The sequence below is a fragment of the Nymphaea colorata genome, chromosome 11, assembly GCF_008831285.2.
Source record: "Nymphaea colorata isolate Beijing-Zhang1983 chromosome 11, ASM883128v2, whole genome shotgun sequence".
NCBI lineage: Eukaryota > Viridiplantae > Streptophyta > Magnoliopsida > Nymphaeales > Nymphaeaceae > Nymphaea > Nymphaea colorata.
The window spans coordinates 14,379,388-14,440,335 of record NC_045148.1 but is presented as its reverse complement, the minus strand read 5'-3'; the positions used below and the strand labels follow the sequence as shown (position 1 = coordinate 14,440,335).

At 42.2% G+C, this 60,948-nt stretch overlaps 6 protein-coding genes across 8 annotated transcripts; 1 reads left to right on the top strand and 5 right to left on the bottom strand.

Moving 5' to 3' along the window:
* The first annotated feature begins 15,565 nt into the window (after positions 1-15,565).
* On the top strand, positions 15,566-19,439 carry LOC116263515 (uncharacterized). The gene is made up of 5 exons (XM_031643251.2): positions 15,566-15,881; positions 16,978-17,914; positions 18,391-18,486; positions 18,742-18,878; positions 18,978-19,439. Exons 1-5 carry the CDS (start codon positions 15,679-15,681, stop codon positions 19,147-19,149), a joined length of 1,545 nt encoding a protein of 514 aa, XP_031499111.1. The 5' UTR covers positions 15,566-15,678; the 3' UTR covers positions 19,150-19,439.
* A 305-nt stretch (positions 19,440-19,744) lies between these two features.
* LOC116264315 (uncharacterized) lies at positions 19,745-23,470 on the bottom strand. The gene is made up of 3 exons (XM_031644455.2): positions 23,091-23,470; positions 21,750-21,966; positions 19,745-20,112 (listed from the first exon to the last, which is right to left on the bottom strand). The coding sequence occupies exons 1-3, from the start codon at positions 23,465-23,467 to the stop codon at positions 19,870-19,872; spliced, it is 837 nt and encodes a 278-aa protein (XP_031500315.1). The 5' UTR covers positions 23,468-23,470; the 3' UTR covers positions 19,745-19,869.
* LOC116264316 (uncharacterized) lies at positions 21,879-28,157 on the bottom strand. 3 transcript variants are annotated; one of them, XM_031644458.2, is made up of 5 exons: positions 27,845-28,157; positions 26,179-26,300; positions 24,932-25,177; positions 24,775-24,858; positions 21,879-22,016 (listed from the first exon to the last, which is right to left on the bottom strand). In XM_031644458.2, the coding sequence occupies exons 1-4, from the start codon at positions 27,975-27,977 to the stop codon at positions 24,844-24,846; spliced, it is 516 nt and encodes a 171-aa protein (XP_031500318.1). In that variant the 5' UTR covers positions 27,978-28,157; the 3' UTR covers positions 21,879-22,016; positions 24,775-24,843. The 3 variants fall into 3 exon arrangements, with proteins under 3 accessions (XP_031500318.1, XP_031500316.1, XP_031500317.1); XM_031644456.2 differs by having other exon boundaries at positions 21,963-22,016; positions 24,775-25,177; XM_031644457.2 differs by lacking the exon at positions 21,879-22,016 and having other exon boundaries at positions 24,775-25,168.
* Positions 28,158-42,467: 14,310 nt separating this feature from the next.
* Positions 42,468-47,906, bottom strand: LOC116263773 (probable nucleoredoxin 1). The gene is made up of 4 exons (XM_031643552.2): positions 47,661-47,906; positions 45,267-45,746; positions 43,436-43,909; positions 42,468-43,251 (listed from the first exon to the last, which is right to left on the bottom strand). Exons 1-4 carry the CDS (start codon positions 47,754-47,756, stop codon positions 42,733-42,735), a joined length of 1,569 nt encoding a protein of 522 aa, XP_031499412.1. The 5' UTR covers positions 47,757-47,906; the 3' UTR covers positions 42,468-42,732.
* A 3,192-nt stretch (positions 47,907-51,098) lies between these two features.
* Positions 51,099-56,814, bottom strand: LOC116265022 (probable nucleoredoxin 1). The gene is made up of 4 exons (XM_031645535.2): positions 56,600-56,814; positions 54,070-54,549; positions 52,310-52,783; positions 51,099-52,143 (listed from the first exon to the last, which is right to left on the bottom strand). Exons 1-4 carry the CDS (start codon positions 56,702-56,704, stop codon positions 51,454-51,456), a joined length of 1,749 nt encoding a protein of 582 aa, XP_031501395.1. The 5' UTR covers positions 56,705-56,814; the 3' UTR covers positions 51,099-51,453.
* A 276-nt stretch (positions 56,815-57,090) lies between these two features.
* LOC116263570 (probable nucleoredoxin 1) lies at positions 57,091-57,776 on the bottom strand. The gene is made up of 2 exons (XM_031643307.1): positions 57,587-57,776; positions 57,091-57,389 (listed from the first exon to the last, which is right to left on the bottom strand). Exons 1-2 carry the CDS (start codon positions 57,774-57,776, stop codon positions 57,091-57,093), a joined length of 489 nt encoding a protein of 162 aa, XP_031499167.1.
* Between the last annotated feature and the right edge of the window lie 3,172 nt (positions 57,777-60,948).

The window sequence follows — 60,948 nt, the reverse complement described above, 5'->3', positions numbered from 1 at the left end:
TTTCTATTTTTCCAGGCCATGGTAAGCCAACGGGACGCCTCTTCATCACAGAAAGCATCATCAATATATAATTCCACCCAAAACTTGACACCTAAAATATATAGTTCCAACTTTGTCGTCTAACATAGAGCTAAAGGAACCTATGCATAGGAGTATGAGGTTTTCGTTTCTTTTCCCCTTTTTTTTGAGTTTTCTTATATCAGATGTATGATGTAGGTAGAATGAGCGTAAGGCTAGGGTTGTTTGACAACTAGAGGATTATTATGTGAATGTTTCATGAATCTACATTAAAATTGAGACAAACTTATGGAACATTAGAACCAAGTGTTCTAATAATTATCTGTCCCAGTCAAACACTCAAATGGTGTTCTAGTTGCCAAACACCACTTAAAGTTTGAGATCTGCTTACACTTGCCATCTTGAGCTATATGTCTGGATCTACCACTGGATGCACTCAATTTCTCATGTTAAAAAAATATAAAAGAAGCAGAACAAATAAGAACAAACAATAAAAAACTTGTTTTCATTAAACGTGGATGGTTTTTCATTATGAAAGGCCATCACGAGGGTTGATTACAAAAAGTAAGGTGAAGTTAAATCTGATTTTGTGAAAAGATTTTCTTTTTCCTTTATCATTAATTTTGATTTATCTTGTTTTAATTCTTTCCTTGAATATCTTTAAAAACGGTTGTCTTTCAACGTTATCATTAACATGACATAATAATGTAAGAGATGCTGAGAAAATAAATCACCCAAACATGTCTAAGAACTGGATCACTAATGAATACTGCACCATCTGGGGATCCATGTGCAGAAATTAATCTATGGTTTCCCAAACACTTTAATATATTACAAAGTTTCTTATCTGCCTCCTTATACATTTATATTACTACTTCAACTTTACCAGGACAAGTATCATCATTTTATAACTATCTGAAAGTTCGACCATTATCATTTTTGTCAATAATAGGCTGATTGAACAGAAGGGTTGTGGCCTTTGGATGCTGGAGCATCTTCTAATAACATAAGGTGATGGGACCTCCCAGTCCAACCCTTTTGTGGCCCAAAAGTGTGAAAGGAGTTTCACATGCCTTCCAATCAATCATTCAGCAAACTTAAACTTTCTGGGAAAGAAATCGGAGTCAGAGATCAAATATTCACGATATTCAATTCCTTCACGACATTCCAGGTGAGCAAGAGATATTAATTCCACCGCTCGAAAAAGGCCTGAAGCCCCCCCCCCCCCCATTTCTCTGCCTCCGGGATCTTGAGCTGCGTCGGTGTCAGCGATAGCAACGGTGCACTCTTCATCTTGAATGTTGCGTCCTACCGCCTTAAAATACAAGAACATAGCACCCACAGAAATCAAACTAGAGACCTGCCTTAATACAGGTGCCTATGCTCCTTCATGTGTGCGTTCTAGTTTTGCACGGGAAGCCACACTTTGGTTTAGCGGACGTGTTTGAAGGAGAAAAGGTAAGGGGAGGACGAATTTCGAATCAAATAAGTGATTCCATCATTGAAGTGGAAGCTTTAGAAAGCAGACAACACGTCTCGTGTTTCCCGATATTCTAAACAAATCCCATCTCAGATAAAAGAAACCATGTCTATCCAAAGCTGAATTTGTAGTTTAAAGCCAAAGGGCAAGGATCGGTTTCACAAGGCAACCCATGCAATTTTTGAATCATTATAATACAATTTCTAATGTTTTAAAGCCCCATGTATCTCTGCCACTGCATAGCAGTAGGGGTGAACATGAGCTGAGCCGAGTCAGTTTGAGCTGACAAATGAAACATCAAGCTCGAGAATTGCTCGACTCAGCTCGAGCTCAATAATAGTTCGACGGAAGCAGCTCAAGTTCAACTAAGCAGTTACGTGTTGAGTTCGATTTGATTAAGGCTCTACAAACTCGTTTGAACAGAATTGATATTCATCGTTACGCGTTGAGCTTGAGCTCAACTCCATTAAGGTTTGACAAACTCGTTTGAATAAAATTGATATTCATCGTTACGTGCTGAGATCGAGCTCGACTCGATTAAGGTTCGACAAACTCTTTTGAATTGAACTAATATTCAATGTTACGTATTGAGCTCGAGCTCAACTTGATTAAGGATAAACAAACTCGATTAAGGCTCGAGCTTGACTCGGAAGTGACATCTAGAGCTCAAACTCAAATCGATTATTTGAACGAGTCAACTCATGAACTCGAGCTCAACTCGTTAAACAAATGACTCGGCTTGAACTCATTCACGAGCCGAACTAGCTCTTTGTTCACCCCTACATATCCGGCAAAAGTTTTGCCCTAAACATAAAAGCATGATCTTTTTTAGGGTTATGCATGCATTTCATACACTTTTGTTCTATAACCATAATGTTCTTTTTTTTTTATCAATTTCGTTTTTTTTCATATGATTTCTCTCTCTCTCTCTCTCTCTCTCTATATATATATATATATATATATATATATATATATATGAAACGAAAGTCAGGCAAGAATTTTTGGTTAATTGGACTGCTGAATCGGTCATGGGTCGACAAGATCGACAGGCCATGTTGGTGGATGGTACTTCTTACTTTTTGGTCGGACCTCCTTCTCCGTTTCACATATGGAAGAAGCCATGATGCATCAAAAGAGGTCAATAGGACTATTGCCCCAAGTAAGGGCCAGATTGAAAATCTGCGGATGAACTTTTTCCAAGAACGGGAATTCGGCTTCAGGAATTGATCTTTTTTCTATGGAAGGAAAAGGCGGAAAGAGCAGACAAGCTATCAATGTCATCTAAACCCTACCATCTATGTGATGACGACAGATGGGAAAGAAATATAGGAAAGGAACCTTCCACCAGCACCCAAGTAAATGACCAGAATTTCTTCTTTGGCATCTTTAATACCATCTACTTGCTTTGTTTTTTCTTGCCATTAACTTGCTTTACATTGTCTTCCTTGGCAGGCACAAGTTAGGCAGACCTTTATCTTTTTTTTTACTGTTATTTTGAATCACATGGCGCTAGTGGTGCACAACGAGTCGAGCTACTCGAGCTCGACTCGTAAACGAGTTCGAGCTGCTTCATTAGTTAAACGAGTCGAGCTCGAGTTCACTCAAGTGGACTCGTTAAAGCTCGACTCGGCTCGTCATTAAAATATCGGTTTTAAAAAAACCGGTTCGAGCCTTAGTCGAGCCTTAGTCGAGCCTTAATCGAACTTAAGTATTTGAGCCTTAATCGAGCTCACGTATTCGAGCTTTAGTCGAGCTCACGGTCGAGCTCGAGCTCATCAAATATGGATGACTGTAAACGAGCTTATCGAGCTTAATCGAGTCGAGCTCGAGCTCGACAAGTGACTATCGAGTCGAGTTCGAGCCAGGATAGTCGAGCTATATTCGAGCTCGAGCTCGAGTCGAGCTCGTGTCTTACTTAGTCGAGCCGAGTTCGAGCTGACCGAGCTCGGGCTCGACTCGGCTCGTGCTCAGCCCTAAATGGCACCAGCTAGAGCTCCAGCTGTCATGAAAACGAATACGTGGCCTTTTAATATACTGAGAGAGGTTCTAATGATTGTTGATTTGGAGATTTAAAATCGTCGGCCAGTGTCGGTAAGTGGACCAAGGAACACCGGATTTGGTTAGAGTACTCAAACGGAGTAGTTCGGGTCTTCAAATCAAAACGTGTATTCAGATGGGTCTTCCAATACTTAGATTGCTACCTTTTTGGTGGGAAGGCAGGTAGAAATTTGCAGCTGAAGGGCACTAATACTTCAATTTTTAAGCTTTAAGATATATATATATATATATATATATATATATATATATATATATCTATATATATATATATATATATATATATTATATGTACATAATTAAATAGTTACATTAAAAAAATAGATTTATCAACGTGTAGGAAAACTGGACATAAGTGAAAAACAACTTTTATCGACGTCTGGCTTTAAATGTCGGTGAAGATGAATTTTTATTAATGTTCAAAACATGACATTGGTGAAAGTTGGCTTCACCGATGTTAATGTTGGTGAAGATGAATTTTTACTGATGTCCTGTTTGAAAGCGTTGTAGACATATCACTTTTACCGACTGAAAAAGAAAACCCAAAAGTAGCCTTGCTTAAGGCATGTGGTTAGGATGTTATTTGAAGTTGAGCTTTCACTCACGTCCACCTCGAAAATATTGCTAAACATGTATTTTTACTGACGTTCAAAATAGAACGTCCATACACAGAAGTAAGTTTTAATGACACACGCGGTCATGCTTGCATCGCTAAAAGTCTCTCTCACTGACGCATGTAAAATGTTTGTAAAAGTTACAGCGAAACTTTTAGCTACGTTTTTAAATTAAAAAAAAAAAAATTATGTGGGTCCGCCACTGGAGGGAGAGTGCTAACTTAACTCAAGACTTGGCACTCATGAACAGTTAACTGTACAGATGAAGAGAACTGGACGTACTATGATGAAGCACTGGATTTATACATTATATATACATATGCATTAAAATCAACTAGCTGCCAAATGTTACCAGATGGTTGAATTTTTGAAATCCACCATTAAAACTCCTTACCCAATTAAGAACGGTTTATGATGTTGCATCGTTTGTGGTGTTTTGACTTCATAGTGATTTTAGCGATGGATTTCAAATATCTAATCATCCTTCTGCTGATAAGATGCCAATCTTGAGGATCATATGAACACCGTCACGTGGCCCATCACATCTTGCAAAGAAGTAGATGAAAGTCATCCCAATTTTTCCATAAAATTGATTGCGCGTGCTGAGTTTTTCCATGGTGTTGCTCAAGATAGACCGACATATCTTGACTTCATAAAAAAGAAAAGTTCTCAAACGAATGACTGCTGGTTCTGAGAAAAACCCAAGTGGTTTTAGTGTTGATTATACGAGAGTTGGAGTCTATAAAACTTTTGGGACTGAAGTTGTTTATAACTAAAGTTCATCTTAACAGACAAATCACGAGTTTATGAGACCTCCAAATGGACCAGGGCGATTTTCCACCATTTGATCAAAACGGTGGAAAATTGATCTGCTTCACCAGTTCTATTCAGCATTTTGATTGTTCTGAAATACTTTCAAACACTTTTTTATTTGTACTTTTTCATATGCTTTCTATCTATTTACAAATAACGATCGATAATATTTTTCTTGATTCATAATGGATTCAGCTGAACACTTAATCGGTCGAATCACTGAATTGGCAAGATGGCCAATTTGTTCCAAATTCTGATTTTCATGATACAGAAATTATTATGAGGAACGAAGGGGGATCTTTTCTTGTTGTAACTTGTAAGATATGCAGCTTACAAGGATAAAGTCTCTATCTGCCAAAGCGAATTCTTTGAACATGGCTCAACTGGAATAGGAGAAAGATTCCAGACCCAGAGAAAGTGAATTGGTGCATTTTAAAATGGCCAAACACCATTGGAATCAGTAGTTTTTTTAGAACACAGCTAGCAAGCTGAAAGCCCTCTTCCTTTGAAAAGGACTTCAAAATGAAAAGCAGAGGGATGTATTCTTAAAAATTTTGTTGCTTCTCCAATTGGTTGGGTTACTTAACAATGTGGTACACTTTTAATGTCAAATGCAACGATCTGAATGTTGAACGAATAGAAAAACCTGACAGAATATGCCGGAATCTGCCAGTTCCCGGCAGCCTTGCATCGGCAGCCATCTCGAATAGAATCTTGGCAAACCAATTAAATTTCATGGCAAATTCAAGAGTGCCACATGGCTAACTTAAACTCATTTTTATATATTTTGCATTTTCACCTTGCCTTTTCACACATTCCATCATTGGATTTCTAAAATTGATTGTTTGGTATTTTTCACTGATTTACAACCGTTTTAGTTGAACATATCGGTGTCGCCGTGGATCCACCAAATCGGAAGCGCCATCAATTTAGTTCGCAAGCCAAATTCTACGACACAGATTCATACCACCTACAAGCAAGGTATGAAAAACTTGCCGATCTTTCTTGGTCCATTTCCGGTTTTCTGCTGGCTTCATACCATTAAAAAACCCGATTTTCCTCGTTTCATACGGACTGCTCTTGATGCTCAATAACACAAGAAACACGACCACCACTAGCAGAGTTCATCACTTTTCGCATACCCAATAAGTTCTGCTTTGTTTTTGGGATGGAAAGCTGCGGAGACAATTTCTCATGTAAATCAGGCATCACCTATGGTTTGCCTGTTTTGAGGTATGGACTTGGTCGCCAATATTTTTGGGCCTCTAACAGTTTGGAATCTCGATGGTTAGCAAAAAAATTGATGATCCAATTAGCTTCATGATCTGAATGATAAGCTTGGGGAAGAAAATACAAATTCAATTAGTGGTCGAATCTGAACTTGGTGTGGTGTTTCTTAGCAACAGCATGAATATCTGAAACCGAGTAAAAATACAAATCGAATTTCCTACTCTAGCAATAAACAAGGCAGGCAGTCCCAGCTTGATAGGAATATTATTGCATAAGTATCATCTTGCGAACAGCTGAAAATATTGAAGATGGAAAATCATAGTAGGATACGTATTATTTACTGACATGGTAATTGCATGACATGTTTAACAGTTCATCCATGCCTCTTTAATGAAGATCTTGTAACTCCCAAAGTTCTAGTTCATTGTACCCATGCATGTAATGAAGAGATTGAAACATGGCGTATCCAAGGGTAATAGAGAAATACCTCTAGAATAGAGCAATATCTCCAAAACCAACAGTAAAATGCTGTGTTTTCTTTACAGGCAAGTAAGTATCAAATCAACAACACGTTTACATCTCTCTCTCTCTCTCTCTCTCTCTCTTTGTGGGAAAAAAACCACGTTAATTAGCAGATATAAATAACTAGGCCATTAATAAACAAATGGTAATGATTAACATACTGAAATAGAGTAAGCACCTGTAGATAATGTGGGCTACAGAGTCCGTGAATGCTAGCTGTTGTGCTTGGGTAAGCAGCATTAATAGAAAATCAAAGACAACTTATTTGTATAATATATGATATAACCAAATGAAATATACCATTTTTATATATCAATGCTTCATGTATCACAAATCTTAGCCTGTGAGTTTTATTGGCATTGACAAAAATGATACATGCAGCGCTGTAATGCATGTCAGTTCTATGAAAGTTTACTGGCACTAGAAAAGAGAACTCTTGAAATGCCTTTTCTCCCTCCCGTTTGTGGCTAGAAATTTTTTCTTGATATCTTGTTGGTGGATTCTTGTTATTGAGTCAGACCTGCGTTGCCTTTCCTAGAAAAGAAAGTGATACACAATAATGGACAGGCCTTGTTATTGTTTTTGTTGATTGAAGACGTATTCTTGTTCATGTTTTGGATACCAATACAACATTGATGTCCAAATGTAAATGCTGGAGGGTGAACCACAGTGCAGAACATTCTGCTTGTCATTTAGCCCTGACTTTTAGTATCTAAACCATGCCCCCTTTTCTATCTCTTGGAGTGCTTACTCTCATCTCATATGATGCTATAGTTTTAGAAGATAATCTCTTTGCTGAGTGTGAAATGCTTTTTCCTGATTTTCTCAGCCTATCATCCCCAAATTTTTTTTTTCAAGTGAACTTATTCATTTTTCATTCTGATTTTGGCTTTACTTTTTTACTCATAGTGAGAAGTCATATCTCATATCTTCCTATAAGCATGAGAAATACTGATATCTGATTCTAGTTTTGACCTTTTCAGGTTCCTCCAAACAGGCCATGATGGTGGGAAGCTTATTTGGCTGCCTGGGACAATGGAAGAGCTACTTCATATTGGTGCCGAGAAGTTTGGCTTTTTGTCTACACGGGTCCTAACTGTAGATAAAGCTGATATTGATGACATAAGCTTAATAAGGGATGGAGATCATTTGTTTCTAGTCGAAGATGGGAAGTCAACTGTTTCTAAAGAAGAGACAGGAGAGTTGTAACTTTTATCTGCCAATCTCTTATCAGACAAGGTTCATTCCAGAGCTAATTCACAATTCTCTTGGTCATGGGTCTCTTGGTTGTTGGAGTTCCTGAGCCATAAAGAGGGGTTGCTATGATCATAGTTGACTGGTCGTGCATTTGGAGATCTTTGTATTAATTAAAGTAAGGATACCGCCAGTTCTAGCAACTTCTGGATGTAAGATCATTTGGTGGGCCGACATATGTCTATGAGGAATTTTAGACATTATGGCTGTCTTAATGTAAATATCCGCTTAAGTGATTGCATTTTGGGATATTACGTCATTTTAAATGGTATGGGGTAATTTTGAAATGTATAGATACCGGTACAGAATTACGGACTCTTTGATGGGTGGAATCCGTAACTGTCCTTATTATAAAATGGTAGTGGTCCCTGGGGTCGTGCAATGGTTGCCTGAAACATTGGTTTCTAGGGTTTTCCTCTTTCCCATCTGAGAGAGACCTCAAGCGCGCCACACGTACCCTGGAAGACCCTGCTGCGATCTTTCCGTGCACCAGATCAGATGGATTCAGGTACGCTTCCGCTTCAGTTTAAGGTTTCGTTTATTTCAATGATTTAGCATGAGCATGATTCTGTTTTAGGGTATATACGTTTGGTTTTGTATATGCGTTATGGGGAGAAATGCCAACATTTGGTATCAGAGCCTATGCTCATTGTTGAATCGTTGATCTTTTGGATGATTTTTGTGCGTTCTTCTCGTTCGGATGTTTCTCATTTGGTCCTTCGGCTGCAAGTTTTTCAAAAAAAAAAAAAAAATTGGTTGAGGGCGTGCGACGGAAGCCGTCGGGCTTCCGTTGCAGCCGTCTGTGGACTCAAGAGGATCAGTGAAGGGGACGCTGGATCGGCGGTCGTCGGTTGCCGTTGGGCAACGGCGAGCCTCCGGCGCGTTCCTGCCGGCGGCACCCACGCCGTTGGGTGCCCTCCGCACCTCCGTCGCAGACATGAAAGAGGAAGAAGAACGAAAAGGGGACGGCTGGGAAGGCGACGACATCGAGGGGCGGCAGATTTCAGGCCCCCTAGGCGGGCGTCGGCCGGCCGTTGGGCGACGGCTGACCTCCCTATCCTGGTGCGACTGGCCGGCAGCCACCCACGCCGTTGGGTGGCCAGCCAGTGGCCTTCCTGCTGCCGTTACAGCCGCCCATTCCAGCAAAAGGGGCAGTATGAAGATGAAGGGGAAACCGGCCAGAATCGGCCGGTTTCCGACGGGCGTCGGCCCGCCATCGTGGCGGACGACGTTCGGCGACGCTGGCGGCACCCGCCAGCAACCACCCACGGTGTTGGATGGCCTGCCGGTGGAGCTTCACCGCCGCCTGCCGTTCGGCAGGCGAGCGGTGGAGGCATCGCCCCGCGATCGCTCGCGCGGTCGAGCGGGAGGGCGGACCGGGTCGGGTCTTGGTCTTGCAAACCCGATCCGGATCCATCAGATTTAAAAAAAAAAAAAATTTCACTTTGCCGCGCTCGCCCGCCCGCCCGCGCGCTGTGTTCAGTTTTTGGACCGGGTCGGGTCATGTCGGACCCGACCCGTATCCATGCGGTTTAATTTTAAAGAAACGGTTCGTTATTATCAAACCACATCTGAAAAGAATCGAACCGGTTCATTCAGTTTCAGACTGATTCAGATCTTTTCTGGACCGGTTCAGTTGGTTTTCAGACCGGTTCGGACCTTTTAAACCCGATTCAGACCAATTTCAGGACCGGTTCATTCAGTTTTGGAACCGATTCTAGCATTTCAGAACCGATTAAGTTTATTTTCGAACTGATTCGGGCATTTTCAGACCAGTTCACTTGATATTTAGACCGATTCAGGGCTTTTCAGACCAGTTCATTGAGTTCTGGAACCGTTTTTTGGCCAATTTTAACCGGTTCAGTGGGTTTTAAAACCGATACGGTCTATTTTTTGACCGGTACGTCCAATTTTTAGACTGGTTCAGCCCTATGTAGGGGCATGGGGGTGTTCTAACTGTGATTTAAGAACGATACGTGCCATTTTAAGGCCGATTTAGTAGTTCTTGACCCACTTAAGCACAATTATGATACCAGTTTATAAATTTTGGACACTTTTGGGCTCCTTTCATTGAATCATTTGGTTTTAGATTCAATGAATGACAATTTTATATGTAAATTTTAATTCATGTATCATGTTTTGCATGTTTTTAAATTTGTGGGTGTACTTTAGATGAATATTTGGATTATAAATTTAATCTTTGGCCATGTCTATTGTTTGAAATAAGTAAGTTTGTATTTTATGTCGCCAAAGTGACCTCTGTTGTACGAATTTGCTTGTTTTGAACATTGGATGATAGTATACTTGATCCATAAGGGCACTGATCAACCCAAAGGAGGATTGTTGCTTGGTCAGGTTTAAGTATACATGACAATGAATATGTAATAATTTTTCAGGTTTCCATGTGAATAGCAGGTCAATCTAAAGATAGGCTCGTTGTTTGACAGAGTTAATTATCTATATTCATTGTTGACCAAGAATACCACTTGCAGTTAGTATTTCAATCCAAAGATTGGATATTAACGTTGCACCGGTACCTTGTGATGGGTTTTGGGCCATTGTGTTTAAATTCATTTATATTTGTTGTTTCATTTTTGTACATGTATTGATTGTGAGCATGCTTTGGTTTGTTCTTTGTACAGTGAGTTCTGCTTATATGATATTTACAAATTTTGAGTACTATTCCTGAGTTAAATGATTCGATTTTTTCAAGTAAGAAAAGAAAGACTGTTAATGAAGTTGCAGTTGACCAATCATCTGTTAAGAAACAGAAGAAGCATAAGGAAGGCCTATCAGACTGCTTCTTTTGCAAGGGTGAAGGTCATATGAAGGAGGATTATACTGAGTATCACGCATGGCGTGAAATGAAGGGTACACTTCTCACTTTGGTTTGTTCTGAGGTTAATTTAACTTCAGTACCCAGAAACACTTCGTGGGTAGATTCAGTGTTATTACTCACATAGTGTCTATGCAAGGCTGCCTAAATTGGCGAACGCCAAATGATGCTGAAAGATTCATCTATGTGGGCGATGGCAAGAAGGCGAAGGTTGAAGCCATAGTAGATTTTTGGTTATTATTAAAGACCGGTTGCTATTTGAATTTGACAGAAACTTATGTGGTACCATCTTTTAGATGAAATTTGGTTCCTATTTTCTCATTGAACAAGTTTGGTTATTATTGTTCATTTGGAGGAAGTAAATTTAAGTTGTTTTTGTATTCAAATTTGATTGTCACTAGTTCTTTGTCTAGTAGCGATAACTTTTATTTGCTTGATACGGTTGCTTCATATAATGAAATCTTGCATGTTACGTCTAGTGGTACTAAAAGTAAAATTAGCAAATTAGAATTCTATTATGTTGTGGCATTGGCACTTATGACATATCTCTGAAAAGAGAATATAAAGGCTTATGTCAAAAAGAATTCTTGAGTCCCTTGATTTGCAGACTTTAATGTTTGCATTGTATGTATAAAGGGAAAATGAACAAACATTAAGGGGTTATAAATTCTATAATCCATTCAGTAAGTCTTTCTTTAAAAGGGAAATGCTCATTTCTTTGAGGATTTTGAGTTTGAGGAGGTGATTAGGTTAGAAGCATTACCTTTGAAGATGGACCTGAGTCCACTCTATTCAGAAGAAGGCAATGATGTCGATCTCCATACTGAAGAACAAACTCAACAACCTCAAGAAAATCAAGTAGAGGTGCCACTGAGGAGATCCACTAGAGAGAGGAGAAATACAATTTCAAATGATTTTGTCTATATCCAAGAACATGATGTTGATATGGGCTTAATGGAGGATGATCTTGTCAACCTCCAACAAGCAATAAAGAGTTCTAAATCTCTTAACTGGATAGATGCCATGAATGAGGAAATAAAGTTCATGATGGACAATGACGTATGAGAAGTTGTTCCCTTACTTGGAGGTGTGAAACTCATTGGTTGTAAATGGATATTTAAAACCAAGAGGGATTCATTAGGTAACATCGAAAGGTATAAGGCACGTCTTGTTGCAAAGGGCTTTACTCAAAAGGGAGGCATTGACAGAGACTTTCTCTTCTGTTTCGTCGAAGGACTCTTTCAGGACCATAATGGCACTTGTGGCTCATTTTGACTTAGAGCTGCATCAGATGGATGTTAAGATAGCGTTTCTAAATGGAGACATTGATGAAACAGTATATATGGTGCAACCAGAAAACTTTGCTTTAGGTGATGCAAAGAAAATGGTCTGCAAACTCAAGAAATCCATCTATGGGCTAAAGCAAGATTCCTATCAGTGGTATTACAAGTTTCATCAAGTTATAGTTTCATTTGGTTTCGAGACTAATATGGTTGATGAATGTGTATGCCAAAACTTCAGTGGGGCAAATTTATCTTGCTGGTTTTATATGTCGATAATATATTGCTGGCAAGTAATGATGTGAGCATATTGCATGAAACTAAGATTTTTTGTCAACAAAGTTTAACATGAAGGATCTTGGTTGTGCATATTTTGTATTGGGGATCCAAATATTTCGAGATCGTTCTCGGGGTATTCTTGGATTATCACAAAAAGCCTACATTGATAAGATGCTTCAGCGATATGACATGAAGGATTGTAAACCATGAAAAACTCCAGTTGCTAAAGGAGACAAGTTTAGTCTCAAACAGGCCCTAAAAGTAAAATCGAATCTAAAGAAATGAAAATGATTCCCTATTTGTCTGTTGTGGGAAGTCTTATGTATCTTCAGGTTTGTACTCGTTTGGATATTGCAGCCAAAAGAGTTTTGAGGTACTTAAAAAGAACATAAGATTTTATGCTCACATACAGGAAGTCAGACCAGTGGGAGATCATTGAGTATTCAGATTCTGACTTTGCTGGGTGCCAAGATAATGACATCCAATCATGTTTTGTGATTGCAGAGCTTTGTCACGAGGCTGCACATTATGTATGGTATAGAAAGACCACTAAGGTTGTTGTGTGACAATAATTCAGCAGTCATGTACTCTTATAACAGTCACAGTTTGTCAAAGTCGAAGCACATCGACATTAAGTTTTTGGGCTGTTAAAGAGGGGATACAGAATGGTCAGGTGTCTTTAAAGCATATTGGGACAAACTCTATGATTTGCGGATTCGCTTACCAAGGGTTTAACACATGAGGTCTTTCACAAACATGGTGTTCATATGGGGGTGTTATCCTTGGATGATGTGCTGGTTTAGTGGGAGTTTGTATTTTGTTTGCTCTAATGTATGGACACATATTTAGTTTTCTGCAGAATAAAGTTTAAAGTTCTTTGGTTCCATTCTGTGTTTATGTTTTGATCTCCATAAGGTTTTAAAGTTGGACCAGTTGAGAATAGACATGTTGTAATCACATTGCATGTAATTCTCATGCTATACATCCATATCAGATCTATGTCATTGGTTATGTTAACATTTGTAATCATTGAAGGTTTAACTAATTTTGATATAGCGAAAGTCGCTTTGGTTCTGTGTTGATATGATCATGGACGAGATTGGTGAAATAACGTTTAATAAGATAGCAGTTATGAGCTCTTAAGGTTTTGTGTAATGTCTGAATGTATTAAGACATATTTGACCCAAGTGGGAGATTGTAAGATCATTTGGTGGGCCGACATATGTCTATGAGGAATTTCAGACATTATGGTTGTCTTAATGTAAATATCCGCTTAAGTGATTGCATTTTGGGATATTACGTCATTTTAGATAGTATGAGGTAATTTTGAAATGTATAGATACCGGTACAGAATTACGGACTCTTTGATGGGTGAAATCCGTAATTATCCTTATTATAAAATGGTAATGGTCCCTGGGGTCGTGCAATGGTTGCCTGAAACATTGGTTTCTAGGGTTTTCCTCTTCCCCATCTGAGAGAGACCTCAAGCGCGCCGCACGTACCCTGAAAGACCCTGCTGCGATCTTTCCGTGCACCAGATCAGATGGATTCAGGTACGCTTCCGCTTCAGTTTAAGGTTTCGTTTATTTCAATGATTTAGCATGAGCATGATCTTGTTTTAGCGTATATACGTTTGGTTTTGTATATGCGTTATGAGGAGAAATCCCAACACTGGAATCATGTTTACATGTTGTAAGTATCACATTCCCAGCTTAAGGAAATTGCTTATTGCCATAGCATCAATGGCCTCTCAGTTGTGTACATTTCCAATGAAAGCATCAAATCTGCAAATTCCAACAAAATTTTGAAGTTTCAATATGCGGAGTTGTGAATAAGAGTGAACATTTGATTACTGGTTGTTTAATCGTCTCTCAAATTTTCTATTCCATTGAAAGCGACAAAGAGACAACTCCTATCACAATTTTGGATTTTCATACAAATTGTGGCATATTGACACAGTCATATTTCAACCTATAGTGTTTCTGTTACCAAATGGCTCTAATGCCATGCAGCTAGATCAAGTCAAGGGGATCAGGCCCTGCTTGCGCTCTCGCGTGAGGCTAGTCTTTAATCCAAAGCCAACACAAAGGGGGAAAAGGAGGAAAAAGAAGGCCAAAACAAGAGGAACAGAATTCCGTGACTAAAATGAAGGTTCATGGCCTTTAACCATGGTTAGTTTGAGGACTTACCCTTCAATCCTCTCTTCGTTCACGACATTCATCCTGCCTTCCCTTAACCACGGGCTAAGGTTAAACCTCAATGCTACAGCTCCTCTGTGAGCTTTCAATCTGAGAATTTTTTACTTAAAGTCTCAAGTCCTTGGTCTTCTTCGAAGCCGCTCGGCGGTTCTTAGTTTCTTGATTTTGTCCCACGCGTTTTCTGAGAACTGCCAAACATGGATCAATATGGAAAAAAGTGAGTTTCTAACCATGGCAAGCTACATGAGGATTTGAAGAAGTTCACACTTCTCCAGATGCAAGTTTCAAGTTGAGTTGCAGTTTGAGAACAAGGAAACAGAGTAGGTTCTTTTCATGTTCACGGATGCTATGAATATCGGTTCTTAGGAAAATATCTTCATATGTTTAAATATACAAGTGAAGGAAAATATAATCAGTACGTAAAAGTAAAATATATCTTGACGGTCTCATAGTTGTTAGTATATTTAGTCGATGAAACCCTTTTATAATTGAAAGAGTTAATCGAATGAATCACTTTTCTTATTGAAAGAGTTAATTAAGTTAAATCATTGATGCTTTTGATCAAACAAAATGTGCAAGATATACAGAGGCAGATGAATATTTTAGGGAGACATACTCAAGTCGATATACAAAAATAGATGGATATTTTATGGAAAACATACTCCAGTTTAAACACACTTAAGTTTGATCTTTTCATTTACCCACCTGCTTTATGTAGTAGACGGTTCAATGAAAAAAGTTAAAATTTAATTTAATTGCATTTTGGTTATTCCGTGAAACTTGAGCATGTTTTATAATTGTTTAGAAGAAATAATTAACATGGACTTTGTAAGAGACTTTCTTTCGTTTCAGTCGGCAACGTAAGGGAGTTGTTTCAAGTAACGCGATAAGTACATCGTGACGGAAAAATATCGCGATAAAAATCTCGGTCCATTTAAACCACCGACAAGGGAGCCAAGCAAGGGGACGCTATAAAAGCCCTCGTGTTCACTCCCTTCTTCACTCTGTGCACTCGGTCACAGAGTAGATCGGGATCTGCAGCATTTTCTTCCTCTTCCTGCATTTCTTCCTTTGTGGAAGAAAATATATAAGCTAGAGGATGTCAATTTCAGGTCGATTCCTTCTTCTCTGTACCATTTTTTCCTTCTTCCTCTTCAGCAATGCCTCCCTTCACGAGTACGCGCAGGCAGAATTGTTACTGAAGGGAAACGCCTTCGTCCTCCATGGCGGCAGTGAGGGACTCTATGCATCTGTTCTTGAGAAAAACACGTCTGCGGTCGCGAACGGCGAGTCCTACATCCGGTAATGGCTAGATCTCTTGTCTCTTCGACTTTTAAATATGAGATCTGCTGGTTTAAGCGGGATTTTGACTAATGTCGGCAATCTGGTTTCTGGAATAAATGAAAAAACTGCGATAATTTCTGTAGAATATCTATTAATTGATTGGTTAAGGTTGGACGATTGGCTAGTGGTGTTACACTCAGCGGTTTGAGTTTTCGGACAGTTATCTTTTCTACTTGGATCTTCCATTATCGTACCCATTTTAATTTGTTTTAGGTGAAAGTGTGAGGATGACCTAGAATCAGACATTTATTCAAGTTAATGAGGAGATTTATTTTATGTGTATTGCATATTTTTGGGTATACGGGTAAGCAACATTGTTAATCCACGCATGCGCCAGTGGAGTTGGAAAGACGACGCCTAGTTTGAAAACATGATCAACACTTCGTTAATTTAGGAACCCGCTCGGAGCTGTTAGTGTCTTGTGCCTGGTGATGCATGGTTGGGAGCAGACATCATCTTTCCTGGTTCTGTTCTTTTAGGCAAAACTTTTTTTTTTTTAATCTGAAGCATTGATGCCTAATGCCTTCCGGTCAACTGCCAACCTCTCCTTCCTTTCATCTGATCTTCGTAGGTTTGCCTACAATATTTTATATGATGTTACTATAATAATTTATATATATTATGAACTAAAGATGGCAGGGAAAAAGTAACATAAAATGGGATTTTATAGGTAAATATGCATAGATAAAATTTTGGATGACCATCTTCCTTCAAGAAAGGATAATAACTAAGAAGCAGTGGACACCATGCTCGTCCATATTTTGGTGGTGCTTGGGAGTGGCTGTACGATGATTTTGATTTTCCTGATTTTTTGAAGCTAAACTCATGATTAGATTGGTCAATTTTACCAGTATCATATCAGTCTTGTCACCTGTGCACCTTTGACAGTTGAAATTGCTGGATTCTTTAGCGATCATTTGCTCAGCTAAATTATAGCTGCATTAAAACATTTGTAGTTATGAGCGTATAACTTGACTAATATGCTTTTGAACTTTTCTCCTATTCATTTTGTTTCCCGTATCCTATACCAACTCTTTTTCCTTTTTGGTATCAGGTTTGAGAAAATCACTTTCAGACGGACGGAAGAATCTGCTAAGCTGCACTCTAATGCAGAAGGCAACACTGGGTTGGTCCAAGCTGTTGTTTTCGAGGTGGAAGATCGAGAAACAATTGGTGGTTCTGCTTATGGTGGTCAAAGAGCTGTATGCTGCACGCCTGATCTTGCTAAGCTAGGTGCCTGTACACAAGGGGAGGTTATTCACCGGCCCTCGGTGAAAAATCCTGACTGGCCAAAAGTGTTCTCAACGTATTTCCAAGGGGACAACCTTTACACCACCATGGAATCAAAGAACATACAAATCTCTAGGACCGGAATGTACAACTTGTACTTCTTTCACTGTGATCCAAGCCTCAAGGGGCTTCTTGTAGAGGGCAAGACTGTATGGAAAAACCCCACAGGGTATCTTCCTGGAAGGATGGCCCCCCTTATGAATTTCTATGGATTCATGTCCCTCGCGTTTGTACTCCTTGGAATCATCTGGTTTTCTCAGTACGTCAGATTCTGGAGAGAAGTTTTGCAGCTTCAAAATTGCATCACCTTTGTTATTGGGTTGGGAATGTTTGAGATGGCATTATGGTATTTTGAGTATGCTGCTTTCAATGCAACAGGAGTCCGACCTTCGGGGCTTACCGTATGGGCTGTAACATTTGGTACTGTAAAAAGAACAGTATCTCGTGTTATCATACTTATGGTTTCCATGGGATATGGGGTGGTTAGGCCAACCCTTGGAGGCCTCACTTCGAAGGTGCTTTTGCTAGGAGCAACATTCTTCCTGGCCTCAGAAGTTCTTGAGTTGGTAGAAAACGTTGGTTCAGTAAGTGATTTCTCTGGGAAGGCAAGGTTGTTTCTTGTTCTCCCGGTTGGGCTTCTTGATGCTTTTTTCATCCTCTGGATATTCAAGTCCCTCTCGAGGACACTTGAGAAACTTCAGGTACGGTTGTAATGTATTCATAGCTACTGTTGCTTTCTGATTGATCTCTTTATTGCTCTCTAATTTTGGTACTGCAGGGCCCCCTTTGAGTGATTTAAACTAGAATTTAAAGCCAGAATTTGTTGGATTCCACTTGGGCCCTGTTTGAGTGATTTAAACAAAAAGTCAGAATTTGTTGGATTCCACTTCATCCTGTTTTAGCACGTTGATCGCTCTCCACATATCTGGGTGCTTTCTGTCATCAACTTCGTGATTTTTATCTGAAACATTACATCCCTTTTTTTCATCTAATCGGAGTACATGTAGAACGAAATATGAGAGGACCAGATCTTTTTGGTACTGAAGCATAAGTGCTGCGCAGATCGTACAGAGGCCTACTGTTCAAAACAATAGATGCAACCGTAATTGTGAAATGTTGAGTTTTCTGGAACCAGTGAACCGAATTCACTAACTGTTTCTTGAACGTGATTGTGCAGACAAGAAGAATGACGGCCAAGTTAGACATCTATAGGAAATTCACGAATGCACTGGCAGTGGCTGTGCTCGTATCAGTTGGCTGGATCTGTTATGAGGTATGATGATGTTTACACGTGTAAAAATCATACATGATCTTCTCGGGAAAAAATGAGTCTCCTTTTTGGTCCCCAAACTCCTCAATATTATATTTTCATGGAATTGGAGTAAGAGAATAATGCTGCGCAGATCCTTTGAAATAGAGAACAACAATTGATTGAAAATCGTGGTGGAACATTTCAAAAAGTGCACTGCTCACTCCACGTTTCACGCATTGCTTCTAACGCTTCATACTTTGGTGGTCCTACCTGCAGCTTTACTTTAAGTCGAAAGACATTTACAATGAAGGTTGGCAGAAGGCCTGGATCATTCCAGCCTTCTGGCAGGTGCTTTCTTACTCGCTCCTCTGCATCATCTGCGCGCTCTGGGCACCCTCTCAAAACTCAATGCGGTAAGCTATAAAAAATACTTGATAATGGTTCTTATACGTTTCTTCTTAATTTTACTAGTAGATGAGTGTGTTGCTGCTGTGTGCTTGAAAATTTCCCAGCTACGCATATTCGGAGGACGCCGGTGAAGACTTCGATAAGGATGAAAGCCTAACTCTGCTTAAACCAGCAAGTACTACTGTAAAGGACGAAAACAGTCTGCGATTTACGGAGACCACACAAGCTGATTCTTTACTGCGTGGTGATGAACCCGAAGAGGACAAGAGGGAGTAGACACCATCTGGGATTACATAGTTGACATTTGGCATTCGTCACCCATTTAGAAAATTGAAGTATGGTGGACGATATTTGGGCGATGCTCATAATGGTCCTTCAGCGAAGCTGTTCGCTGAAGCTGCATGTGATTGGGTAGAGCTGTTGCCTTTTTGTTGTATTTGATGGAATGAAAGTGCTTGTTCTTCGTTCAAATATGTGAATTCCTGAACTGAGATCCGATTTAATTGTGGAACATCCGAAATGTCACAATCAATTGGAGAAAAGATGTCAATAGGGTACAGCAGTTTTCTCTTTCTTTCTACTTTTTTGATATTTACTTTAAACCTGCAACTTCCTTGAGTCTCTACCAAGAAATAAATCATTTGAAATTTTCTTTTGAAACATAAAAGCTGTTAACAGCAACGTTGCCAATGAGTAACACCTCTTAACTCCAGGGCAGGTCAGTTGGGCTCCAGATTTTATTGGTCGCCAGCAGAATGTTTCTCAACTTTCTGAATTTTCCAGTAGTAGATGAAGAAGATGACGTAATTGGACAAAAGACAAGTATTACATTTTACGAATCTTATTAATATAGCGCTACAGGGGTTCGAAATTAAAGTGCACGGGCAGTAAATGAATGCCATTATCAAGATTTTCCAAAACATCTGGCCATGTCAAGAGAATTCAGTTGTTTAGAAGACAGAAGCAATATAAGCAATATCTATACGGTTACAACAGTTAATGCTCTGGAAAACTTGGGGGCAATCTCAGAAATGTGCTGGTGCTGCCGATAGCGGCTTTTGGGATGTGGGGCACACGGTTATCAGTACCAAACTTTGGCTTTGTGAACCAGGTGGTATATAAAAACTGCTTCTGCGGACCAACATGGTTGCATATGAGCCTTATTTTCTGCCTTTCCCTCATCCATCTTAAAATGATCTTCATATGTCTTTTGCCTGTCAATCCTCTTAAACCCACATCCTGCAATGTCAAGGAAAACAGAGTGAAAAGAAAGATAAACAACCATCCCGAAACATTCTCAAGCAGTATATGTTAAGAGAAGTTAATGTGCTGGACTACGGCAGAGTGCAGCAGCATGCAGGGCTCGCTCGGGCAAGAGCCCGTGGACATATAGACCATATTCACTTGCCGGCTCCTCAACCAATAGCACCGCTGGATGCAATTTCCTTGACAGAACACGAAGATGAATTAGGTGGATGGGAGAAAGAGACATGATTTAAAAGTAGGAACAATATGGGAAACTAGCAGAGTGAAAGGGAATGTGGAGAGTTGAAGAAAATACATCTGGTCCAACCTGGCTCCAAGTAGCTCTACATGGCTTGTTAAGAGTGCCTCCCCATCAGGATACAAAAAATGGGTTTACAGTTAATAAACAGATGTTGCCTATGCAAGGAAGAAGCTGAGTCAACTTCCATGTTATGATAAAGTGTAAAACGGCCAAGTATGTATGGGAATGGGTTGTAAGGAGATTCGGCAAGAGGAGGATTCCATGGCAAAGAACTTGCATGGAATTCAAGATGTGGAGACTGGAGACTAATGCAGTTCAGGAAAAATGGTTATCAGGGTGTTGGCTTATTACTTTCCATACAGGTTCGGGCGACTGTGGTGGGGAAGAGAAAAGGTCCTCCACGATGATGGCTAGGAGGTCTTAGATCGATCCTTGGCCATGATCATTTGGAAATCCTGCAATGAAGCTTAGTAGGCGATGGAGTGGAGAGATCAGTATGGATAATTAATGAGCATCTGGGCCAACAAGGGCCTCATATGTGAAAGCTGAATGCCCTGTGGATAATGAAACTCAGTCCATTAATAGGGGAAGCCTTTGCAAGAGAGGAGTAATTCTCACTTTTGTTAACCCTGAACAGACAATGGAGGCCGCTGGAATGTCTTTGAAGCTCTTGAAAGAGGTGACTCGGCAGAATGGAAAGCTCTTGCGTGGGGATTGGATAGGCTCATGAATGAAGGGAGGGTTATCCAAGTTGGAGCATTTAATAAAGGATGAAAGAGAAGATTTCAGGGGTTATGGGAACGCAGACGTGCGTGGCCAGGTAGATCGAAGTATGTTTCAGCTAAGAGCTTAAGAGTAACAGAATTGAAACATATCATTCTAAGATTTCAGTATCAGTGCGCAGGAAAGTAATGACCTGCAGATAACAAAATGAAAAATATAAGATTGGATAAGAAGTAACTCCTCTCACCTGTATGTACTCAGCACGAAGATCTTCTGTGGTTTCCCTTTTGGTCTAGAGTAACAGGGGTCGTGTTACTTGTTTTTGGGCTTTCCTGTATTAGATGCTCTTCATCCTCATATTACTTTTTGTTGTACATACATATGTCCTTTTGCAAAAAAAAGGGAGGCTCCCTCCCACCAATTCCTATTGGAACTATCCCGAAACATCCCCAGTTGTGGGCCAATAATCTGAACTCACATCTCTCTTCAACCATTCAAATAGGAGTAAAAGAAATAAACGCCCACAATACAGTTCTTAAAGTTTTCGTGCTATTTTACTTCCAGAAAGGAAAACAAAATAAAGAAAAACCAATGGCGGAAGTTGGTTCAAACGAATGGTGCGTATTGTTAAATTTCTCGTACACACCTTCAGACGCTCCCAGGTGTCTGAGACAGTAAGGGGGCCGTGCTCCTTCAAAATGTCGAAGATGGCTCGAGTGATCGTCTGCGTCTGCTCAGGAGGTGTTTTCAGCTCGATGGGTTTCAGTTTTGGCTTTCCTTTCTTTGCGAAGAACTTAACTGCCGTCGCGAACATCTCTGCTTCAGACCACCATTCCCCTTCCCAGCTTAATCTGGCCGCTTGCCTGCTTGCGCCAGGAATTCAGGTGGGTTACGGAAGAATAACGCAGTGAATCTGTTTTTCAAAGTCAAGTCAATGAAGCTACCAGCGGAATGTTGGTGACTATACTCATGCTGTACATGCAACAACTACCAAAAAGAATTGAAAGCAAAAGTTCTGCAGCATAAGCGACGGAAGCAATCGAATGGAAAAGTGGAAGACGGTCCCATTTGCTATTTCACGACTGTTAGTTTTCTCAGCAGGGAGAGCAGGAATCTTGAAGCTACAATGGCACGTCTAGATCTTTTCAAAGGATGATTATGGAACATAAATGCTAAAGCAACGACTGATCTCATCACCTATTTATGTTTTAATCAGTATATAAAGCAATAAGACAATCAGGAACATGTTCTATCGCAATAACCATCATCGACGGCATCAACTATATCAGCTTTACTCGTCGAATTGCTACCAGAGTATAGAATATCTAATCCCCAACGATAAGTTCCCCTGACCTGACCTTAGTGATTATTGGCATATTACCAAACATTTGGTGTGCGCTGGATACCACACACCTATCAGCCATTTTCCATCGTTACTCTGTTCACGACTGGCCAAGTATATCGGTTCCTAACCAACAGTATCAGAAGATTTCCCAGCAGGCTTCTCTCTTGATGGCCCTCACGTATGCTGGCCACCTTGGCAATCGTAGTTTCCGGCATCTGGTGCCCGCCGGTGACCCACGACCTTTCCCTTTTTTTTAAAAAAAAAAAAAAAAAGTGGACGGGCAGAGGAGAAGAGCGCCGTGGCGCCATTGGGCACCCAACGGCCCTACTCCTTTGCCGTGAAAAATCCTGAGGGCAAGGGAGAGCCTCGGTGCGATTTCAGAAGGAGGTCGGAGAAGAGGAGGGCCTGATCCCTCCGTTCAGTTGAAGTGGAGGGAGGGCATGAGGCCCTCCCGCTCTCTGCCATCGATAGACGAGAGTGAAGGCCGATTGAGACCTCCGCACTCTTGCTGGAGAAAGTGAGAGAATGAGAGGATAGGGCGGCCGCACGGCAGCCGGTGCCTCCTCTCGTTCTTCTTCTTCCTTGTCCTCCCCCTGCAGGAGGTGGGGGAGCTCGATGCCTCCTGTTCGGGTTTGTGCTTACCTTCGGCAGATGGGATCCGGCGGCAGATGCACCCACAGCAACAGGCCACCACCATGGCCAACGTTGGACCACCGGTTTCCGATGGTGGTCGATGGCGGCGGCGTGGAATTAGCCTCCGTTAGTGGTCGCCGACTCGCCGGCGATGAGGCAGCAGCTCTGACTGTGAGGGGTATGCGACTGCACGTTAGGCGACAACCCCTCACCAAAGCGACTAGGAATTTCTTTGTTTTACTGGGTCTTGAGCTATGGATCCAAACTTCAGAATGATCGAATTTTGTATGGATAATTACAATACCGTGAAATGTTATTAACTGGAATATGGATTTGTTTTGATTTATATTAATTTTGAACCCATGTTTAGGCATTTGTGGTTGCATTTTGGATCTAAATAACGAATTAAAATTCTAGTTCCACTTTATTTTAGACAAGACATAATCGTATATTTACTATATTTGTTATCCTAGACCCAATCTAGTTACCTACAGATAGGATTAGTTTGAGAAATCTGTAATTGGTCCAAATTCAAGCTCTTTTCCAGATTGAATAAGATGTTCTAGAGCATTTTGGTTGGAAATCATCTATTGCCAAACCATATGAAGTGCATAGTGCTGAACAATTGCCCCGTGATGGGAGATGGAACGAACCTCGACCACCGCAGGGATTTTAGGAAAGGAGCTAATCAAATCAGCATTAGATATAATCCTGTCCAAAACTCGAAGGCATGGTTTGGTCCTGTTAGAATACTCACCCGAATGGTTAATGATGTAAGGTTGATAATGAGAGGCGAACTCAGTTCAGTGAAGGCCTTAGCAGATATATTCAAGTAGTAACCCAAGCACGCAATTGAAGTGCCCCCTGAACAAATGTGGTACAGGAAGAAGTTGAGTGATGGGAGCAGGTCAGTCCACAGCCATAGGTGCTGATGCCTGGATGATTTAGCCAGACCATAAACGAAGGTGAGGGTTGCCAGGAAAGGAGAAGCATCAGGAGGAGCAGGAAGCTCAATAGATGGAAAAATACCCAAGTCCACCCTTCCAGGGGTAATGCCGAGAGAGAGAGTGTGTGTGCGAAAAAGAGCTTTTATTTCATCAGTTAGCGAAAACAGAAGTTACAGTCTATACTTTACCAATTCAACTTTAAAATATTTATGAGTCTTCATTTGTCTTAAACTGTCATTGACATGTCTATGTATGTTTAGCATTAAAAATTGAGACCATCATGTGCCAAGTGAAACAAGGAAAAATTAAAGCTTAATGTACACTTATAATAGCCCAGACAAAGACTTAACAATTCTTCGTCATAGTAATAAAGTGGCTATTATTTCTTTCTACCAAAAGATAACATCAAAATAATGAGTTCAAACACCGCTAGGTGTGTGTCCATATATATATATCGAGAGAGAGAGAGAGAGATATGATACTATCTAACCCTATCCTGGAATAGCAATGAAACATGGTTTTAGCATGGGTTTGCAGCATTTGGAACGTCGACTTGGAATTCTTTAATCTTCATATAATCTTTATCAAACTGATCTAAATTCCACTCATAATTCCTCAGTAAAGATACAGTGCTTACCATCCAACTATATACATTCAACAGACAAAAATCGCAAAAGACAACTTTGCATGTCCAAATATCCTGTCAAATATATACAGGTAGCCGAGCTATTCAATTGAAGCCCTACCTCAGAGTGTTACCTCATCCTGATTGCCTGCGACGAGCAAGTGGCTGACGCAAACAAGTGAGAACAGGCTCAGACCCTGTCAATCTGCAGGGGTGAGCAGGCGTAAGAATGCCTCGGCCTTTGGGCACAAGGGGAGAACTTGGGAAAGAGTGGCCACCTCATTGTCGTCAAACTGAAAAGCTGGTGCACATGTGCACCCGGATAAAGTGAAATGGAGATCAGCATCTCTTGGTGGAGATTTTGTGATAGAGCTTCCATCTGAAGCATAGCTCTCTATGTCCTTGGTTGGGTAAAAGCCAAACCAGACAAGAGGTGGTACAGTATATTGCAGATGTTGACCAGCTTCCAGGTCAGGGCCAAGCACGCTCAGTTTGAACTGCCCATTTTCAGTTAGCTGGAAGATCTGAACAGTAAATGAACAAAACATATAATACGGAGACAAAATGATGAGGAAATAGATTAACAAGAGAGCTCACAAAGTACCATCGAGAGCTGCAGAGGATTTCAGTAACAGAGAGAAAATTAACAAGAAAATGCAATGGATACATATATATGCTCACAAATGTGGATATGTATTTATCTATGTGCATATCTATGTACATGTACTTACCTATATATATGGATCTATTAACTAACAAGACTCATGGATACCGGCTGAATGCACATGGGATGCCATGTTTTTTTTGGGAAGGTTTTCACAAGATTTCTACCACAATACGACAGAAAAAAAGTGGTGTGTGTGGGTGTTGCAGATGCAAATAACTATGAAACATCCAAGCAGTTTAACCAGATCAATCATTTAAGGTTGTCCCAAACGTGAATCCGCTTGACATCCATTTGTCATTTACAGAAGACCAAGAGTAAATATAATATGCAAGCGACAAAGCAGCTGCAACAATCGAAGGTCACACAAAGCAGGCGAAACAGCAGCAAACTTGATCTCCCAATATATTGCACGCACGATCTAATCAAGAAATCTATCTTATAGCAGCTATATTCATTTTTATTCGCTGCATTTACACCACTTGTTGACTCGAAATACTACACTGTTCAAGGGAAATGAAAAATCTCGCTTCAACAAGGAAATCCACTTTCTGGCAGCATTATTAGTCCATAATTAGTGTGACATTTCTGCCTCCTCCAATCCATGGTTACTGGAAATACGATTGTTTATTTGAGTTGTTTCCAAGGAAAGAAAGATTATTGTAAGCAGTTTCATGCTTTTATCGGCACATAAGAAGGAGAAAGCCATTCATCTATTGGGGCACATGAACTATAGTCATGTAATCTTCACCTTAAAGATAGCAGGTTCCCATGATAAAGAGACGCACAATAGATTCATCTCGGCAATATACAACAAATTAATTTGATTCAAAGCCGTACTTGAGACAGTTAGATGCTCACAGTAAAAGGTTCTCCCATGTAGAAATGCAGCACTTCAGCACAAGGAATTCTATGCAGATACGTGACACTTCCAGATGGCAAGAGGAAATATATTGATGAGCTGACCGGTCTTTCCACCTTGTCTTCAGGCTCAAGAAAAAAGTTGAATTGCTAGTTATACAATGTAATACCAATATCCATATCAGCAAAACATAAAAAGCTCTCTCATGCATTTTCTCTCTCATGCACAGACTTCACACCTTTGTGTTCAACAAACCTTAAGTGTCAATATGGTTGAAAAGTTTCATCGAATAAACTTGATTAAATCCAGCAAAGGCAAAAAGTCCATTCATCCATAGTGAAGCTAGTTAGGGCAGAGAATTAGCTATAAAATTTTTAACACAGTTCCTTTCACATATGGTGCTCAACTATCCGCAAGCTAACTGGCATGGCCATCAACCAATGCAGTTGTAGACGTTTACTACTAGTCATTGCAAACCCTGTATTGGTCATCAAATAGGAACCATGCCTAATTCATTTCTTTTCTTCGGGTGTACACAGCAAGATTGTATTTGGCAGGCCAAACCACGCCGAAGCGTGTAAGCAGAAGGTTAATGGTGAATGCTTCCGTCTGACGAATTTGATTTAATAGTTGTTTTCAGTATAGTCCGTTAACTGGGAATTGCATTCTGAACCAAGTGCTTTGATCCAAAAATTGAAATTATTTCTTAATTGTAATATCCCAGGGCATTTTAGACTGATGAAGTTTGAATTCCTGGAAAAAGACTTGTGTGCAATACAGACATATAATCCAAGACATTCCCTTTCATTGAACTGACTAGACCAGCAAAAAATCAGAAAAGTTGAAAAAAGGATGGTCTGTAACCTTCTTCTAGAGGGTACTCTCTGCGTGTGTGTGTGGACGCCTCCTTAACTTGAGATGCATATATCATGGTTCCAAACCACTATTTAGATTAAATGATCTAAATGTCTATTTACATAGATCTGATATACAAAGCTAGAGTTGATTATATGTCACGTTTTGCTTATTTTATTTACAGTATCAATATCTAGCAACTAATTCCAACTTTTCTTTTACGTCTCTTGATCTGTGAGCTGCTGACTTCCGACTATCCCGACAATCAGATGTGTTACCGATATGGACATGACAATCCACCTACGTAAGAAAGGATAAACGCACATAGGAAAGAAACTCACATATAAATATGAGAATAAACCTAAGATTCGCTAGCCAGACCTTAACAAATGGCATGAACAGCCTCTGTTGATCGAACAACTAAAATTTTCCCCATATATGTCAAATTCAGGCTTCGTTCATCAAAATGACTATTAAGAGGGTCCACCACCGTAAGATTTTCAATTTCTCATACACGTACCACATGCTGCTCAAGTAGTTTACATGCAACAAAGACACTTGTGCTTTTATATGATGTGTGGCCTGGGGTCTCAATGGCCCTAAAAAATCGCAAACTGAAAAGGGCAGCTCCAAGATCCTCCATCCAGTTAATCAGCAGCACATGTTACTTGAAATGATGAAACCTTTCAACGGCTGCTATTGTTTTCCTAAAACTAATGAGATTTTGATGCGAAAAACGAATCGATGTGAAAAGCAGCAAACAGGCATACACAAATGCCCGTGTCAGAGGTGGGGAGAAAAGGTTCTTACAATGGGGTGGAAGCTGAGATACGTTGAGGTGTATGGAAGAATCCCTGAGTGTTTCTTTGTAATAACCACCTTCTGGATGGGGCTGGAGATTCAGAAGAGCAGCAATCCTCGAAGCCCTCATAGAACAACCCATCTCTCTCTCGCTCAGATGGACTGCAGGGTGCGCCGCAGTTCAGCAGCCTTTCATCCGATATTGCCAACGAGTCGACTCCAAAATGGCTTTGTTCACAGGTGAGCGAAAGGTCTCGATCTCAGACCGGACCAGATCTGAGCTCATCAACCTCTATCAGGCCGTCACGACGACTATTTCAGAACAAGGTAAAATTTTATTTAAAGTTTTACGGATGAACATGTAGGTGCTGATAAGGCGGATGCTTTTAATTTGGATGTCATGGTCTGACTTGTTTTGACCCGATCCAGAACAGACCTACGTAACAATTTATTATTTATTTATTTTCCTTCCTCCCCCCCAACCCCCAAGTGAACAGAGAGTTTATGAAGTTTTCCTCTGTTAATTTCTATGTTATAAAAAAATCTATGAAATACTGATACGAGCCAAAAATCCAGCTGGTTTGTAAGGGTTGAACCGAGGACCAAGCAGGGTCCAACAAGGCTCGTAAGGGTTGGACGTGAGTTTAGCAAGGTGGTTAGGCCAGCTACAGAGGAAAATTCACAGCTTGGAGTTCTTGCAGTGGGCGGAGCAACAACGGCCAAGCACGAGCAAAACAGGTTTAAACCTCAAGGTGACCTTGATCTGTTTTTAGGACTCTCCTCAACTAGAATGGTCTAACCTATGGTCGAGTCCTAACCCGAGTTCACACGAGGTAGCCCAGGCCGAACCTAGGCAAATGGGGGTTGAGCCGATCCAAGTTCAACCAAGCGCCCAAGCGAATGGATCCAAAAGATCCACGGATATCTACTTAGGATTGAGAAGGGTAGCATCTCGTTTTTAGTTTATTTTGTGTTCCATTTTTTATTTAATTCTTTAGTGAACCAGTTCGGATTGTGAACCGAGTTGATTAGGATAGTATTTAAGTAATTGAATCCATGTAATTAGGATGCTTTTGGAAATAATGAATTGAATTGGTGTGTTGGGCGGAATGCCCCTTTTTCTCTCTCTCGTTTTCCCCTTAGCTCACCCCTCTCCTGCGGTGGTCTCCCTTCTCTCCTTGGCGTCCCTCCTCATCCATGGTGCGAACTCTTCTTCCTCCACTCGTCCTCAAGGTATCTCCTCTTCCTAGCATCACTCCTCTTGGCGTCATCTACATTCCAACTCCATGGGTGAAGGACGGCATCACTTTCACCCTCTTCTCAGCCGAAGGTCTCCCTCTCCTCGTCCTTGTTTTCTGGTTTCTCCCCTTTCCCCTCGACCTAAGGAACACGGCCTAAGAACAACAGCAAGCTCCGGCGCGCAGCGTCTCCAAACGGACCACGAAGAATACCCCACGAGCACGTTGAAGAAGATCGGTGCCTTCCTTCTCAAACACAAGAAGGTTGTGAGGCTGTCTTCTTCCCGGGAAGGCTGCAGCAGCTTGGGCGACCAGGTTACAGCAGGATACGACATCAAAAGTAGCAAGAGAATAAGGTTAGTACATTGAGAATACGAGAAGAGTTGGTGAGCAACTCGTTGTTTGGATTTAATAGTGAGTTCGGCGAAAAGGAAGACTTCATTCCCTCGGTGCACCCCCGAGAGTTTGAGCTCTCATCCCACGGCTGAAAACAACATTAAATCAGCATTAAATCCCTGCTTACGCGTCTCAAGAACTCCTTGGAATTCTCGAGTTCTTTCCCTCACGCTACGCACGAAGGTCTCCAACGAGCGTCCTCAAAAGAGCTCTTTGGGTGCCTTCGTTTTGATCAAGGCTGACGCACAACTCCAGCAAGCAAAAGACTTGCAAAAGTGCATCAAAAGGGCGTCTAAACAGCAAGAAAAATGAAGTCACCCCATCATAAGGAATCAAACGGCAAAATTGAGCTTCATCCGATTGATCATTCACATGTTTAGGCTCGGCCTGAAATTCTGCAAGTCCGGTGAGATTCAGTTGATTCCGGTCAACTTTTGGCAAAATCCGGCGTGGTCCAGTCTGCCCCTGTTTGTGGAAAAATCTAACTACAAGCTGAGGGTATTCTGGTCTTTGTTTGGAGGAGCGCACTAGGGAAATTCACCCTAGCCGCCGGTGCTTGCACGCATCTCCCTTGGCCGCCGGTTCCTCATTTGGTAAATCAATCTTTTCTTTCTCTAGTTTAATTCTAGCCTTTGATCTTGCTACGTATCAGCCATACCTGCACCCTCCCTGATTGAATCAGCCACCTGTCCCACTTTGTTGATTCGGTCCCAGCCGAGAATCATCCAAGACTCCATCGAATTCCACCAATTTAGCAAGATCCCTCTCCTCGTCAACCCATTCCGTTTTTGTTTCATTTCTTCTAGTCAACCTTAGATCGTCTCTCATCCTCACCCTTGGTGTCGCCACGTGTCGTAATCCCAGGCTACACCTCCTGCCACCTCACCAGCCAGCCTCCCCCTCTTCGAGTCATCTGGCCCCACACGGTTTCTCCTTCCCCATCGCCTAAGTCCTCCACCGATCTCTTAGTGATTTCACGCGTCTTCCCATTTTGGTGGAGCCTTGTGGTAGCGCCACATCCTCCTTTCCCTATTTCGTCTCCACCCATTTTGGGTAGCTCACCTTAACACGTTTTTCCCTTTCCTATTGTCTAAGCCTTGGCCGATTTCATAGAGACTTCACGCGGTTTCTCTTTTGGGAGTGAAGCCTAAGAACTCGCCACCTCCTACTTGACCAAATCCCTTCCCTACTTTTACGCCAGCCAGCCCAGCTCGTCCCCACCTAAGCACCTTTCCACCTCGTGCTTCCTAATGATTATCCATCCTAAACCGAGTGAACCCTCCATGTCTATCTCGCCAGCCATTTCCAGGTAGGTCCCACATGGTTTACATTTGGCACCGATTTAGAAATTCCCTTGTCTCACCATATCCCCTTCCCTTTGTCCCACCGTCCCAAGATCCTCTCGCATGGAGTCTCCCCTTTTCCACCTCATGCTTCTTCCCTTAGTGTTGACCAGCTTTACTCCTTACACCTTGCCTTTCCCATTTCTTACCGTTTCACCCCCTTGTGTCCGTTGTGAAGAAGAGAAAAGGATATCACGCGCGTAAACGTTGAAGACTTTCCATTTTGGATTCAAGCCACGTGCCCTCCCCTTTCCTACGAGTTAGGAAAGGAACTTAACGCCAATTCAATCTTTATACCTTAGGAAAGATTTGGAATCAATTCATGATTCGCTAGTCTCTCTCTAGCGACCCTCTTAGCTCTAATCTCCATTTGGGATTAGGCGCCCCTTTCCCTCCTCAATCTTAGGAAGGAAGTCTCCACACCACCCCTTGCCTTTTGGTAAGTGGCGTCCAGACCGCGGATGGAACCTGCACTGCAAGGTGGTATCAATCCCGAAAATCTTCAAGTGTCCGGCTAGGGACGTCGGGCTAGCTGCTTGGAAAAGGCCCTCCTGGCCGTGAGAGAGACAGCAGCAACTGACGTGCCACTGCTGGAAGAGTCCCGCTGTGCGTGGGGAGGAGACGGGCTGGGGTTTGGTTTAGAACCCGGGAGATCCTAGCTACGGGAATCCAGACCAAAAACCTAAACAAATTATACAAGGAACTACCCGGCCGGACAGGACCCCAGCGCAAACCCAATAGGACGTGAATACACGGAAGGGTAATCCCAAAAACCTAACTAAAGCAAATCCTACTACAGAAAACTACTAGGGATGTAAGGCTGTACAAGCGTGTGCGATACAGAAATGCTCTCGCAACTCACTCAATGCTAACCATTCAAACCACACAAACCATATCTACACGTAACAAACCACACCCAATACCCTAGGTAGGCTCGTCGATTAGCGGTCGTGTTTAGGCCAAGGGCCGTCGAGGTACCGCTGGAATCAACCAAGGCCGAAGCCGAGCTTCAAATAATCACACAAGCAAAATGCACCCGACCCGCGATACTACAAGGGAGTGAGAGGGCGTTACCAGCCAAGCTAGACTTGGCTGTCAGCAAGGTGCCGCGAGGTGAATTCCTGACCTCGGGCAATGCAGCAACAAGGAGGGAAAGACTCTAATTGATGAAGACCGCGGATGGAACCTGCGCTGCAAGGTGGTATCAATGCCGGAAATCTTCAAGTGGCCGGCTAGGGACGCCGGGCTAGCTGCTTGGAAAAGGCCCTCCTGGCCGTGAGGGAGGCAGCAGCAACTGACGTGCCACTGCTGGAAGAGTCCCGCTGTGCGTGGGGAGGACCTTCGAACTGGTTGGGTTCGGTTTAGAACCTGGGAGATCCTAGCTACGGGAATAGAAAAGAGCTCGGTCTAGAGCTCGGGTAGACCTAGCTACCAAGGAGGTCCAGCTAAGGATGGCTGGCTAGGTCGAGGATTAGGTGAGCTAAGTCGGGGCTTAGGGTCAGCTGGGACGAGGTTGACTACTACACGGTTTGGGTTCAGATGCGGCTGGGTTGACTTAGATCAAGTCAAGACTCTAAGGTAATGAGGTAGGTGCGTGCGGAAGGAAGGTGGCGGCTTAGGTCTAGCCATGCAAGGTGGGTCCGAATCACTTGGCAACTGGAGGCTTGTTGCCTAGGGACCGTGGCTACTTTCCAGAATGGGAGGAAAGGAGGCTAGGGGGATTAGGTTGCCAAAATGGGTGAGGCCGACTTAGGGAGTTGACTGGGTTGGCGCGTGAAGGCTTACTCAAAACGAAGTAAGTGTTGACGCGGTAAGGACTTTCCTAAGGGGGAGCAAGGGTGGACTCGGCTAAGGTCTTTCCTAAGTGAGAGTTGACTCAAGCTGGTCAAGGGTTCCTAAGGGTGTTGAGGCCAGGTGGCGGCTACCTAACTAAGATAGAGGGAGATGAGGAGGACGTCAATTACCAAGAGGTAAGGGTTGATGTGGGATTTCCTTCCTAAGATAGAGGAGGGAAAGGGGCGCCTAATTCCAAAAAGGAAATAAGAGCCAAGAGAGTCGCTAGAGAGAGACTAGCGAATTAGGAATGGACTCCAATTCTTTCCTAAGAATAAGGATCGAATTGTCTTGAGCACCTTTCCTAGCTCGAAGGAAAGGGAGGCACGTGGCTTATGCCAAGGATGGTAAGTATTCAAAGTTGGGCGCGGGTCTTCTTCTCTTCTTCACAAGGGTGAACTCGGTAAGGGGTTGGAAAGGCAAGGGCTAATGGGTCAAGAGGTTAACCAAAGAAGGAAAGCATGAGGTAGCGAGGGGAAGGCTTCATTCGAGAGGAGCTAGGGACGGTGAGGAAAAGGAAATGCGAGACAAGGGAATTTCTCAATCGATGCCAAGTGGACCATGTGGGACCTACCAAGAAATGGCTTGGCGAGATGGAGATGGAGGCTTGCTCGGTTTAGGGGGGTAATGATTAGGAAGCACGAGGTGGAAAGATGCTTAGGTGGGGACGAGCTGGGCTGGCTGGCGTAAAGGTAGGGAAGGGATTTGGGCAAGTAGGAGGTGGCGAGTTCTTAGGCTTCACTTCCAAAAGGGAAACTGCGTGAAGTCTCTAAGAAATCGACAAGGAGCTTATGCGATGGGGTAGGAGAAAACGTGTGGGAGTGAGCTACCAAAAAGGAAGGAGGTGAAGTAGGGAAAGGAGGAGGTGGCGCTACCTCAAGGCTCCACCTAGAAGGGAAGACGCGTGAATCTCCTAAGGATCTCTAAGATATCAGTAGAGGGCTTAGATGAGGGGAAAGGTGAAACCGTGTGGGGACAGATGACTCGAAGAGGGAGGGGCTAACTAGTGAGGTGGTAGGAGAGAGACAACAGGATGAGGACACGTGGGGATTATCAAGGGCTAGGATGCAAGGAAGATCTCGGTTGACTAAGGGTAAGGCAACAAAATCGGTAAGGGGTTAGCGACAAGAGATGATCTCGCTAAATTTGTGGAATACGATGGGGTCTTGGATGATTCTCGCCTGGGACCGAATCAACCAATTGGGACAGATGGCTGGGTCAATCAGGGAGGCTGTGGGATGGCTGACATATGGCTAAGGCAAGGGCTGGGATTAAGCAAAAGAGAGAAAGAAAAGGACTTACCAAAGTGGGACCGGCGGCCAAGGATGGTGCGAGCTAGCACCGGCGGCCAGGGTTGAACTCCCTAGTGCGCTCCTCCAAACTATGTCCAGAATACCCCTGATCTGTAATCTGCCCTTTTTCAGAAAGGAGGGCAATCTGGACCACGCCAGAAATGGCCAAAGTCTGGTCGGAATCAATTGAATGTTCACCGGAATTGGAGAATTTCAGGCTGATGCCTATCTTACGCTAAAGTATCTGGATGAAGACCAAATTACGCCGTTTGATTCCTCTTGCTTGGGCGAATCTTTCTAAGTATCTTGAATTTTGTTTTATGCCCTTTTGATGCACGTTGCAAGCTTCTTTGCTTGCTGGATTTGTGTGTCAGCCTTGTTCAACCAAAGACAGCCAAGGAGCTCTTTGAAGGAGAATCTCGATGGGAAACTTCGTGCGTAGCTTTGAGGGAAAGAAGCCGAGAATTCCAAGGAGTTCTTGAGACGCGTAAGAAGGGATTTAATGTTGTTTTCAGCCATGGGATGAGAGCTCAAACTCTCGGGTGTGCACCGAGGGAGTAAAGTCCTCCTTCTAGCCGAACTCACTATTAAATCCAAACAACGAGTTGCTCACCAATTCTTCTCGTATTCTCAATGTACTAACCTTATTCTCTTGCTACTTTTGATGTCGTATGCTGCTGTAACCTGGTCGCCCAAGCTGCTGCAGCCTTCTTGGGAAGAAGACAGCCTCACAACCTTCTAGTGTTTGAGAAGGAAGGCACCGATCTTCTTCAAAATGCTCGTGGGGTATTCTTCGTGGTCCGTTTGGAGATGTTGCGCGCCGGAGCTTGCTGCTATCCTTAGGCCGTGTTCCTTAGGTCGAGGGGAAAGGGGAGAAACCAGAAAACAAGGACGAGGAGAGGAGGGACCTTCGGCCACCTTGAGGTTTAAACCTGTTTTGCTCGCGCTTGGCCGTTGTTGCTCCGCCCGCTCTGCCCACTGCAAGAACTCCAAGCTGTGAATTATCCTCTTTGGCTGGCCTAGCTGCCTTGCTGAACTCACGTCCAGCCCTTACGAGCCTTGTTGGACCCTTCTTGGCCCTAGGTTCAGTCCTTATGAACCGGCTGGATTTTTGGCTCGTATCAGATCCACCCTCCCTAAAATGAGCTTGTCCCCAACTATACCTTTTCCCGGATGGGTCAGAGTTTCATGTGCTACCCATATACGTTTTTCCTTTGGTCCATAATCTCGGGGTAGTACTGCAAGTGAGTTCCTCTGGTTGAGGAAGCTTCCTCTCGGCCCTTTCTTAAAATCCCGAGTGAAGACCCGAGTTGTCTTACTCGTGGTTTCTTGATGTAACTTTCCGGGCCCGTAGTCTCTAGGCAGCTGCCCAATGTGAAGCTTTTGCTGCCTTTGCAGCTGTTTGCTTCCGCTTATGTTCGCTTTCTGTGTGTTGGCCTTCCCGTGACTCTGAGATCGCCAAGTGTTGTTGCTCACTGGGACAGGCCACTACGCTTCTGCTGCGCGCTCACTGTAGTTGAGGCCTAGTATTAAGCCTTGCATTTTCTGGTTAAGGGGGTCATGATGATCCCTTAACTCCCGACTACAGTTTGGAGAGTCTAGAAACTGGTATGCTCTCCAACGCTCTCGGTAGAGTTTTTCAATGTAATTTCCCAGAGTTGGTAAGTTGTGTTGCCGACCACCTTTCCTATACTGTATCTGACGCTGGGAAGAGGTGAAGGTCGTCACGGTGTACTGATCACCGGCTGCTCCTATTTCTGTCACCTCAAGGTCATGACATTTCTCAATAAGGTTTTCGTTTTCCTCTTCGGACTCGAGAAGGATTCCATCTCTCTTGGCTAGGAGCTCTTCTTCAAACTGCTCCCGGATGTTAAGCGGTTTGGTTCTTTGCTTACACCCGGGTTTATTAGAGCCCTTTTTGTTTCTGTTAGAGGCGGCAACTACCTCTTTTCCTGCTTGGCGCGTAACAAGAGGAAGTCTCTTGTCTTGGGCCCTATCTACTTTGGCGTTTCGTCTTGCCATTTCTTGAGTCGCCCTTTGTGGAGTTTTATCTGTGCCTTCTTGTTGGGAGACTCTAAGAAGTCGTGATCCATACCACTCTCCTTAGGTTGGTTCTTACTCGCAAGGATGCTAGGAGGTGGTAATAATCTGTTGCTGGATGTGGCTGGTTGCCCCGTTGGTTTTATTTCTGTTAGCTCACGGGTTTCGAGATTACAGATGGGCAAGGATGTCGTATGCTGCTGTGGTCGCCAAAGCAAAGCAACGAAGAACTCTTCACCCTAGCTTCACCCTTCAGATGGGCACGGTGACAGGCGGAACTAGTTTCCTCTTCCCTTAGCGCACACAGGGCAGAAGGTGGCTGATAGACAAGGGCAGAAAAGAAGATTACAGTGGGATATTCACAGTATAGGATTTTCTTTAAGAGTGGTAGTTTAGCAGTGTGTTTGGTTTCAGCAGTAGCATAGAATTTAATTTGGTATTTTGCTTGGTAGTTTAGAAGACGGAATGAGGTGCTCGTCTCGTAGACCGAATATGGACATATTCCTAAGCACCTACGAAAATGGTGTTTGTATTCGGAAGGATACGTTGATCCATGGACATACTTGGGGCCAAGGCCCAAAGTGGACTTATATCCAAGTAGGTAGTAATCCCGAATGCGATTTAAGGTTCCGACACCCTAGTATACATGAGCGTCATTTTGAGTTAGCCATAAATAAGGATACCCAAGAATTGTGGATCACCAAAACCACTTGCACGGGTAGACTTCTTGTGGCAGGACACGAAGTAAAACATCAAGAATGGGCGCCAATCTATCATGGAGATGTTATCAAAGTTGGCTTCTCGAGTCTTCGCTTAGTGCTATAAGAAGAAAGACTCTTCCCTACGGCCGAGAAACAAAGAGAATCTTATTATGAGCCCAGTGATGAAGAAGAGCATTATGGACCGATTGACCAAAACACAAGACCTCCATGTGGGATGAAGTTCTCAACAAGGTTAACATGATGCTCGACAGGATGGACCACAGACAGTCGATCAGAAATAAGAGAACACCAAGTGATAATAGACGGGCTGAGCTTGCTACTGAATCCGATACTGAAACATAATCATACTCGTCTAGTGAGGATGAAAAATCCTCTTCTCCTTCTAAGACGCCTATGAACATGTTGCCAAAAGAGTTCAAACCAGAGAACGAAGAAGAAACTTCATCTGAATCCGACGATGACAGTAGCACTGGTTCTTCAAGCGATGAAGAAATAGAGTTGCCAAGTCGAGGATGTACCAATGTAAACGCCCTCAAGCCTTTAAATTGTGCGAAAATTGAAATTTCAAAAAAAGGGATACTTGGAGCCCCTCCTAGCGCCCTTCCTAATGACAGCACGAGTATCACATCGAAAGATACTAAAGGCATACTTGGCCCAGCCAAGGCAATCAGTGCTAGACAGCCTTTGGGATGAAACCTAGAGCAACAAATAAAGACCAAGGGCCCGACCAACCGAGCGAGTCGATAAGACGGGGAGACACAAAGCACTCCACTGGCATCTATAAAGGATTACTTCCCTTACCAAAACCTACCAAGACCACAGAGCAAAAAAGTTTAAGGGAAAGTAATATTTGTTGTCCAAACTCGAATGAAGAGTGCTCATCCAGCCTAACATGAGCTGAAAGTGGGGCGACACCTCTTGGAGGACTAATGCCTGAGGCACGTCCTATGTCAAGGCCGAAGCATAGCGAAGAAGAAATCTTCACCCCAGCTTCACTCTTCCAATGGGCAGATGAGCCATGGAACCGTGAACCCCTGGAGCAAACAGAAATGAAACCAACGGGGCAGCCAGACACGGACAGCGACAGGTTATTACCACCTCCTAACCTCTTTGCGAGTAAGAACCAACCTAAGGAGGGTGGTATGGATCACGACTTCTTAGAGTCTCCCAACAAAAAGGCACAAATAAAACTCCAACAAAGGGAGACTCAAGAAATGGCAAGACAAAACGCCAAAGTAGATAGAGCCCAAGACAAAAGACTTCCTCTTGTTACGCGCAAAGCAGGAAAAGAGGTAGTTGCCGCCTCTAACAGAAACAAAAAGGGCTCTAATAAACCCGGGTGTAAGCAAAGAACCAAACCGCTTAACATCCGGGAGCAGTTTGAAGAAGAGCTTCTAGCAAAGAGAGACGGAATCCTCCCCGAGTCCGAAGAGAAAAATGAAAACCTTATTGATGAATGTCATGGCATTACAGCGACAGAAATAGGAGCAACCGGTAATCAGTACACCGTGACCACCTTCACCTCTCCCCAGCGTCAGATATAGTCTAGGAAAGGTGGTCAGCAACACAACTTGCCAACTCTGGGAATTACATTGAAAAACTCTACCCAAAGCGATGGAGAGCATACCAGTTTCCAGACTCTCGAAACTGTAGTTGGGAATTAAGGGATCATCATGACTCCCTTAATCCAAATATGTCAGGCTTATCACTAGGCCCCGACTATAGTGAGCGCGCAACAGAAGCGCAGTGGCCTGTACCCGTAAGTAGTAAAATGTGGCAATCTCAGAGCCACGGGAAGGCCATCACACAGAAGGCGAGCTTAAGCGGAAGCAAACAGCTGCAAGGACAGCAAAAGCTTCACATTGGGCAGCTGCCTAGAGACTACGGCCCCAGAAAGTTACATCCAGAAACCACGAGTAAGACAACTCGGGTCTTCACTCGGGATTGTAAGAAAGGGCCGAGAGGATGCTTCCTCAACCAGAGGAACTCACTTGCAGTGCTACCCCGAGACTATGGACCAAAGGAAAAACTTATGTGGGTAGCACGTGGAACTCAGACCCATCCTGGAAGAAGTAAATCAAGAGCTTGGGGACAAGCTCATTTTAAGGAGGGTGGATCTAATACGAGCCAAAAATCCAGCCGGTTTGTAAGGGCTTAACCGAGGACCAAGGTATCTCCTCTTCCTAGCGTAACTCCTCTTGGCGTCATCTACATTCCAACTTCCTAGGTGAAGGACAGCATCACTTTCACCCTCTTCTCAGTCGAAGGTCTCCCTCTCCTCGTCCTTGTTTTTTGGTATCTCCCCTTTCCCCTCGACCAAACGGACCACGAAGAATACCCCACGAGCACGTTGAAGAAGATCGGTGCCTTCCTTCTCAAACACAAGAAGGTTGTGAGGCTGTCTTCTTCTCAGGAAGGCTGCAGCAGCTTGGGCGACCAGGTTACAGCAGCATACGACATCAAAAGTAGCAAGAGAATAAGGTTAGTACATTGAGAATACGAGAAGAGTTGGTGAGCAACTCGTTGTTTGGATTTAATAGCGAGTTCAGCTAAAAGGAAGACTTCATTCCCTCGGTGCACCCCTGAGAGTTTCGGCTCTCATCACATGACTGAAAACAGCGTTAAATCCCTGCTTATGCGTCTCAAGAACTCCTTGGAATTCTCGAGTTTTTTCCCTCACGCTACGCACGAAGGTTTCCAACGAGCGTCCTCAAAAAAGCTCTTTGGCTGTCTTCGTTTTGATCAAGGCTGACGCACAACTCCAGCAAGCAAAAGGCTTGCAAAAGTGCATCAAAAGGGTGTCTAAACAACAAGAAAAATACTTAGAAGAAGTCGCCCCATCATAAGGAATCAAACGGAAAAGATTGAGATTCATCCGGTTGATCATTCACATGTTTAGGCTCGGCCTGAAATTCTGCAAGTCCGGTGAGATTCAGTTGATTCCGGCCAACTTTTGGCAAAATCCGGCGTGGTCCAGTCTGCCTCTGTTCGTGGAAAAGTCTAACTACAAGCTGAGGGTATTCTGGTTTTTGTTTGGAGGAGCGCACTAGGGAAATTCACCCTAGCCGCCGGTGCTTACACGCATCTCCCTTGGCCGCCGGTTCCTCATTTGGTAAATCAATCTTTTCTTTCTCTAGTTTAATTCCAGCCTTTGATCTTAAAACGTGTCAGCCATTCCTGCACCCTCTTTGATTGAATCAGCCACCTGTCCCACTTTGTTGATTCGGTCCCAGCCGAGAATCATCCAAGACTCCAACGAATTCCACCAATTTAGCAAGATCCCTCTCCTCGTCAACTCATTCCGTTTTTGTTTCCTTTCTTCTAGTCATCCTTAGATCGTCTCTCATCCTCACCCTTGGTGTCGCCACGTGTCGTAATCCCAGGCTACACCTCCTGCCACCTCACCAGCCAGCCTCCCCCTCTTCGAGTCATCTGGCTCCACACGGTTTCTCCTTCCCCATCGCCTAAGTCCTCCACCGATCTCTTAGTGATTTCACGGTCTTCCCATTTTGGTGGAGCCTTGTGGTAGCGCCACTTCCTCCTTTCCCTATTTCGTCTCCACCCATTTTGGGTAGCTCACCTTAACACGTTTTTCCCTTTCCTATTGTCTAAGCCTTGGCCGATTTCATAGAGACTTCACGCGGTTTCTCTTTTGGGAGTGAAGCCTAAGAACTCGCCACCTCCTACTTGCCCAAATCCCTTCCCTACCTTTACGCCAGCCAGCCCAGCTCGTCCCCACCTAAGCACCTTTCCACCTCGTGCTTCCTAATGATTATCCATCCCAAACCGAGTGAACCCTCCACGTCCATCTCGCCAGCCATTTCCAGGTAGGTCCCACACGGTTTACACTTGGCACCGATTTGAAAATTCCCTTGTCTCACCATATCCCCTTCCCTTTGTCCCACCGTCCCAAGATCCTCTCGCATGGAGTCTCCCCTTTGCCACCTCATGCTTCTTTCCTTAGTGTTGACCAGCTTTACTCCTTAGACCTTGCCTTTCCCATTTCTTACCGTTTCACCCCCTTGTGTCCGTTGTGAAGAAGAGAAAAGGATATCACGCGCGTAAACGTTGAAGACTTTCCATTTTGGATTCAAGCCACGTGCCCTCCCCTTTCCTACGAGTTAGGAAAGGAACTTAACGCCAATTCAATCCTTATACCTTAGGAAAGAATTGGAATCAATTCCTGATTCGCTAGTCTCTCTCTAGCGACCCTCTTAGCTCTAATCTCCATTTGGAATTAGGCGCCCCTTTCCCTCCTCAATCTTAGGCCACGCCACCCCTTGCCTCTTGGTATGTGGCGTCCTCCTCATCTCCCTCTACCTTAGTTAGATCGCCGCCACCTAGCCTCGTCCATCTTAGTTAACCCAGCAGCCTTTGACCAGCTCGAGTCAACTCCCTCCCCTAGGAAACCCCTAGTCGTATCCTCCCTTTCCCTCTTCTAGGTAAGCCCTTAACGCATCATTCCTTAGTCAACCTCTCTAGGTCGACCTCTCCCATTTTGGCAACCTAATCCCTCTAGCCTCCTTTCCTCTCATTGTGGAAAGTAGCCCACGGTCCTAAGGCAGCTAAAGTCTACGTTGCCAAAGTGACTCGGACGCACCTCGCACGGCTAGACCCAAGCCGCACCTACCTTCCGCACTTATCCTTCTTCCTTAGTGTCTTGACTTGTTTCAAGTCAACCTAGCCGCATCTGATCCTAAACCGTGTTTTAGTCAACCTTGTCCCAGCTGACCCTAAGCCTTGACTTAGCTCGCCTAAGCCTCGACCTAGCCAGCCATCCACAGCCGTCCGCGTAGCTAGGTCTGTCTGAGCTCTTCTCCTTTCCGTAGTTAGGATCTCCCGGGTTCTAGACCGAACCCTACCCTCCCGAAGGACCTCCCCACGCACAGCGGGACCCTTCCACCTCTGGCACCCCTCTTGCTGCCGCACCCCCTTCACGGCCAGGAGGGCCTCTTCCAGCAGTAGCTCGTGGGTTGTTGCTGCCTCTTACTCACGGCCAGGAGGGGCTTATTCCAGCAGCTAGCCCGGCGTCCCTAGCCGGCCACTTGAAGACTTCTCGTGTTGATTCCAACTTGCCGCGTGGATCCAATCCGCTGCCTTCCTCAACCGGAGACCTTCCATCCTTGCCGCTGCATTGCCCGAGGTCAGGAATTCACCTCGTGGCCACCTTGCTGATAGCCAAGTCTCGCTTGGCCGGTAACGCCCTCTCACTCCCTTGTAGTATCGCGGGTCGGGTGCATTTTGCTTGTGTGATTGTTTGAAGCCCGGCTTCGGCCTTGGTTGATTCCAGCGGTACCTCGACGGCCCTTGGCCTAGACACGACCGCTAATCGACGAGCCTACCTAGGGTATTGGGTGTGGTTTGTTACGTGTAGATATGGTTTGTGTGGTTTGAATGGTTAGCATTGAGTGAGTTGCGAGAGCATTTCTGTATCACACACGCTTGTACGGCCTCGCATCCCTAATAGTTTTCTATAATAGGATTTGCTTTAGTTAGGTTTTTGGGATTACCCTTCTGTGTATGCACGTCCTATCGGGTTTGCGCCGCGGTCCTGTCCGGCCGGGTAGTTCCTTGTATAATTTGTTTAGGTTTTTGGGTCTGGATTCCTCGAGGTGATCTTGGCTTCAGGACCTCAACTCCTTCGGTTGGCCCGTTGATGTCGGGATCCTAACAAATACATCGCCTTCCGGTAATTTGGAAACATACTGTCACTAAAAAAAAATCATTTAGATCACATTACATATCCTCACAACTTTTTATTAGAACAATACTAATTTCTTCTTCCATCTAGTTCTACATTGAGTGCTCGATAAGTGTATCAAAACTATAGTAGTTAAGATCTTTTTAAACATAGGCAACCCTATCCACATTCATTCCACGATCGAGAGGGAGGGAAAGCATACATAAGCAGAGTTTATTAAACAACAAACAGATACAGTAACCGTAAAAAGCATCACAAAACGATATGTCCTACGAGCATATGATAGGGGTTTTATTTGGTTCAACAACAAGAGGGAGGCTTTCCTTCAGAGTTCAGGCTCTACGGCAAACTTCACCATCACAAACCAAGCCTTCATTGCATGGTTCACCTTGTATTTCTTGGCCGACTCCATTCTGATCATCTTCAGCATCACTTTCTGCTGTTTCTGTTTCTTCCGTCTCCTGTTCCAGCTCCTTCAGCCGCTCCTCTGTGAAAGGATATGCTGCAGCGCCATAATTGGCCACTAGATTCCTAGCATCTTTCGTTAGTGTCCTGCCATTCGGGCCGATGGCAACAAGAGTCGGGATGCCGGTGACTTTGAAGGTTTTTGATAAAGACTTCTTTCTCATGTCGCCGTAAGGGAGAGCTAAAAATGGCATTGTGGCAAAGTACTCTTCAAATGCTGCTTGGTCGTGATCACTTGAGACGAAGATTATTTCAAAAGCTGAATCCTTAGCTTTGATCTCGTGGTATGTTTCAATAAGCTTGGGGGTGAATCCACGACATGGAGGACACCAGTGTGCTGAGAAGTAGAGGAGGACAGTCTTACCAACTAGATCAGAGACTGGCACCTGCGAAGAAAAGAGAAAATTCGTTGTTTTGCCGGTAGAAAGCAGCAAAGAAAATGACAAACTTTCTGGCAGAAGAAAGAAAAGAAACGGAAAATGAGTTGTTTCTTAAACTGAAAATCCATCTCAAATAACTTGATTCGTTCTCTATCATGAGAATTACAGGAAGGAATCTGATAATCACTACCTTGAGCTCACCCTTTCCAATGACAAAGTCCCTTTCATCTGAGACTAGCAGCGATTCTATTGTCTGTGATGCAAGTTTAGCTTTCTCTATTTCCATAAGTGCTGCCATCCTTTCTGAAGTGAACGGATAAGCCTCAGCACCATGATTTTCAATGGCTTCGACGACATCTGACTGCAGCGTCTTCCCGTCGGGTCCAATTATAACTAGTGTAGGAATCCCCTCAATCTCAAAGTAGCGAGGTAACTTCGTGCATGTCAAGTCATTAAAAGGCAGAGCAAGCCATGGCACTGCTTGAAATCCCTCATCAAAGCTCTCGGTGTTGAAATCCAGTGAGATCATGACAATCTCAAAGTATTTTTCCTTCAACTTGTTGTAGACTTCCACTAGTTGTGGGATGAATTCCTTGCATGGTTCGAAAGAATATGCCGAAAATAGCAAACCGACGGTCTTTCCTTCAAGCTCTGTCACAGGGACCTGATAATAGGACGCATTACATGGTGATGTAAAAAGGAGGAGATTTTAGCTGGTCTGACAATGACTTGGAGTAAGGACCTAAAACACATGTAATTACATAAAAAGCCATGGTTGTCAAGAAAAGCAAATAAAACAAAAAAATCACTAATCAGAAGGTGTAATCAGCCGACTGTTGAACGCCACCATTGCATTAGGTTTGTGTTTCAAGAAGTGCCAAAGGGTCAAGCCTAGCAAGTGAATTTAATTAATCTGATTTACGTCAACTAATTCTTTTTTCATGGATAACTAAAATGAAATAACATATCTTGACATCAGGTTGACGTTACGTTACATCTTTGCTGACGTTTCAACCTGGGAATCTTTGATGGGAACTTTTATTGTATAAAATCCATGTCTATTTCTCAGCAGAGGCAGGACAAACTGAAGTTCTGCATTAAGGAGATTTAATCAGGGGCAGAGAACTCTGTTCATGGGCGGTTCATATCCTAGTGTCAGAGATTTCTTCTACGGCATCACAGAAGAAGCCGCATGCTTTTCCTAATGGCATATGCGATAGCAACTGTCTCGTGGTAATAATCTTATTTTCGTATAATTCTTGAGACAGTCTACCATCTTTTCCACTCACTAGTCTGCAATGCTAAATGCCCTGATTGGCTATTTCAAAGTAAAAAGCTAAAAAAAGGGAAAGAATAAAAAGCAATAGTGATCGAAACAAATATTATGAACATACACAAGGACGTCCAACACCCATTATCTACTTTATCACCATTAAGTTTTCTCTTGCTGTCTACAGTAAGCATGAAAAGGTTGCAGCAGCTCTCTTTTTTTTTTTTTTTTTATTTCAGCCTGGTACTAAATGATTCCATAAGTTACTATGCTACAGTATACATATTATATATACATTTTATGTTCTATGGAAACTAATCATGCACACAATTAATATCCCAAGTGTGCTGCGAGCTTCTTCCTCGTTTTCCTGTTTTTCTTTGGAGAATGTGGAATGAGTGTGCAACCATGTCAGATCCCATAAGTTCCTACTGCCAAGGCAAAAAAGCTAGCTCAGATTAGCCTTGTATGATCTCTTAGGTTCATTCTTTCTTAATCAACTAAACTCGCCTGACATGACAAACACGGCAGCAGGAAAGAACAAGGTTCAAGATTATGGTTCAACAATCAATCAGGAATTGGTGCATTAATTCAGTAGGTGGTAAAATCAATTTCATTCTAGTGCACAAGAAAATTAATCTATTTAACAAGTGACCAGTATACCAGTCGACTAAAATCCATAAGATGAGGATGCATCAATGTCTTGTACAATGAAAGGACATTGCAGTATACAAGGAGCGAGTATGAATACCTTCCTGCCATCATTGTATATAAGAAAATCTCTTGCCGAATGTACCAAAATTGACTTCAGACTCTGATTATTTCGAGCATTTTCTTCCTCTGCCTTCAACTCTTGTATCCTTTCCGTAGAAAATGGATAGCTCTCAACACCATACTCTCTAATCATCATGGTGCCATCATCTGTCAACAGGTTACCATTACCATCAAGAATGACCAAATTTGGGATCCCTGAGACCTCAAATATCTCATCGAGAGATGATCTGGTGTCTGAATCAGAGAATGGAATGGCCAACCAAGGCATTTTTGAAAAGTACTTGTCGAATTGCTCCTGGTCTTCATCAGCCGATATAAATACAACCTCAAAATCGCCTTTTGGAACAAGCCCTTCATATGCGCTGATGAGCTCCGGAGTGAATCGTCGGCATGGGCCACACCAAGATGCGGAGAAATAGAGGCCAACAGTCTTCCCTTCGAGATCATTGACTTTTACCTGTACTTAGGAAACCCATTTGCAAACGGCTGTCAGACATCTACGACACATGATGATATTCAGAATCCATGAATGAATGATAACCATTACTGGTTGAGTGGGTTTTCTGAAGGGAAAAGGAAGTGTAGTTTAAATCAGCAGATGGAATGAAGGATTCAGCATAGCATGTGCGTGTCTAACTTCCAGTCTCCCACTGAGGATGAGGGGAGACGACCGATTTCATGAAGTTCGCTACGCTAGGGATGGGGGACGTAAAGATGAAGAAGAAGTCTCCTGTACCGTAGCTTCAAATAAGATTATTTTTATTTCTTACGTATAGTTCTTCTGATACTCACTTACCTACATCACAGCGCTGGAATAACAGTAGACGACCAAAGGGACAAGATATCAGCATGGTTCATTTGCCTTTCTCCTTTGCAACAATGGAGTATCACTGATAATCTGTCACCTTTTTGAAAATGGTCATACGTTTTGTGAACCTAGCTACGAACAGAACTAGTAACTTGCTTTGATGGAATGGCGGCGGAGCTCGAGCAACTCTACAACGAGGGAACCACAAGCCAGCCAGAATAGTTTTGTCAGTGACCTCCGTATCGGTGTCAGCACCATGTCTGTTTGCTGGCTAAGCGAAACGGCCGATACACGTCAGCCTGTATCGCAGCCTCCATTTGGTGTATTTCCTCCTTTTTGTTCAAAGAAGTTGCAAGTAAAATTACGTATTTTTCAAAACTGTATCCTTTCTAAAGTCATTTCGTCGACATACTACATCCTCAGTACTCACTGAGATTGACCAATGGGACACGCATTGACATCAAGTTGGGTAAGTTGTAAAGTTGGGCACGAATCATCAAATTGGCCTTCTTCCTATTCAATTGTGGCCTGATTTGGGTTCTAAAAGTTGATCGATTCCCTTAAGAATCAGGAAAATCGGTGTATTTGTATCCATTCTCATGCAGATAACTAGAAATTGGAATAGGCTTCTCAAAAAAAGATAAAAGGGAGGAGTTTAAGATTGCCTTTTCAAATTAATTACGTAAGTTCATTTTGGCAGGTAGATCACTATCTATAGACAAAGAATTCATGGTCTTACAAGAGCAAATGTTGAGGATAGACTTGGTCAATTGTTAGAAGGTAGAAATGAAGGGGCCAACTAATCCTTTAAAAATCTGCGAAGAAAAAAAAAGGAAGCCCAACAAAAACACTGGAAGCTATGAGTAAAGCACGTTAAATTGAAAACCGAATCAGTCTGTGCCAATTTTACTGGAATCCATGAAAATGATTCGATTCGGTGGCCGATTCGAGACACGAGTGGATAATTTCAGACTTTTGTTAATATTTCAATCGTTTCGTTAATTCAGCTATTTGTTAAAATTTTTATGTCGGTTGTGAACCGACTCAGCTAAAATCGATGAATCGGTCCATTCGACAAATCGATATCTTTAAGACTGAGCCGAGGGGCTGTAGTAGTTCAGTTGGAGTTGACGAGAGCCACCATGGCCGTGGGCTGCGTGGCCACCTCTTTCTTACGGCAGTATCCTCCAAACTTCGTCAAAAAAAGGCATCTCGTTCTTTATCTTTCCCTTTTTCTTATTTATTCTCCATGATCACGGCAGATTGAGCTTGAAGATTAAGCTCTCTGAATCTACGTTCGGCACGCGTTATTCGGGGGCACTCCAAGTCATTGCCTAGGTGCGCGCCGCTTCCGAACAATGCAACGGGATTACGGGAAGCTCACCGGAATCCGGCTCTCTCTTCGCTTTCAAGCAGTTATGCGATAAGACGGAGAAAACACAGAGCACGAAAACACGAGAAACAAGAACACTTTTCTGGAATTCTCAATTATTGGACACTTCAATTCGTTGGAAAGAGGAGATGCAGATAAGAAAGGAAAAATAATGAGAATGAATCGCGCACCTGATCGCCGTTTCGCCTGACAAGGTAGTCCCTCTCAGCAGAGGAGAGGAGCTCCACCAGACGGTATGTTCTGGCTCCGTCGGCCTTCTCCGCCATCGAGAACACTTGAGAGGCGCAAAGAGAGAGAGAGAGAGAGAGAGAGATTGGGTACTGTACTGCCGCTGCCTGTTAAGTTAGACGCAGGCAATCTTTCGCACTGCCGTTTTCCACCCACTGCACTGAGGCTGCTTAAATATTCGCGCCAATAAACCCAAAGCAAGCCAAAATCCCAACTTTTCTATAAATTTATAAGATGATGACGGAACCGTTTATATTTTAATGCTCTTTTAAGATGGCAATCGAGTCAGATATCTACGGGCACCGGCCTGAAAAGAAACCGGGCTCATGGAGACCTACTCTTCGTTACTCGTATCAAATCAGATTGGGACTTGGAACCTAGAATTCAGAGCTCGAATATAATATATTATAGACTGACTTTTGTTTATATGCGTTCACATGAAATTTGAATTTGAATATATGTGGATATAAAAAAGAATACGTCCATTTTGAATCGACACCAATTGCTCAAGTTTAGATGTCCTATAGCAACTAAGCATGGGACTTTTAGGTATAGAAACTTCATGGAAACCTCATGCCTAGCCGCGTCAAAAGACACAGAGAAAGATAGGTGTAAGGTACACTTTCCACGATAAAATAAGCAAAACAAATATTTTATGGTCACGGTGCACTATCTTCTTTCGTCGGTGAGAAAGTACATATATTCTTGAGAAATAACTTGACAAGATCGAAGAATCTTTAAGGCCATGGTCCCGCTACATTGTAACTGGAGTGTATTCATAATATCTTTTATCAAGGAAATAGCCACTACATAAAAGATGACTTTTCAAACTTTACGAAAGCCAATATAAATCGTACCGAGCAATTTAAATGTTGATTCATGAACTCATAAATTCAATCACCATGCGTGCAGTTATGTTTTTAGAAAAAAAATGAATTAAAACATCCATCAAAACATGTTCTCGGTAGGTCCTTCTTGCACAACATATTGATTTTTTAAATACAAAATCTTTGACCATTCAATTAAGCGGTTGGTGGTAGTAGATACGTATATATAACCTTGTTCTTTTGGCATTTTACTTTTTAATAAGCAATATATATATATATATATCAAATCAATAAAATAAAATTATCTGGCCAATCAGCGAAGTGATTAGATGGATTCTTAAACATGAACACTCATCTCTCCCTCTCGCTTTTTTGCAAACACGTATATAAATATATCACTTGTGTCTTTCTTATTAATAAATACTCTTTAACATGCACCCCCATCTCTCTCTCTCTCTCTCTCTCTCTCTCTCTCTTGCAAAAACATATATAAGTATACAACTTGGGTCTTTCTTATTACTAGATAGTCGACAGGGAACGTTCAATGAAATTTCTCCATATTAAATACTCAAGAGAGAACCCGAGAGAAATGCAGAAAAAGACTGTGAAGTTTCGTTAATGTTAAAAAAAAAGGACTTCTTAAATTAGGTCAATGCTGAAATAATTTTTTATGCAAACTAGCTTTATAGATATTAACTAACAGTGATATTTGGATGTGTTTATTTAATCATCACACAGTTAAAGCCTACATCAGTTTTTCATAATAAAAAATTTTATATCTTTCATAAAACTAACTTGAATTGAAGCAAAGTTATATTAGATCAGCATTCATTAATCATGTTAATTAGTATGTGCAAAAAATTTCTTTAGTAACAATCTCTCTCTCTCTCTCTCTCTCTATATATATATATATATATATATATATATATATATATATATTTATATATATATATATATATATATATATATATATTTATATATATTTATATATATACGTGGGAATGATGGAGATGTGTTTTACTATGCAAAAGTTGGCCGGTGATTTCTAAGGATGTTAATGGGTCGAATCTGGGTTAGATATCTGACGCCATTGGTTTTAAAACGTCAAATATGAAAATAAATAATCAAGAAATCAGATCAGATTTGGGTTTAAAAAGTGGCATCCTGTCATACAATTCGGATGCATCTTAAATAAATATCTAATAGTTTCAAGACTCGAATTTAGATTTCATTTTAGATAAATATCTTCTATTCAACGTCCATATATTTTGATGTCAGTGCACTTCAATCATTTTACTGTAGAGTGTATATGAAGGATCTAAGATATTTTGGATCGGTACAACCTCAATCTAACATCCCGGATCCCACCGCTGATCTACACATTAATTTTTCTTGGCCTTTTTCGAACTTAGAGATTAAGCAACCACATTTTTGTGTTCCAATCTTTGGAAGACCGACTGCAAAATCCAGACGATAAACCGGTTGACTAAGTATGCATTTTTTTTCTAATCTTGTAAGCTAAGAAAACCATTTTGTGGCCAAAAAAGCATGGATTGATTTTTATATTTTTTTTTGTGGCATCCAAAACATCTAAATTAAGTATTGGCACAATCTACAAGTAAAAGTATTTTTTTAAGAAGGTAAAAAATGGTGCCTCAAGGGGCATAGCCAATGGTGGAGCCAGAACAATTGGTTAGAGGAGCACTCATTTAAAAATAGTTATATCTCGTGGGGTACTTATATATATATATATATATATATATATATATATATATAAGGTAAATGTTTAACGTTACCAATCATCATGTGGCTCTTTTATTGAGCATAATGTAGTTGGTTGGGTTGAATGAAAGTTCAATTATTAGTTTGATTTTCATAGAAACTACTTATCCGAGCTGCAAATGGTAGAAAATGCTACCCTTGAGTTGTGAGTTGAAGTGAATAACTGTAAGTCCACCCATGCCACCAACCAGCCTTTGGCCTCGAGAGGAGGGGTTTTTTGATGTATCTTCCCCAGGAAGGTTAAATGGTAAATTATAGTTGGATAAATGGTAAATTATTGTTTGATGTTAGAAAGCAATTGTACGTACAATACTTTAAAACATTAATCAAATTGATTGATTGGTAAATAATCAGTCTAAATAGTCTCAGATTGACCAAGTCTAAAATTTAGCGATCTTTGTATATATAAGTGTATGAGTGTGCGTGTGTATTTTAAATATGCAAGCATGACTACTCTAACCAAATGTTGTGTTTGGCGTCATTTTTTTAATGAACAAAACACCAATGAAATTGTAATCTGCATTTTCTAAGACAACAAAAATCATGTTTCTTGAACATGTAACATGAATTTCACAGGTAAAAAGAATCATATAATATTGATACTGCTTAAGCCTGCCTTTCTTTAAGTTGTATGTCGAAAACTGACATGCATCTTGATTTCGTCTTTGTTATATACAATAAATTACACCGTTATACTGCTCCAAAAAGCTAATCCAGAGGGTTGTCTATAGTCATAAATATTGGCAATTTTGAGGGAGATGCGCAATGATCTTCAGTAAAATAATATTTACAAGAACTAGTAATTTACAACAAACACGAGTTCCAATTTTAGAAAAACGAACAGTTACAGTAAGGTAGAATATATATGCCATGGAAATAAATTGTGCCTACCTAGTAAGAGAATGCCAATTCTCACATGCATACGACGGAAGACGGGGAATACAACCATTTTCTTTTGAAGTTTCTCATATGATTTCTACCACAAAACAATTGAGCAAGTGGAGTATACGTGTGCTGTGGATGCCAAATAAATATGCAACTAAGCAGCTAAGCCAGAGCAAGCGGATACAGTAAAAGCATCACGATGGGAGTTTTATTTGGTTCAAAACGAAGGGGTGTTTTTTCTTCAGGCCTTACGGCAGGTCTCACCATCACAAACCCAAGTTTCATTGGATGGTTCATCTTGTTCTCTATAGCCAACTGTATTCTCATCATCTTGAGCACCAACATCTGCTCCTGCTTTTAAAGCACACATTGGATGAAGGTCGAAGTCACAATCTGCACATAGGTATGACCAACCATGCCCCTCAGAGTCGCATGCATCACATATGTAATTTGGCCGGCGAGATAGTTCAAGTGAATGTTCCTCATGAAGCGGATGCTGCTGCACTTCCTTAGGCCACTGCTTTGCCATTTCTTCCATCTCCTGTTCCACCTCCTTCAGACGTACCTCTGTGAAAGGATAGGCCGCAGCGCCATAATTGATCACTAGATTCCTAGCATCTTTTGTTAGAGTCCTGCCACTCGGCCCGATGGCGACAAGAGTTGGGATTCCGGTGACCTTGAAAGTTTTTGACAAAGACTTCTTTCTCGTGTCGCCGTATGGGAGAGCTAAAAATGGCATTGTGGCAAAGTACTCTTCAAATGCCGCTTGGTCGTGATCACTTGAGACGAAGATTATTTCAAAAGCAGAGTCCTTAGCTTTGATCTCGTGGTATGTCTCAATAAGCTTGGGCGAGAATGCACGACATGGAGGACACCAGTGTGCTGAGAAGTAGAGGAGGACGGTCTTGCCAACCAGATCAGAGACTGGCACCTGCGAAGAAAAGAAAAAATTCGTCATTTTTCAGGTAGAAAGCAGCAAAGAAAATGTCAAGCTTTCAAATTAAGGAGAATTTGTTTCTTGAATGGAAGATCCATCTCAAACAAGTTGAGTTCTTCCCAACCATGTGAATTACAGCAAGGAATCTGACCATCACTACCTTGAGACCACCATTGCCAATAACAAAGTTCCTTTCGTCCGATACTAGCAGCGATGCTATTGTCTGTGATGCAAGCTTAGCTTTTTCTATTTCCAAAAGCGCTGCCATCCTTTCAGAAGTGAAGGGATAAGCCTCAGCACCATGATCTTCAATGGCTTCGACAACGTCTGACTGCAGTGTCTTTCCATCTGGTCCAATTATAACTAGTGTTGGGATCCCCCGAATCTCAAAGTAGTGAGGTAACTTCATGCATGTCTTGTCACTAAAAGGCAAGGCAAGCCATGGCATAGCTTCAAATCCCTCATCAAAGGACTCCGCGTCGGTATCCAGTGAGACCAAGACAATCTCAAAATTCTTTTCCTTCAACTTGTTGTAGACTTCAACGAGCTGTGGGATCAATTCCTTGCATGAGTAGAAAGAATCTGCTGAAAATAGCAAGCCGACAGTCTTCCCTTCAAGCTGTGTCACAGGGACCTGATAAAAGGAAAGAAGAAAGGGAAACTCTTGAATTAGCATAGGCACAGTTATGGGCATAGTCATGCAGAAGGTAAGAAATTTTAACTTAAAAGACAGTTATAGCCAGAATTTAAAACACAAGTAGCCACATAAAAAGCGTTGCGCTGTCGAAAAGTACGTGCAGCATAAAGAACCAAACACGTTTATGTTTTTCACGAACAGGGAAAGATGCAAACAACTGACTATTGTGCATCATCAGTGCATTATGTTGGTCTTTCAAGAAATTGCCAAAAGGTCAAATCCTAGCAAGTGAAATCTGGTTTAGGTCAACTACTTGACACCAGGTTTCCTTCCAGGGAACTTTAATGAATTAATAGTATAAAATCGAAATCTGTTTCTCAGAAATTGTGGGACAAAACGAAGTTCTGCATTGAGGAGATTGTAAGGGAGGCAGAGAATTCTGTTGAAGGGTGGGTTGTAGTCTAGTAACAGACATTCACCTCTAATGGCATTTACTGTAGCAAAAGTATCTTGATAATCTTCATACTTCATACAGATAAATTTTGGTATTACTTCGTATGTTCTGGAGACAGTATACTATTTCTCCAACCACAGGTCAGCAACCGGTTTGGCTGTCACAAAGAAAGAGCACAAAAGTAGCCATGGCAATTTAAGCTCATATCATTAACATTTAACGCCCAAAGAGCCATCTTGTACTTCCTCACGTTGCCATTTCATCATGTCCTCACTCGCATCTCCAATATGCTCTCTTCTTCTCTACAATAAGCATGAAAAGGTTGCAGGAGATCTCATTTTTCTCTCCTTCGTCGGTATTGTACCATATGCTTTTCAAAGTTAGCGGCTACAACTTATACAGACATTTAATTTTATGGTTTATGGGAACGGACCATGCACGAACAACATTCAAGAGTGCTGCTACTTGCTTCTTTGTTTTTATTTTTCATTTTCGAAATTGGCATGAACGTGGAGCCATGTCAGGTCCCATAAGTTCCCACTACTGTGCCCAAATGGTGCATTATTCAGGAAGTAGTAAAATCACTTTCTTTCTAGTATACAAGAAAATTAATCTTTCTACTCAACAAGGGGTCAGTATATCAGTATTCTAACAACTGTAAGATGGCGTGCTAGTAAAATCACTGTCATTCTAGTCGACAAGAAAAATTAATCTTTTTACTCCAACAAATGGTCAATATATCAGTATTCTATCAACTGTAAGATGAGGATGCATCAGATTCATTTATAATGAACGAATAATGCAGTATACGAGGCACAAGTATGAATACCTTCCTGCCGTCATTACATACAAGAAAATCTCTTGTCGAGTGAACCAAAATGGACTTAAGACTCTGATTGTTTCGTGCAGTTTCCTCCTCTACCTTCAACTCTTGCAACCTTTCCGCAGAAAACGGATAGGCTTCAGCCCCATAATCCCTAATCATCATGGCAGCATCATCTGTCAACAGCTGACCATTGCCATCAAGAATGACAAGATGTGGGATCCCTGAAACCTCAAAGATCTGATCGAGAGATGATCTGATGTCTGAATCAGAGAATGGAATAGCCAACCATGGCATTTTTGAGAAGTATTTGTCAAATTCTTCTTGGTCTTCATCAGCCGATACAAATACAACCTCAAAATCACCTCTTTGAGAAAGCTCTTCATATGCATTCACGAGCTTGGGAGTGAATCGTTGGCATGGGCCACACCAAGATGCGGAGAAATAGAGGCCAACAACCTTCCCTTCCAGATGATTGACTTTTACCTGTTTTTGGTGCAAAAGGAGAAGAGACATCTATTTCACATGATATTCAGAATCAATTAATTGAGTGATAACCATTACTGACTGAGAGGGCTTTCTAAAGGGAAAAAGGAATATAAATTGAAGCAGCAGGGGGAAAGAAGGATTCAGCAGCATAGCATGTGCTTTTCTAACTTCCAGTCTCACGCTGAAGATACAGGGAATGGGCCTATTTCATGAAGTTCTCTATACAACATAAGGGGATAGCTGATGTAAAGATGAAGATGAAGTGTCCTGTGAGTGAGCTGTAGATAAGATTTTTTATCAAGTATGATTCTTTGATACTCACTGATCCACATCGTAGTTCTTGATTAACATTAAATGAGCAAAAGGACGATATATCAGCGTAATTCATTTGAGTTTTGCTGTCCTCTGCAATTTAGAGACTATCACATAACAACTTGTCAGCTTCTTGAAAATAGTTTTACTTTTCCGAACCTAGCTAGGAACAAAGCAAAAAACTTCCTTAGGTGGGACGGCGACGAAGCTGAGAAACTCAACAACGAGGGCACCTCGAGTGGGTTTCAGTCAACCACACTCGTGTTGTCAGGCAACATATCGACTGAGATGGACCAATAGTAATATAATATTACAAACATTGATATCGAGTTGGGCATGTTGTAAAAATCAGACTGAGAAGCACATTGGCCTCCTCACGATTGGGATCCTAGAAATTGGCCGGTTCCCCGGAATCAGACCAAATAGCGGATAAGTTTCTTGGGTGTCTTTCTTCCACTCTCACGTGTAGATATTTTAAAATTTGAAATAATAAGGTTCTCAAAGAGACAAAGGCAAGAGCTAGGTACTTTCTCAGATTACATAAGTCAATTTTGTCAAGTAGATGACTGTAGAAAGTTGCTTCAGAGAACGCACGGGTCTCACAGGAGAAAATGTTAAGGACTGGTCGGTTATAAAGATGCCAATCCCTTATAAATGAGGGAAGCATTTAAAAAGAAAGATCCCCAAAACAAAACACTGGAAGCTAACGCAGGTGGAGATGGACATAGTTTGACAGTAGAACTGACTGTGAAAAAGATTATGGTCAAACATCGATCAGCCGAACAGTGGACATTGTCAAATATAAATAATAGGCTTCGAAATTTAATTACCACAAATATATATATATATATATACCTGATTAGGTGCAATATTGTTTTCAGGACATCCACTAAGGGAGGACAAGCGTCCAAAACCTTTTATGTGATAATAGTTGGGCGGTTTTTACCTTGCCCCGACATGACACTTTATATATTAAATGAAAAAGGGAGAAAGAGAATAAATTAATGAGTACCTCTTAAAGTGGCACAGCGCTCCATCCACCCTATTAATGCAGGTATGGCACTAAGTCTATGGTCAAATAAAAGAATAATTTCTACGTTCGAACAAGTCAAGAGATGGTCCTTTTAAGAATTTATAACAATGAGACTTCCAACTTAACGTACTCTACGCTTTTACCATATCTTCACACTTAAACACAGTTCAAGATCGAGCCCAAAACATTTTCACTTTTAGAAGGCCACTTTTCTTCAAGTTGGCCTAAACTTCGCCCAATTGGTTTTTAGATTTCTAGGCAAATAAGAATTTCGTAAAAACAACCGCAGAATTAATGGACGAACGCTGATCTTTTAGTACTGAGCCGAGGCCTGTAATTCAGTAGAAATAAGAGCTTGCACTCAACGATAACTACGGATTCAGCCTAAAAGATTAAGCTCACCAAAAAATGGTCCGCACGTATGATCAGGGGTCCAAATGACGGCCTTGACTTATAGGTGTGCTCCGGTTAATTCAACGCATAACTCACCGGAATCCGGCTGCCTCCTCACTTTTCAATAAATTCCGCGAGAAGACGGGGAAAATAGAGCCCCAAAAACGCGAGAAAGAACATCGGTTTACTGGAATTGGCGATCTATCGAGGACTGCATTTGTCAGAGGCCTACGGTTTCGCAGCGGAGAATGCGGTGAAAAGAAGAAAGGCCGAGAAGTAGTTGAAAATGACGGGAATTAATCGCCGCACCTGATCGCCGTTTCGCTTGACGAGGAAGTCCCTCTCCGCAGTGGAGACGAGCTCGACCAGACGGTATGGTCCGCCATTGATGCCTCCGTCGTCCTTCTCTGCCATCGAGACCGCCTCACAGAGAGAGAGAGAGAGAGAGAGAGAGAGAGAGAGAGAGAGACTGCCCGGAGTCGCCGCCCGTTAAATTAGGCGCAGACAACTTGGTGGTATGATTCCCCACTTCCTTACCAACCAAGCAACTGTTAGCTTACAATGTTCGGGGAGGAACAGAAAGAAACAATTACAAAAATCGACTCAATTTCTCAGCCATTTACAAATCACGACCCAACATATTTAAAAATTTATATGTTGGCTTGACGACAGTCGACAGAACCGCTGACAGAAAAAGTTAATTCGTTAAAAAATTTTCCTCCTTAAATTATTTCAAATTCAAAGCTCATCTTAAATGGACCAATACTCAAGGTGGTTGAACCTTTACATAGTATTCGCATTTACTTTGCAGGAGATGCGACATTGATATATATGAAGATTACAGTAAGAGAATGCCAACTCTCGCAAGGATATGGCTGACGACACAGGAGATACAACCGCTCTTCTGAAGTTTTCATATGATTTCCAAACTCTTCAAATGCTGCTTCGTCGTGATCACTTGAGCTGAAGATTGTTTCAAAAGCATAGTCCTTGGCTTTGATCCTGTGGTATGTCTCAATAAGCTTGTTCAAGAACGGCCAAAATGGATCCCAGTCTGCTGAGAAGTAGAGGAGGACAGTCTTGCCGACAAGATCAGAGACTAGCACCAGCAAAGAGTAGAAAATATTAATCATTTTGCAGGCAGAAAGCAGCAAAGAAAATGACATGCTTGCCGGCCAAAAACAAGGAAAATGGGTTGTTACTTGAATTGAAGGTCTGTGTCAAATCACTTGATTTCCATGTGAATTACAGCAAGGAATCTGATAATCACTTACCTTGAATCTGATAATCACTTACCTTGAGACCACTGTTGCCAATGACAAAGTTCCCTTCCAACTGACTCTAGCGGTGATTCTATTGTCTGCGATGCAAGCCTAGATTTCTCTGTTTCCCGATGTTCTGCCATCCTTTCTGAAGTGAACGGATAAACCACAGCACCATGATCTTCAATGGCTTCCACGACACCTGACTGCAGTGGTCTTCTCATCGGTTCCAATTATAACTAGCGTAGGACTCCCCCGAATCTCAAAGTAGTGAGGTAAATTCATGCATGTTTGTCGCTAAAAGCAGGCCATGGCACAGATTCAAGTCCCTCCTGAAGGGCTCGATGTCCGTATCCAGTGAGATCATGACAATCTCAAAGTTCCTTTCCTTCAACCACTAGTCGGATGAATTCCTTGCATGGATCAAAAGAAAAAACTGAAAATATCTAGCCGACAATCTTTCCTTCAAGCTCCGTCAGCAGTAGGGGATCTGATAAGAGGACAGAACTGTTTGATTAGCATAGGCATAGACATATAAGCTGATTTTCATGGCATACTTCTCCTTTTAATTTGAACGTTTCCAGTATTTGGCCGAACCAAGTGAATGAAAACAACAAAGTTAAAAGGAAAATCTGAAACCAATTACGTGACAGACCAAATTCATGCATGTATGGGCTTAAAAACATATATGACTAAACATTTCTAAATGGTCCATCGAAAAACCTACTAAATTCAAACGGCAATTTAGCCCGACACCAATTTGTGTCTAAAGCTAAACCCATTGTTGCTGGGCATGCAGAGCTTTGTGGACCTCTGTATGCATCTGGCTAATGACTCTAATGAGATTACATGGGGTTTATATTTCTTAGCACCTTGATCGAACAACCAACCATCTTCTAGTGAAGATTCAGTTTTTCTTGGTATAGAAGCTTTTAGGAATTCAATAAGATTACATGGGGTTCTTCTATCCGATTTTCCCTTTTTCCCCAATTGAGCACTCGTTTTCACTAATTTTATTGTTGTTGATCAATTTTCAGCTTGGGGGAAGTGTTCATTTTCCTCATAGCAGCGACTAGGGGTGTTGGTGGTGGAGGCTGGGCACGATTTTTGTTGGTTGGGGATCATTTGGATGCTTGAGGTGGCTGTCGAAGGCTTGGACTTTTGATTTGGGGTGAGCTAGACCTAATCAAGCTCAAATTATTGAATGTTATCTTTAAAAGCATGTATAATTATTGTTTGAGCATGCTAGAGCTTAGAATTGATTATTTGGAACACATGTTAGTGATTTTGTTTTTGGGAGAAAGCTTAAGATTATGTTGAAAAGCGAATATTCATATATTTGATGATCATTTAAGCATGATGGATTAATTTTCGAAGCATTAGGGAAAGCATAGTAGAGATTGTGAGGTTGTGGGAAAGATTTAGAACCGTCTTAGGGTGCACGTAGCGCATGTTTTCGTGTACGGGTGTGTCATGAAGTTAATTGGAGAAAATATACGTATTTGGATGTGACTTTGGGGTTGATGTCTTAATTAAAGAACGTTATTGAGGAAGGTGTTAGTGATAGATTGATTGATGGTTGTGGGTTTTGATATTTTGTGGCAACGTCAAGATGTAAGGAGGAGGCCTAATGGAGAGCTTGTTGGTTGACACTACTCGTCGACACCGTCTTGAGGCGATGACACGTGCCTCAATGATTCTGTTTGTATTTGTTTGAATTGTTTAGGTATCTAGTAGGAATCTTACCTTTGGTTTATGTCTGTAGGTGCACCGGGCACGTCTCGTCGACCTTGACCTACCGGATTCGAAGTTCGAGGCATTTTGAAGAGTCTTGTGAACGCGCCACAGGTATGGCGACATTCCAGGCAAATCCCTGCCTAGGCAAGTGAATGAATGTGTGTTCCTAGGATCATGGAATCCTAAGATTTGTGATGTGAAGTGATTGAGTGTTCCGTGAATGAATGTGTGTATGCATGTACATGAATTGATATATGATATGAATTGTTTTGAAAAGCTTATAGTAATTGTTTTGATAACGTTACGCATTTGCATTTGCATACTAGAATTGATAACTGTTTAGGACAGATGAGGCGGGGTATCGAGTTGAGTGTCTCCTCGACCCCAATTGTGCATTAAAAAGCATCTTAGAATGATAACTGCATAGAACAGCTACGAGCCCACCACAGATTGAGACTACTCTCTGTGGTTTGGCTAAGTTTTCAAAGATGTGATTGTTATGATGATGAATGTGAATGTTGTGTTTATTGAATACACATTGCCGCGGGCAATGATGCAAATGATTGCACAGAGGGTAGTTGTACTCATATTGTTATGACGGCTAGCCAAAACTGTTGTTGTTATGTTAAACTCTCGTGTGGAGGCAATTGGAGGTGTGAGTTCACTCGTGAAGTGAACCAACCCCATGAGTTAGCCAGTTAATTGTGTTTGTGCAAGTATAAGTATAAGAATGAAAGAATAAGAGATGAGAGGCCAGTGGGATGTGACTATGTGTTTGGGAGTTGTCCCGCTTTTGCCACTGGTATCGCCTGTTCGGAGCGCAGGCGGTGCAAGGCCCCAGGGTACTGTTGTGTGATGTGCTTGGACCATGGGTGTCCTAGGGAAAGCTGAGTATCTCTCCTTGGAATTCACACATCCATGGATGAGTGCTCTACTGCTACAGCGGATAGATGGATCCATATTGTTCTGGGCCACCACGGGGGTTGTCTCTCGGCTGTAGGCTGCCCGCGGTGTGCACGTGCCTGTGTTTGCACCCACATGAACTGTAAATTCACTGATAGTAATGAAACTGAAATGTATGTGATTGAAATGTACATGATTGATGTGCATGTGACTGTTGTGCTTATGAATATAAGTGACATGTCTAATGATGCCTTGCATTTGATTGAAATTATGTTATTGTAGTCATTGAGTAGCCTCTGCATGTCGCGTCCTGACACGACATAATGATAGATTGTTCTGATGTTTGCTTGTATAATTGAGCCCTACCTAAGAGGGTTTGGACTTTTCCTGGCTTGTTGCCATACTGCGAAGGCTAAGTCTTCAGTTGTTTCTTTTTTTCAGGTTTTGGCGGACCCGGGGCAGCAAGCTGAGCAGTTGGCTACACTCACGTCCTATTGGGGAGGTTTTGGGTTTGGTTTTTGTAGTGCCGGCGCGTCGGGTTTTGGTTTTACTAACGCTTTGTTTTTTATTAGGCATCGATGTTGTGATTTTGGGGCATTTTTCTCAAATGTACAGTTGAAGTGAAATGATATATAATGGAAAGCTTGCCCCATTGGTTTGAATTGCTTGGCTCATTTCTTTTTGAACTATTGTGTAGTCACACCTCGATGTTGGATATTAGAAAAAAAAAATGTTTGAGCGTCAAAAGGTCGGGGT

Coding starts and splice junctions, on each gene's coding strand:
- LOC116264315 (XM_031644455.2), bottom strand. CDS start 23,467: ATGCAACCACAAATGCCTAAACATGGGTTCAAAATTAATATAAATCAA. Junction 21,967..23,090: donor CCGGATCCCATCTGCCGAAG/GTAAGCACAAAC, acceptor TGGCGCAAGCAG/GCAAGCGGCCAGATTAAGCT. Junction 20,113..21,749: donor ACACCTGGGAGCGTCTGAAG/GTGTGTACGAGA, acceptor TTGACATTGCAG/GATGTGGGTTTAAGAGGATT.
- LOC116263570 (XM_031643307.1), bottom strand. CDS start 57,776: ATGAGAAGACCACTGCAGTCAGGTGTCGTGGAAGCCATTGAAGATCAT. Junction 57,390..57,586: donor TTGGCAACAGTGGTCTCAAG/GTAAGTGATTAT, acceptor TGCTGGTGCTAG/TCTCTGATCTTGTCGGCAAG.
- LOC116263773 (XM_031643552.2), bottom strand. CDS start 47,756: ATGGCGGAGAAGGCCGACGGAGCCAGAACATACCGTCTGGTGGAGCTC. Junction 45,747..47,660: donor TCAGGCGAAACGGCGATCAG/GTGCGCGATTCA, acceptor TCCTAAGTACAG/GTAAAAGTCAATGATCTCGA. Junction 43,910..45,266: donor TATACAATGATGGCAGGAAG/GTATTCATACTC, acceptor TCCTATTATCAG/GTCCCTGTGACAGAGCTTGA.
- LOC116264316 (XM_031644456.2), bottom strand. CDS start 27,977: ATGGGTTGTTCTATGAGGGCTTCGAGGATTGCTGCTCTTCTGAATCTC. Junction 26,301..27,844: donor ATCTCAGCTTCCACCCCATT/GTAAGAACCTTT, acceptor TTGAGCCTGAAG/ACAAGGTGGAAAGACCGGTC. Junction 25,178..26,178: donor ACATGGGAGAACCTTTTACT/GTGAGCATCTAA, acceptor TTTACTGTTCAG/ATCTTCCAGCTAACTGAAAA.
- LOC116263515 (XM_031643251.2), top strand. CDS start 15,679: ATGTCAATTTCAGGTCGATTCCTTCTTCTCTGTACCATTTTTTCCTTC. Junction 17,915..18,390: donor GGACACTTGAGAAACTTCAG/GTACGGTTGTAA, acceptor GTGATTGTGCAG/ACAAGAAGAATGACGGCCAA. Junction 18,879..18,977: donor CCCTCTCAAAACTCAATGCG/GTAAGCTATAAA, acceptor AAAATTTCCCAG/CTACGCATATTCGGAGGACG.
- LOC116265022 (XM_031645535.2), bottom strand. CDS start 56,704: ATGGCAGAGAAGGACGACGGAGGCATCAATGGCGGACCATACCGTCTG. Junction 54,550..56,599: donor TCAAGCGAAACGGCGATCAG/GTGCGGCGATTA, acceptor CACCAAAAACAG/GTAAAAGTCAATCATCTGGA. Junction 52,144..52,309: donor TTGGCAATGGTGGTCTCAAG/GTAGTGATGGTC, acceptor TTTTCTTCGCAG/GTGCCAGTCTCTGATCTGGT.